Genomic DNA, 68,449 nt, shown 5'->3' on the forward strand with positions numbered 1-68,449 from the left:
TAACTGGCATCCCAAACTAGTTGGTGGCAGAGCAAAGCCTTAAATCCAACAATGGATGGTTCCAAAGTTCCTGCCTTTTCCCTTCACCACGTAGTCACTGAGGACCTTTGCTAGGGTTTGAGTGTTTGTGTTCCTCCACAATGCATGTTAGATCTTAATCCCCACTGCAACAGCATTCATAGGTGTGACCTTACGAGGTGATTAGGTCCCTCAAATGGGATTAGTGCCCTTACAAAATAGCTTGATGAATTAGTGGACTCCCTTTAGCCATTTTGCCATGTGAGGATGCTGCAAGAAGATGACATCTATGGAGCAGAAAGCAAGCCCTTACCAGACACTCAATCTGCTGGCGCCTTGATATTAGACTTCTCAGTTTCCAGAATTGTGCGAAATAACCTTCTATTATAAATAAATTGCCCAGTCTAAGGCATTTTGTTATAGTAGCAAAATGGACTAAGACAACCTTGGAATCCTGGAGTATTCAGATGGGAATACCCTCCTGTTTTTTCTCTCCCAAGAATACTGGCCTCCTGAGTCAGGTGCCTCAGTTCTGGCTGAGTCCATTAGTGATGGAACAGCAGGTGGCTGAAAGAGGAATTACACCTGAAGTGACAATGGGGCCCTGGTGGGTGCGGTGAAAGACAGGGAATGAGGGGTGTTGTAATGAGGTGCATAGGAGGCATTCAGAGAATAGATGTTCTCTTCCATGGGTTTTTTTTTTTTATTTTTTTTATTTTTCCTGCTGTCCAGTCTTCAGGTATCATCTTCCTTGGTTTTTATCCAAGTTCTCTCCTCTCTGTGTGAGGGATATCAGTGCCTATATCCTCAACCCCTTTACATTATAATTTGTAGTGTCATTCAATAGGCTTTATGTGAGTCCCTCATTTAGACTTTCTACAACTCTGTGAGGCATAAATCCCCATTGTACAAGTGTCTGGCTTTTGATGTCCGTCCTTTCCTCCTTCCTCTCTCCTCTATAAGCCAACTATGTGCAGGTAAAAAAAATATTGTTATTATTTTTTTGAGACAGAGTCTCCCTCTGTTGCCCAGGCTAGAGTGCCGTGGCGTCATCATAGCTAATTGCAACCTCCAAATCCTGGGGTCAAACGATCCTCCTGCCTCAGCCTCCCGCATAGCTGGGACTACTGGCGAACACCATGGCTGGCTAATTTTTGTATTTTTTGTGGAAACGGGGTCTTGCTCTTGGTCAGGCTGATCTTGAACTCCTGATGTCAAAAAATTCTCCCGCATTGGCCTTTCAAAGTGCTAGGATTATAGACATGAGCCACCATGCCTGGCAAACAATTATATTTTTTAAATTATAAAATAACTAAAGTTTTAGAAAATAATAAAGTTTTATTGGTGGCGGGTTTCAATGGGTCATTAGAGAAAAGTACAAAATTACAGAACAACTTTGGCTATAAATAGAAAAAAATTAAAAGTCAATGTAAATGTGAAAATATAAGGTGTGAAAATGATAGCATAAGGAAATTTAAGGAAAACTGAAAATTCTTTGTCATAAAACAGCAATAGTAGCTAATAATTTTGTGGAGAAATTTTTCAAAAGTCTGAAAATTAACCAATGACTTGCAGTAAACTGGAGAACAGAGCACTCTGTGGTGTTCTAACTTTCCCCAGTCACAGCTCTGCTCCACAGCTCCTCCACAGCTTTCAAAAATAACAGCCTGAATTCATGACAAAAGCCAGCAGTCTGGCATCCACCTGAGGGAGTAGATCGGGGCTGAAGCTCCTTTCAAAGGCTTAATGAACTGTCATTATTTGACTTGTGTTATGGTACCTAGGAGGACCCCACTTCTAAGTATGAGTGTATTTGACCTGACTCAGAGCTCTCCTCCTTCCAATAGCCTTTTACCTATGGGACGTTTGTTGAAAGAAATTGGAGGCAATTGTCTAACATTGTGGCTGCCCGAAGCAGTGAATAACTGTTGATGCAAACTATAGACCAGCCAAAAAGCTTAAAAGGAAAAGCTAGGGAATGAGATGTCCAGAGGGGCTTTGGAAGTTCTGACATATTCCCAGAAATCTAGAAGGTCATGTGTGTACATGGGGTTGTGTGCATTTCTAGGGCTGTACAGTGCAGGAAAAATCTGAGAAGACCCTAACCACTTGTCTCTGGCTGACTTTGAGGATCTGCACAAGCAGGAAGTGAAGGCTAAGTCAGAGTAGTCAACTGCCTGGCTGAGTGATGAAATCATGCCCCAGCATACACACAGAGCTCCCCAGCAACGACTAGGAGACTTGTGGTTTCCAGTCATGTGTATTAAAGGGATTTAGGGTGCCAAAAGAGAGGTCTGGCTGCCTCCTTTGTTTTCTGGGAGGCAATCATTCACTCTTTGAAATGTCATGCCTAACAGAAGAATCTTTGTTTGCCAGGGGAACTTTGGGTCACTGGTAGCTTTGAGTTAAGTATGGTCTTGCCAAACCAGAAAGACCAAAAAATGTGATTTAAGGTGAGAGTTTGGATCCTGCAGTGTCAGTTGACCTCTCCTTGCCATGTACATCCCATTTGGCTTTTATAAATACTACATATACGCCAAAGTTTTCAGTTCTCAATCCTGATCATGTGTCACAATGACCTCGTGACATTTAAAAAAATATTGATGATAGCTAATTTGGGGTATCTGTTTTTAAAAGCTCAGCAGGTGGTCTAATGAACAGCTAGGGGTGTGAGTGATTCGTGGGGATTGCCCATTGGGATCCTTGAGACCAAATTTTCCACTTAGTTCTCATTATGTAGATAGATCCAGAGATGTTGAGATGTGGTTTTAATAAAGACCCTAAAGGGGTTATTTCAACACAATAGAAAGTGAAAGTCAGAATAAATACTTCCACTAGTTTCTAAGATGACAATCTTCCTGTTGGTGTAAATGTGGCTTAATCTTTCTGAAGCACAGTTGTGATCATATCACTGCAGTGATCTTTCTTTCTGATAAGTGTTACAGAGAATCTGATGATCAAAAGAGACAGGTACCAGAAGATAACCACTGCTGACTGTTATATGTATCAACTTCTAGACTTCCTTTATGCCTACAAATACATATGTGAATATATATTTATAATGTCAGGATAATACCATAATACTGTTCCAGAACTTGCAATTTCATGGACACCTTCCCAGTTAAATATGTAAAGATATAATTTATCCTTTTTATTACTTAAACAGTATTTCAGCATATAGATAGACTACAATTGATTTAACCAGTATAACCTGGTGGTGAAGAGCTGGGCCTTTAGAATCTGACTACAGAGTTTATATCCCAGCTACCACTTATTAGTATGAGTCATGAGCAAGTTCATTAACTTATCATTGTTGAGGTTTCCCAGGAATAGCAACAGTATGTGCATACTAGGGTTTGCAGTTTACTGTCTGAGTCTTCATTGGCTCGTTTGTCTTTAAAGGATAACCCAGACTAAATGCACTTGCTTCACACCCCTGCAATAAGTGCTGTGGACCAAAGTAGAGTGGGAAGGAAGGAAGAGGGCACAGGAAGGAGGTTGTATAGTTTTAAATAGAGTGGTCAGGGTTGACCTCTCTGAGAAAATGAAACTTTTTTAAAGACCTAAAGAAAATCAGGAAATGAGACATGCGGTTACTTGGAGGAAGAGAATTCCAGCAGAAGCAAAGGCTCTGAGGCCATAGCATGCCTGGCCTGTTGAAGGAAGCCAAGGTTGCTAGAGTGGAAAAAGGGCTGAGAGGAATGCAGGGGACCTGGTGAGATGGTTCAGGGCCTTGCAGGTAAAGTGGGAGCCATGGCGGGGGTCCTGAACTAAGGAGTGACATGATGTAACTCACACTTTGTAAGGATCACTCTGGATGCTATTTTGAGACTAGACTTAAGGGGGTAAGAACAGAAGCTGGGAGACCATGAGGGTACTGCAGTAATGCAGGAGACCAATGATGGCTATATTGGATGAGGGGAGTGGAGAGAGGTAGTTATGTTATAAATATATACATTATATAAATTTGTACATGAATATACACACTGAATGAAAATATGTCAGTATTTGCTGATAGTAATAAAATGTTGGATAATGAGAAAAAGAATGAAGTTAAGGATGCCACTATGGTTTTGTGGCTGGCACAAATGGAAGGATAGAGGTGACACTTATTGGGATGGGGATACTGTACGGGAAACATGCTTAGAAGGTTGGAATTTAGAAACATCAAGCTGTAGAAGTCTGTCAGACAACCAAGCGGAGATGTCAGGTAAAGAGTTGGATCTTTACAACATGAAGTCCAGTGAAGGGATTGGGGTTAGAAATTTCAGAGTAGCCAATGTATTTAAAACGATGAGACAGTTCAACATCTGTATTCATTTTCTGTTGCTGTCACAATAAATCATCACAAACAATAGCTTAACACAACACATATTCATTATCTTACAGTTCTAGAAATCAGAAGTCCAGTGTGAGTCTAGTTCGATTAAACTCAAGGTGTCCTAGGACACTTTCTGGAGGCTCTAGGGGAGAATCCATTTCCTACTCATTCAGGTTGTTGCCAGTTCTTTGCAGTTGTAAGACAGATGTCCTCGTTTTCATGCTGGTGGTCAAAAGAGGGGCTTTGCCAACTTCTCCAGGTCACCACATCTCCTTGGCTTGTGGCCCCCTTACTCCATTTTCAAGGTCAGCAATGGTGGTTTAAGTACTTTTCACATGCTATGTATCTCCCTGAACTCATTTCTTCTGCTTCTTCTCTCACATTTTAAGATTCATGTGATTAGATTGGGCGTACTCAGGTACTCCATAATAATCTCATCTCAAAGTTTAACCTTGATCACACCTGTAATGTCCCTTTTGAAATGTAAGGTAGTCACCTGGTCTAGAAGTTAGTAAATGGTATAGATAGTAACAAGAGGTGGTCCGGGTGGTCTTGCTTGGAACCCTTGGACATTCCAGAATTAAGAAGTTGGAGAGATAGTAAGAAAGTGGTAAAGGAATCTAAGAACCACCTACAGAGTAGGAGGAAAGAGTGGTGAGTGGTGAATACAAGTCGAAGACAGATTTTCAAGGAAGGATATGTCACTTGTTGGTGAGATGTCACAGAACATGAGGACTGACTGCTGGATTTAATGACATTTGGTAACCCGAACAAGAGCAGCTACCATAGAGCAGTGAGACTAATGTATGGCAGGAGAGATTTCAACACAGAAAAGGATATATCACAAGAAGGTATGCAAATGGTCAATACACACATGAAAAGATATTCAACATCATTAATCATTAGGAAAATGTAAATTAAAGCACAATGAGAAATCACTTCATACCCACTAGGGTGGTTATAATGTAAAAAATGAATAATAATTAGTGATGGAGAAGATGTGGAGTAATCATCCTCATGCATTGCTGTTGGGAATATAAAATTGGTGCAGCTGGTATGGAAAGTAGTTTGAGTTCCTCAGAAACTTGCCTGGGCTAAGAAATGGCCAGAGAGATGACAGAACATTATTTCTGGGTGTGTCTTTGAGGATGTTTCTGGAAAAGGTTGGCATTTGAATTGATGGACTGAGAAAGGCAGATGGCCATCCCCAATGTTGTGGGTGTCATATAGTCTGTGAGGGCCTGAGTAGAACAACAAGATGGCGCAAGGGTGAATCTGCTCTCTATGCTTGAGCTGAGTCATCTTCTCCTGCCCTCAGGTGTCAGCACTTACTCGGCCTTGGGTCTCTGGCTTTTAGATTCAGACCAGGAATTACACTGGCATCCCCCCGGTTCTCAGGTCTTCAGACTTGAGATTGAATTACCCAACTGCTTTTTTTGGTTCTCCAGATTGTGGGATTCCTCAGCCTCCATAACTGTGTACACTTATAATAAATCCTCTCTTACCTGTATCTCTATATATCTTATTTTTTTATGTTTCTCTGCGGAACCCTGAGTAATATATCATATGATCCAGAAACTTCTCTCCTAATGTATATATTCAAGAGGAATGAAAACACATATCCGTACAAAAACTTGAATAGCAGAGTTATTTATAATAGCTTAAAATTAGATTCAACCCAAATTACATTAACTGATCAATGAATAAACTGAATACAATCCAAATTACATTAACTGATCACTGTATATCCATACAGTGGAATATTATTCAAGCATAAAAAGGAATGAAGTACTGATGCATGCTGTAACATGAACAAACCTTGAAAATATCAAGATGAGTGGAAGAAGCTGGACACAAAAGATCACATATTATACGATTCTGTTTATATGAAGTGTCCATAAAAGGAAAATCTGCAGACATAAAAAGTGGATTAATGTTTCAGGTACTGGTGGAGAGGGAAGTGGAAAGTGGCTACTAAAGGGTACCCAATTCTTTTTGGGGTGATGTTCTGAAATTAGATAGTGGTGATGATTATACAACCTTGCAAATGTGCTAAAAATCATTGAATTGTACATTTTAGAAGAATGAGTTTTGTGGTATATGAGTTAAATCTCAATTTATAAAAGAGATAAAGGGAGGCGGGGATTTAAAACAGGAAATATAGATAATTCTTTTCAGAAAATTTTGCTACAAAGTGGAATAGAAAAACGGGACAGTACTGGAAAGGGTGTGAGTTCATAGGATTATTTTATGCTTTTATGCTAATGAAGATGCATCAGTAAAGATTTAAAAAATAGAAGTAGTAGGTAGTCCTCTGAGCAGGGCCCCATCTGAGGCTACCTGCTGACCTGTTCCGCTGCAGAGGAAACATGGGAGGAGAGAGAGGCAGGGTGATGCCACCAAGTAGGCAAGTGGGACAGAATCCTGTCCAAGAGGGGCACTGGACTTAACAGGAGCAAGAGCTGTTCATAATCACAAGGGAGAAGGGAGAAGGTTCAGGATCAGATACAGGGAGATCGCTGTATTTGGCTCTCTCCTGGGAAGGGGAAGCAAGTACTTTGAGAGGCTTAGCTGAGCAGGGCTTCTGGCTAGCTAAGAGTTAAAGCCAGCCTGGCCCACTCCCCAGTTCCTGGAAGAGGGAACCAGGGACAAGGGGCTCAGCCCTCAGGCTGCCAGGGGATCCGCCCAGCAGGAGGGCGGGGAGCACAGCTGCAAGGAAGATAAAGAAGAGGGAAGGGAGGCACAGGAGCTCTCTGGTCTACAAAAATGCTAATCCTGAAGAAGAAGAAAAAACAAGCCAGGGAGTATGTGGTTATACATTATACAAGGTAGAGTCAAAAATCCATTCAAATCCTATAAAATATAACACTCTGTCATCAACATAAAGTTTCGTTCATTTGTCTGACACGTCCCCCATCACCACACTCACAAACCAACAGCAGTGCCCTCTCAACCCCTGTGTGACACCCAAACTCCGTGTCTTGGTGCTGTCTCCACTGGCCCCATGTCCCTGTCTGGGGCCCACAGTGGCAGGGACTCTTTCTTCTCCAGCTTCCTGCCAGCGGGTGCAGGGACACTCCAGGCTCTCATGGTTTCCCTGCTAATGCAGCAGAAGCGGGGTCACTTCTGGGGTAAGACTCCCCTTAATGCAGCCAAGGCTGCCCCAACGCAGGGTTCCCGGGCTCCTCACCACCAAAAGGCCATTGCATTCTTTCTGTTTACCCCAGGGCTCTAACAAATATGCTGCAGTTGCAAATTACAACAGAGTGGATTTCCCTTTCTCCTCCCCAGAGACATGAGAAACAGAACAGCCCTCCCAGTGGGCAGGGGCCCAGCTCTCCCAGCCCCACGCAATTTCTCTTTTTTCCCTGGGAACCCAGACCACTCACTGAGGAAGAGGCCAGTGAATTCTAGCAACCCAGAGGCCCAGCAGAGTGAGTGGTCCTCTGAGCAGGGCCCCATCTCATGTTGCCTGACAGCCTGTTCAGCTGCAGAGGAAGCATGGGAGGAGACAGAGGCAAGAAAAGAGGGCAAGCTTCGCCTCCAGGAGGCTTTTGTACACTCTCCCAGAGTGAAACTAGGAAGTTAGTTCTTGCTCAACCTCTGTCTAGCAGGTCAGTTCTGTGGTCACAGTCCACCACTCCAGAGGAAGCTCCTTCATCTTATCCCAGCGCCTTTGGTACACTCTCTATAGATAACTGTCGAATAAATGTTTAAAGGCGCATACTCTATGGTGTTGCTGGCACTGCACTGAACAGCCCGCTGCTGTTCTCACACCCACCCACCCCATGCTTATCCGGGGTTACCATCTCTGCCCTACGCCATATTGGGCACCAGTGCCAGCCTATGGTCAGGCACAGAAGTCACGCTGTCTCAGCAAGTCTGGGTTAGGCCCTTCCTGGCTTTGGTGGCTGTCCTCTGTCCCTACCCAACTTAAATGAGTCAAATTTCCTTTCTGATTTTTCACAAAGTTCAACTGCCAGTTGCCTAAGTAAGAAGCTGTGGGCAAAAGAACAAAGCTCTTCCGGGTGAAGTTAACCCCCCACATCCTCAATGCAAATATTGACATTTATCTTATGCCTGGAACGAGCATTCAAGGTTCTATAGCCTGCAGGTTTGGTTTTACTCCCACACAATCAAGGAAGTTGGGTCACCGCTTATAAACCCATTTTAGGGATAGGAAGCTTGAGACATAGAGGGATTATGCAACCTGTAAAAATGTCACACAGCTAGTCAAGGGACAGGGTCCTGGCTCCTGGCCACAAACTTGGGACTCATTCCTCAACATCTCAGCTGCTATGGCATTGTACCATGTGGCCTCAAGTCACCAGGAGTGTCTCCATGCTCTCTCAAAACTGCTTTGCAACGTCTTAGACAAGAGAATATTTAAAATTGGCTGGATTCTCTCCTACCACCCCTACTAATGGGTAAATAATCTTCCAGAGGCAGTTTGTGTATCATGGCCATAAACTTTTCTTTTTTATTTAAGAGTTACAAGTGCAATTTTGTTACATGAATATATTGCATGGTGGTGAAGTCTAGGCTTTCAGTGTATCCATCACCTGAATAATGTACGTAGTATCTATTAAGCAATTTCTCATCACCAACCCTGTCCCCATTCCCCCACTCCACTGACTCACCAATGTCTACCATTGCACACCCTACGTCCATGCGTACACACCATTTAGCTCCCACTTCTAAGTGAGAACATGTGGTATTTGACGTTTTGTTTCTAGTGCATGTAAGAAAATGGCCTCCAGTTCATTCATGTTGCTGCAAAAGACATGGTTTCATTCTGGTTTTTTTTTACTTTTTTTTTTTTTTTTTTTTTTTTGAGACAGAGTCTCGCTTGTTGACCAGGCTAGAGTGAGTGCCGTGGCGTCAGCCTAGCTCACAGCAACCTCAAACTCCTGGGCTCAAGCAATCCTTCTGCCTCAGCCTCCGGAGTAGCTGGGACTACAGACATGTGCCACCATTCCCGGCTAATTTTCTATATATATTAGTTGGCCAATTAATTTCTTTCTATTTTTTTATAGTAGAGACGGGGTCTTGCTCTTGCTCAGGCTGGTTTCGAACTCCTGACCTCGAAGAATCCACTCACCTCAGCCTCCCAGAGTGCTAGGATTACAGGCGTGAGCCACCGCGCCCGGCTTCATTCTGTTTTTAAATGGCTGAATAACATTCAATTGTGTATATATGCCACAATTTCTTCATCCAATTATCAGTTGATTGACACTTACATTGATTCCGTAAGTCGATTTTACATTGGCAAAGTTGATTCATGTCTTTGTTATTGTGAATAGTGCTGTGAGAAACATATGAGTTCAGGTATCTTTTTGATATAATGATTTCTTTTCCTTTGGACCTATACACAGTAGTGCGAATGCTGGATCAAATGGTGGTTCTATTTTTAGTTCTTTGAGGAATTTCTATTTTCCATTGAGGTTATACTAATTTACCTTCCTACCAACAGTGTTTAAGTGTTCCCTTCTCTGCATTCTCACCCAGTATCTGTTATTTTTTGAGGTTTTTATTAAACCCATTATGACTAGTGTAAGATTATATCTCATTGTGGTTTTACTTTGCATTTCTGTGATGATTAGTGATAATATGCATTTTTTCCCACATGTTTATTAGGCATTTGTATATCTTATTTTTAGTCCTCTGTTGGTTGCACAGTTTGCAAATATTTCCTACCATTCTGCAGGTTGTCTTGTCACTCTGTTGTCTGTTTCTTTTGCTGTGCAGAAGCTTTTCAGTTTTTGTTGCCTATGGTTTAGAGCTCTTCTTCATGAATTCTTTGCCTACACCAATGTCTAAAAGAAGTTTTCTCTAGGTTTTCTTCTAGTATTTTTATAGTTTCAGGTCTTAAATTTAAGTTTTTAATCCTCCTTGAGTTAATTTTTTGTATGATGAGAGATAGGAGTCCAATTTCATTTTTCTGCATAAGACAGTCCAATTTCCCCAGTACCATTTATTGAAAAAGGCATCCTTTCCCAAGTGTGTGTTTTTGTGGACTTTGTTAAAGATCAGTTGGCTGTAGATCTGTGGCTTTATTTCTAGGTTCTCTATTCTGTTCTATTGATCCATGTGTCTACTTGTATACCAGTACCATGTTGTTTTGGTTACTACAGCCTTGTATTATAATTTGAAGCCAGGTAATGTGATACCTTCAGCTTTGTTCTTTATTTTAGGATTGCTTTGGTTATTTGTGCATTTTTGGTTTCATCTGCATGTTAGAATTGTTTTTTCTAATTTTGTGAAAAATGATTTTAGTATTCTGATAGGGATTGCATTGAATCTATAATTTGCTTTGGGCAGTATGGTCATTTTAATGACTTTAAATCTTTTGATCCATGGGCATGGGATGTTTTTCCATTTGTTTGTGTCATGTACAATTTCTTTCATCAGTGTTTTTATTTTTCCTTGTAGAGATCTTTCACATTCTTAGTTAAATGTATTCCTAGAGTATTTTTGTAGTTGCTATAAATGGAATAGCCTTCTTGATTTGGTTATCAGCTTGGTTTGTTATTGGTGTATAGGAATGCTACTAATTTTTGTTTTTCTTTTTTTTTAATTTCAGCATATTATGGGGATACAAATGTTAAGGTTACGTATATTGCCTATGCCTCCCCTCTCCCCTTGAGTCAGAGCTTCAAGTGTGACCCTCCTCCAAACGTTGCACATCTCACTCATTATGTTTATATATCCCCATCCCCTTCTCCCCCCTCCCACATGCCCGACACTCATAAATGTTATTCCTATATGTCACTTAGGTGTTGATCCGTTAATACCAATTTGCTGAATTTTTATATCTTAAAACTATACTGAATTCATTTATCAAATTTAAGAGTTTTTAGTGGAGTCTTTGAAGTTTTCTAAATAAAAGATCATATTGTTGGTGAATAGAGATAATTCGGCTTTTTATTTTCCAATTTGGATGCCTATCATTTCTTTCTCTTTCCTGATTGCTCTGGCTAGGACTTCCAATACTTTGTTGAGTAGGAGTGGTGAAACTGGGCATTCTTTTCTTGTTCCAGTTCTTATAAGGAATGTTTTTAACTTTTCCCCATTCAATATGATGTTGGCTGGTGTTTGTTGTAGATGGCTTTCAGTATTTTGAAATATTTTTAAAGAATATGAACCCTAATGATTTTCCAAGAGCTTCTAAAACCCCTGGAATTTCCTGAGGGATAGGAATTGTCTTTGTTATTCATTTGAGACCCTTTTAACCTTATCAGAGTGTGCACTAGTGAGTTGACCCTTTAGCAGGTCACTGGATAGCTTTATGATGGTGACTGCTTGCCTGAAGACCCAAGCATGTGATTAGATGGTTGCAATTTTCAGCTCCACCCCTACTCCAACCTCTGAAGAGGGGATAAGGGATAGAGGTTGAATTCTCATGAATACTTATAAGCAGGTAGGCTCTTTTCCCTAGGGGCCAACTTTGGAAACATCTGAGGAACTGCTGGAAACTATGACCATTTGGACCATTTGGAAAATGTCCTATGAACAACTCTCTATTGAGCAACAAAGATCTTCTTGCTTAATGGATGGCGTGTTTTATGGTTCCAAAGTGAATAGACATCCTGTTTGGAAGGGCAGCATCTTGACTGAAGAGGTGTCCATAGCATGTGCCATGTTTGGATGGCATGGATATGTAACAGTATGTGCAGTTGGCCAATCTGAGTCTTTTTTTTTTTTGAGGCAGAGTCTTACTCTGTTGCCCTTTCTAGAGTGCCGTGGCATCAGCCTAGCTCACAGCAACTTCAAACTCCTGGGCTCAAGCAATCCTACTGCCTCAGCCTCCCAAGTAGCTGGGACTACAGGCATGTGCCACCGTGCCTGGCTAATTTTTTTTATATATATTTTTAGTTGTCCAACTAATTTCTTTCTATTTTTTTAGTAGAGATGAGGTCTTGCTCTTGCTCAGGCTGGTCTTGAACTCCTGAGCTCAAATGATCCACCTACCTCGGCCTCCCAGAGTGCTAGGATTACAGGCATCCTAGGTTGGCCTGTAATGCAAATATATTTATTTATTTATTTTTTAGACAGAGTCTTGCTTTGTTGCCCAGGCTAGAGTGAGTGCCATGGCGTCAGCCTAGCTCACAGCAACCTCAAACTCCTAGGCTCAAGCAATGCTGCTGCCTCAGCCTCCCGAGTAGCTGGGACTACAGGCATGCACCACCATGCCCGGCTAATTTTTTCTATATATTTTTAGTTGGCCAATTAATTTCTTTCTATTTATAGTAGAGACAGGGTCTCGTTCTTGCTCAGGCTGATTTCGAACTCCTGACCTTGAGCAATCCAACTGCCTCGGCCTCCCAGAGTGCTAGGATTACAGGCATGAGCCACTGCTCCTGGCTCCAACCCGAGTCTTCATGATCAAAGTTATTATTTGGGTTCCATCATGTAGGCATGATTAATTGCTTACATGGTTAACCTTAGTCTGCAACCATTCTAGAGGTCACTGTCTCCTGATACCAAGTGAGCCAAAGCTTAAACCCTCAATCACATTTTTGGTCTTTTGGCATGGCCAGCCCCCAAACTAGGACTATCTGATTTGGCCAGCAAGCACCCCAACTGACCCAAGGCCTCCAATCACCCAAGGAAACTCCTAACAGGTATGCATTCCAAAGAATAAAAGATTATCTCCCCGAAGCCAGGCGCAAAGACAGACCTCACTTTGGGCAAGGTTTCCTTACTGCACACACGTAGAATCAATTAGTCTAGCAGTCATTGCCAAGGGACTCCATGTGCATGTGGGGGCGTATCTTCAGTACTCAGCTGAGTAGTTGACAGATCTGCTTTAGTCTTCACTTGCCTCCACACAGCCTCAAGGTCAGCTGGGGTGAGAGCTTCGGGTCTTTTCAGGCCTTTCCTAAGTACCAACACAGTACTGGGAATGCAGACAGCCCTAGGAACGTGCGTAGTCTTCTAGATTCTGAGGAATATGTCAGAGCTTTTCAATGCTCCAGGGAACATCTCATCCCAAGCTTTTCCTTTTAAGCTTTTTGATTACTCTATTGTTTGCATTAACTGTTATCCACTGCTGCACATGGCCACAAGGTTAAACAATCGCTAGCGGTTGCTTTCAATGAATGTCCCCTAATTATAGGGCTTTTTGCAGCAAGAGGGTTCTGAGTTAGGTCAAATACAGACATCACTGCATGTGGGGTCTCTCTGGGAACCGCTGACAGGTCAAAGAATGACAATTCGATGTTGGTGCTTACACATATCTTGTTATTATCTTGTTTTCATCTTATTTTCCATGATCTCACTGGGACACCTTCTCCCCTGGCTTCAGTGATCACCCACGTGCTGCTGATGCCCAGGTCTGTATCCTCCTCTCACCTCTGCTCAGCGTCGGACCTGCGCTCGGCTCTCTACTGGACGTCTCCACCGGCTCCTCACGTCCATGTGTCCAGGGCTGCGTTTACCTTCGTCTTCTGACCTACACCAGTGCCCCGTTCCCAGTCAGGAGCCCTATCCAAAAACCTGGTCCTGTCCTTGGCTCCTGCCTCTCCTGACGCCCAGGGACAGTTGATCTAGGACCTGCCAGATGTCAGACCCACTGCTCAGCACCTCACGTGCAAAGATTTATTTTATTGTTACAATCTTAAGAGGGAGGAGAGAAAAAGGGAAACTTCTGCTGTTTCTAGCACTTATTGGTGAGGACATTGAAGCAAAGATCCCTAAAGCCATCACACTTTTTTTTCAGCTTCCTCTCCATTTTGTGGCATCTGGAACAGGTTTCCCCATCCTCACCCTTCTCCCTGGCCCCAGACCATGAGAAATGCACTCTATGTTCCCCACTCCCTCTCATGACACTATATTGCAATGTGCCAGGTTCCTTTTTTGTATTTTATGAACTTGGCATGAAAGAGAATGGATATTTCTTCTCCCACAGGAAATGAAAGCAGAAGCAGTTACTAGGTATGTTATCTGACACAAATGTATGCTTTATTTCATGGAAATAGTTGGAGTAGTTTCAACTGGGTTTACTTGGCCCTAAGAAAAATAACTGAAATGTACACTTTTTAAAATTTCAGCATATTATGGGGGTACAAATGTCAAGGTTACGTATATTGTCCATGCCTCCCCTCCTCCCTCGAGTCAGAGCTTCAAGCATGACAATCCCCCAAACGTTGCACCCCTCTCTCATTATGTTTGTATATACCCATCCCCTCCGCCCCCTCCCACCTGCCCGACACCCGATAAATGTTATTCCTACATGTCCACTTAGGTGTTGATCTGTTAATACCAACTTGCTGGTGAGTACATGTGCTGCTTGCTTTTCCATTCTTGAGATACTTCACTAAGTAGATTGGGTTCCAGCTCTATTCAGCTTTAAGAAACAATCTTAGGTGATATAGCACCTCTTGTATTTTCCTGAAATGCACATTTTTTTGTCTCTATTTCCTCAGGCTTACTCCCCTCCATCTCTGGCTCTCCTGCAAGGGAGGAAAGTCTAACTCCCCACAGCTCCCAGAGGGAGGCTGAGGGGCCTGAAACCCTGGCCAGGCTGGTCCCTCAGAGAACTAATCCGGGGAAGGGGCCTTGGGTCACCCACCCCAGAAGGCATCCCAGGAAGCACGTTGGTCCCGCGTGGGGACTCAGGCTGCAGGAGGAGGCAGAGTACAAAAGTGATGGCAAGGAGGGGAAGCCTGTGTGTGGCCAGTGAGATCTGATGCCTCCCTGAGATGGACCCAGATCTACAGGACTGTCAACCATCTAGCCAGTTCTTGGATAGACTAAATTTTTTTCCTGACACCAGGGCAGAACAGAGCGAAGACAGCAGGTGTGGGCGAGGCGTGAAGGGTTCGCATGGGAGAGAAGGGAAGCGGGTGTATGAGACAGTACTGCTGGACATTTACAGATTCTGCAGGAGGACTTTGTTGTGCCAGACCCTAAGCCGAGGTCAAACCAAGCTCAAGCAGGTCTCTGAGGACAGATTGGCACATGACCTGACTCATCCAATACCCTTCGTGCCCCTGATCTGGGGTACCACAGTGGATGGAAAGGTCAAGCCACATTTCCAGACTCATGTCAGCTGAGGTCCCTGCAGTCATTTCACATACGCAAGCCTTTTATTTGAGATGAGTGACATAAGCATCAAGGCAAGGAACAGGCAGGCTTTGCGGGCTTGGAATGCTGGCGGAGATGGCATGGTCACTAGCAGTTCTTGCCCTGGCAGTTTCCTGTCCAGGGCACAGGCAGCAGCTGTCTTAGCAACCCAATTGTGCACTGCGGCTCTGGAGGCCATTTCTGGGATCTCTGGCTTGAGTTTATTTCTTCAGCTCCACCAAATATTCCCTGGTGAGCAAATATTCCATATATGCAAACCTCCACCCAAACACTGAGGGAGCTGAGAGGATCAAGAAAGGGGCTGACAAATCCAGTTTCTCAGAAAGAAACATGTAATAGGGACTTATGAACAGAAGTGATGTCTTGGATGGCCATGCCATGGCAGATCCCCGCACCTCCCCTCCAGAAGTATCCTTTATGTAGCAAACTTTTCTGGCTAAACACGTACAATTGGTCACACTTCAGACTTTCTTGTGAAACTGGTGACCACTAGAAGGGTTAGATAAACACCTTTATGAGGGTTTAGCTAGACTAAGGGCACTGTTTAAAGACTTGGCTGCAGTCGCAGGGGTCAAACGTCCGTGCTCATGGTGGTTTTGTTTTAGATGGCGTTGCTCTTGTTATACAACAGGCTGTTCTCCTGCACCAAAATATCATGGAGCTAAAATGTACCCGTTAGTATATCTTTTTCTCCTTAGAGTAGCTAAAGAGAATGTTGTCTCAACTATAAATTTTGACTAGTATGATATAAATGATATAAAAAGAGTTGCTGGCAAGAGACTATAAAGGAAAAGGGGATATGGAATTCTCTGACCTGGGTGGGTTTGAAGGATATGAACTTTCTATTTAATTGACTTAAAAATTATATTGTATTTACTGTGGAATAGGAACTAACCTTAGCCATTTACAAATATTAGGGTTATATGATTGATGAGACAGTGGTAGTTCATACCATCTAGTGGTAAAACAGTTACTTAAATTGTCACTTGTAATCACCTGGAACAAAATGTTTATGAAAGGTAAGAAGTTGGCAGATTGAGGCAGTTACTGTAATTGAAAATTGTTGGGGAAGTCGTACTAAATATGAGGTTTATGGGGTGGGCTGTATGTATCTAATTGTGCTGGAGACAAGTTCAAGGTTAAAAATGTTCAGTTTCAGTTCCAGGTGTGGTGGGACACTCCTGTAATCCCAGCACTTTGGGAGGCTGAGGTGGGAGGATTGCTTGAAGCCAGGAGTTTGAGACCACCTTGAGCAACATAGTGATATCCCCATCTCTACAAAAAGATTTTTAAAAATTCAGTTTAAGGAAAGTTTAGAAAACTAGGGACTTTCCATGCTTATCGTAAAACAACTCTTTATCTCCTATAGCCAAAAATCAGATACAGATTCTGGTCCTGGAGGTTGTTGGATTTCAAAGTAGGTTGAATTCTCAGCCTCTGAATGGGCTTGTGTTAAAAGGTAGCACATTGATTGAGAGAGAATAGGACCCTGAGAATCAGGGCTTCCCTTACCAAGAGATGTGGCCCCTAGTTCCATCTGGGAAACTAGTCCTGCCTTTCCAGTTTGCAATAACCTCACCTCAGGTAGGTTCTTTCTTTCCTGAAGGAAAATACCACTTTTCTTCATGGCTTACCCCTCCCCTTAATCCTCCAGGCCTATAGGTCCCTGCGTGTCCCAGGGGTCAATTAGATAGTCAAACTTGGGAGGAGAAGGCTTCATACCAAAAGACTTGCAAGCTTTTGTTAACGTATATTAGCAAACATCTGGAAAACACTAGTGAGAATAGATTATCAAGGTATTAGACCAAGGAGGGAGAATTGTCACAGAGAGCTCGATCACACCACATCCCATCTGCCCTCTTTCTGAGCTACCACAGGGATTACGTCATGTTGATTTGCTATAGTGCGAAGCAAACAGCAGGTACCCTAGATGCCCTAGTACAACACAGAAGCAGCAGAGAATGGAAACTAAAGTTTATGAAAGTTAATGGGCCTGGCACCTTAGTAAAGTTTCTAGGCATTCGGTCATTTGGAGAATATTAGCACATTCCCTCAAAGATAGAAGCAAATTTGCTTCACCTTGAATGTACTATCATTAAAAGACACTATGCTTTGTAGGTCTTCTTGGTTTTGAAGGCAATATACATGACAATTGGGTGTACTATGTCAGCACATTCACTAAGTACTCATTAGACCCGGGATCTCAGACTGTGGCCTGTTAGGAACCAGGCTACACAGCAAGATATGAGGGGGGGGGCAGTGAGCCCGCAAAGCTGCTTCTGTTTGCAATCACTCCCTAACACTCATCATCACCTCCTGCCCGCCCCCTGTCCATGGAAAAATCGTCTTCCATCAAACCAGTCCCTGGTGCCAAAAATGTTGGGGACTGCTGCATTAGAGGATCAACTTTGAATCTGCAGGCTGCCCACCCTGAAGGCTGGGAAGCAAAGCCTCCTACAGGACCAAAAGCAGGCACTTCAAAGGAAGAACAGTAAGACAGGATTTTGTGCTGAATGGGTTGGCTAATTATACTCATTTGCGGGGTGGAGTAATTGAGGCAGGCCCACGAGGACATGAGCTGCTTCTCCCCACGGAGCCAAGTCCCTAAGATAGGAGTCGCCACAGAGGATAAGAAAATTGATAGGCAGCAGAGATAAATAAAAGAATACACGGAGACTAAGGTATAGTTCATAGTTTTATATATCTATCTATCTATATATCTATATCTATATATCTATATATCTATATATAGATATATATATATATATATATATATAGAGAGAGAGAGAGAGATCAGATATAACACAGCAGGAAGTTTTTAGGGGACTGGTGTATCTCCATCAATGCCAGCAATATGGTTAGATTCATACAGGTTTTTATAATCGCAGACATCAATTACCAGTTGTCAGGGTAACATATCTGCATATCAGGGAATGCAGTTGCTAGGGGATACAGGTAGTGGGTTAGGGTCAAAAGTCCTCTCAAGGGGCTTCTAATCTATGTAGGTGAGCAAACAGGTACAAAGTCTTTCAGGGGCTAGCTTCTAAGAGGTAGTTGTCAATTAACAAAGGTAAAACAAATGAGGTATAATGACTCAATATTTCTTTGATTAGTTATGGTGGACTTAAAGGTAGACAGACAGGAGAGAGCAGGAAGCCCCTCTCTAATAAAAAGGTTGTTTATAACCACTGGGGCACATCTCTGGACAAAGTGTACTCATTGTCTCTGGCTCCCATCCTGTGGGCCATATTTGCCTTGCCTTGTCTTTCAAGACACAAGGAAGCTCACAGATTTTGAGATACTTGGAAGCCTTCCTGGAAAACATCCCTACCGGAGATTTGAGAGCTCTCCCATGATAGCAGCCTCTAATAAGTGAACCATTGGGTCCACACATTCCTTTAGGGAAAACCCTGCAAACTCCTGTTTCTGTCTTTAATATAGTAATATAGGGTGATAAAATAAAATAATGGTCTTATGAGCCACATCTCATTAATTCCTCAATCATATTTTCTCAACACACAATTAACAGGTTATAAGAAGAGCTAGGAATATTTATGAAGCAGTGGCATTCATGTGTAAGCAAACATGCCTGTTACTTAGCTCCCATGTTCACTTTGGGGTGAAGACTTAACATTTAAATGCATTAAAATTAGGCTCTATCTGTCAAAAGGTGAAACAGAGGACACAGAGGCTTTTTGTGCACAGCCGCTGTAAACTGTCCAGAATCAGTCCACAGTTCGTAGTCAAAAATCAGGAAGAAATGTGCTTTGAAACTGGTCAGCTGCTATCTCAAATTGGCAAGAAGGGAAGGAAATCCAGTTGCAGCATTGGGCAGTTGACTGAAATCAGTGGTGAAGCAAGTCTTTGGAAATGGCCAGTTTCTGTTTAACTCTTATGAAAGGAAGTCTAATGGCAGTTAGCCAGGGAGGGAGTGTAACAAGGTGTTCTGACCTCCCATTCTGTCATGGCTAGAAATTCAGTTTTAAGGTTTCTTTGGGGTTCCCTTGGCCAAAAGGGGGTCTGTTCAGTTGGTTGGGTGACTTAGGATTTTATTTTTATTTCCTAACCCAAAGATGTTTGAAGTGACCTTGAGCCATCTGATTGTTCTTTGGAACCATGGCAGACTGAGTGGAAAAACAACCCTAACAGAGGTTCCTTGAATGTGAAGCAGAACCACATCTTCTTCGGAAAGTAACTCTCTTCTCACATAGCTTTTGGTTTGCTATTGAACTCTAGCAGAGTCTAATACCTGATCATGGGACTGGTATTGACTGGGCATTGACCAGCCAACCTGAGCTGCCCGTTGTCAACTGGGTATTTTCTAATCCGTGAAACCATACAACCAGGTATGTCCAAGAGCATTTCATTATCAAGTGGAAGTTACATATACAAGAGCAGCTCAAGCAGGACTTCCAAACACAAAAAGGTTGCTTACAACAATGCACCTACACTTGCTGCCAAGACTATCTCTAACATTTGTGGAACCCAGGGCAAGAGTACAAATGGAGATCCACAGCATACATCCACATATTGAAAAGTTATAAATCAAGCTAATAAATGTTAAATAAAATATGTTCAGTTCTCTTAGCCTGAAATATTGTCCTGTGAGTGTACTTGAATGAGTAAATTCCAGGAAATTACTCATGAAGCTACAAGCTGGAAACTGGTGTTTACCAAGTAGAACCACAATTCCTTAAGGGACTAGAAACTTTCCTGGAAGGGGAATGGAGGTCTGTGGTCAGCACCGGGCTAACTTGGGTCTCCTACCTGTAATTCACTCGATGGAGCAGGGTTTCTGGAAGGCTAGACTGTTGCTGCTGGACAAACAACTACCAGGTGAGTCCTAGGACTATGCTGAAGGAAACTTGTTACCAGAAACAAGAGACATTTGCAAGAAGTATAGTGCAAATCACTAAAGTGACAGAGACTACGGGAAAGTTTGCAATGTCCAGTATTAAAAAAAATATTAATATCTGGGTTTAAAGCCACAAATGCCCCCTTTTCTGTGAAGTCAATACTTGGCCAGATACCAACAGGTGTTTCACAATGCCAATAGTCAGAGAGACTCACATGTTGGGTTTCTGATCACACATCAACCAAAAGGAAGGAAAGGTCCCTACCCAGGGCTTGACGTTAGAGAGATTTATTCAGTGAGATGCCAGAAGTGATGAGGGGATCTCTAGCTAGACCACTGCCCTGCAGGAGAATCTATAATGAAGTCTTATAGAAGAGGCCCGGAATTCACCAGAGTGGCCTGCCAATCATTGTTCTTGGTAAAGCTATTAAAGTTATTTGGGAAGCATGAAGAGATAGTACAATATTTGTCAAACAGACCAAATGAGTGGGCCAGACAGGGGGCAGGGTATGCTGGTTCTGGTTTAAGGATATGGAGGCAATGCAGCTATGTTGAAGTAGATTTCTGCAAAGCAATGTTCTGCAGGAGGGGGTATAAAGAACTCCCACCTCTAGCTAGAGAAGGAGCCTCAGATCAAATGTGTAAGAGGTATTGCATTACACTTTGCCCACTAATCTCCATGCATGTGGAGTAGGGGCAATGGGTTATCACTGGTGTGACCACTCAGGCTTTAGTACCTAACAGCCCTAGTATATGTGGAATAGATTTTGATAAATCAATGCACTGCCTTCATCCTGGGACTCAAAGTCCCTTGTGCTTGCTTCAGGCAAGAATGAGTGTCATATAGCACTGAAGTCTCCAAACCCCTGGCCACAGACTGGTACCAGGTCCGTGGCCTGATAGGGACCGGGCTGCAGAGCTTCACCAACCCTCCACCCACCCCTTGCGCTGGTCTATGGAAAAAATTATCTTCCATAAAGCGGTTCTAGTGCCAAAACGGTTGGGGACTGCTGAATTGTAGCTGACTGCACCTGGAGACAATCGCCATCCTAGGCTTTCAGAAATTAATCAGGAAATGATGGGGGAGAGGTCACAGTGAAGAATAGTTCTAGACTTAAGGCTAAAAGACATTAGTAGAGAAATTATTCTGCTCCTCTTGCGAGAGGAAAAGGTTTATGCAGACAGGGTACCCAATAAATGATGCTCAGCAAGTAGGAGCATGATCCAGGGTGGTTCCTGACTCAGAAAAGAGGAGACATGTGGCAGAAGCTCAGCTCTAAACCTGAATGCTGCATGTTATGATCAAACAATAGTTGTACATTCCCCAGCTTGAACCCCCAAGCACCTCCTAATGATGAAGGGGGATCCCTGCCTGACCGGGTTGCGTGGATGAAGCCAGATTGGATGGGCTGGTGCCCTCCAGGAGAGGTCAAGAGACATGAAAGACCATAAAGTTACAGGACCATTTACAGTGCCCCAGAGAAGAGTTCTGTCCCCACCATTAGAAAAAAGAGGGAGTGTGATATTACATAGGACAGAGGAGCCCCACATCCCAAGCAAATGTCGTGATTTATCTTCTCCTTTCTCACCCTTGGGTGAGAAAATTTGCAAGGAGCTACGCATATTTTTCCGAGAAGATATAATGAGATGGAGAGAATTTTATTCACCAACATCCCAAAGAGGCCGAGCAAGGTTGACTGGCATGAGGAAGACATGAGACAAGCAACTGCAGTAGAGAGGCTATACCTGCCCTCATGGGGGCTGTGCCTGGTGGGAAGAGACACCTGTCAGGAGAAGTTGGCATTGAAAGGAGACAGTGAGGGAAGTGCCAACAGTATGGAAGTGGCTGTGCAATGGAATTTCTCCCATGACAACCTCTGGATGTTTGGCAAAGTTATTAAGCTAATGAGATGATTGACTCAAGTGGACCATTTTATTGGAATAAAAACGGGGCAGACCTGAAACATCAGGATGGATTTCGTAGTGGAGAAAGTGTAGGGAAGGGATTATGAAGGGTTAGGATTCAAAAATTACTGAAGACAGAAGGATGGCTTTGGACCATTGTGGGCTATGAAAGTGAGTTTCAGACCAAGTTTAATCAACTTGATATCTGAGTTACCAAAAGATGCTGGGCCAGGTGACCTCCCTATCCTTGGGATTGTTCTGTGATAAGGACCCCCTTAATCAGCGGTGCATGCAGGGTTTCTGTGTTGGATAGAAGCTCAAAATGCTCCTCCTTATACAAGCTCCATGAATCTACAGTACCATGAATCTGTGCAGCCTTAGGCACTGAGCTGACGCTCCTCTTCTCAGCCATGGCAGCTCCTCTCACAGAGGAAAACCCCAGATAGGGATTTCTTTATGAGTCCTGTATGGGAATTGAATCAACAATTTCATAGAACCTTCTAAATAACCACTTCTTTGTCTCTCTGCTTACCCAGCCCCTCATGACTCTGATTAGCAACCATCTCCTTTGACCTTTTCCTCCCAGTTTTAATTTTACTCAGTACAGAAAAGAATTCAATTTCTCCCTCAGAAACGTTACAGAATCTGTCTGCATTGGCTCAATCAGCTTTTCATACATTCTCCAGTTCTGGAATGCTTCTTGTAAGCCAAGTCTTATGTTGTCTTGTCTTGGGGTAGTTAGAAAGTTGGGAGAGAAGGAGAGAATAGACAGGAAAGAAAGGAAGAGTCTTTTCCCTAGACAAAGCCCTGTTTGTCAAAGCCAACAAATTAAGTTGTAAACAGATGCTCAAATCACTAGTCATCAGGGAAATAAAATGTGAAATAATATACCATTTTTATGTATCAATTAATAACCATTATTAATAATATACAGTATGGACAAAGCTGCAGAAAAATGGGAACTCTCATAGACTGTTGGTGGGAATATAAACATGCACAGCCATTTTGGAGGACAATTTCACAGTATATTAATGTCATAAATGTGCCATGCACTTTTATCTTGAAATTCTATTTCCAGGGATATAGCTAAACAGAAGCAACACTATATGTATGAAAAAAGAAACATGTTTAAGTGTGTTGTGGCTGAAACTGCTAGCTGCCTACCCACTATCAATCCCTTCCCTTCTTCACTGTGTATTTGGTTGTAGTGATGTGCCTAACTAACGATTTCCTTTCCCCAGACTCCCTTGGAAGAAAGAGAAGGCCAGTAAAATGGAAGCAGAAGTCATTTGGTGGGACTTGAGGGAAAACTCTTCCCCGTCCACATCTTTTTACTTCCTGGTGTCTGGAACTTGGGCATGATGGCAAGAGTTCCAGCAGCTATTCTGTGACCTTGAGAATAGAGGCCACACACTAAGGAACAGAAAAATATATGGTGCCTAAGACCCTGATGCTTCATAGAGTCATCATTCCTGCCCTGCACTGCTTCTCTACGGAATTTTTTGAATAGAAGAGGAAAAAAGGTCACAGTTTGTTTTGGTTACCATGACTGAGGCTTTCCAGATCCAATTCTAGTCTCAGTACATGACCTTATATAGAGCTTCTTCTTTTATTAAGTAAACTAGGGTTTGGCCACAGTAGTACATATCCCTCTCAAGCTTCTGAAAAGCCAAATTTGTAAACCAAAAAAATTTTTTTGAGACAGAGTCTCACTCTGCTGCATGGGCTAGAGTGCCATGGCATCAGCCTAGCTCACAGCAACTTCAAACTCCTGGGCTCAAGCAATCCTACTGCCTCAGCCTCCCGAGTAGCTGGGACTACAGTCATGTGCCACCATGCCTGGCTAATTTTTTTATATATATTTTTAGTTGTCCAACTAATTTCTTTCTATTTTTTTAGTAGAGATGGGGTCTTGCTCTTGCTCAGGCTGGTCTTGAACTCCTGAGCTCAAATGATCCACCCACCTCGGCCTCCCGGAATGCTAGGATTACAGGCATCCTAGGTTGGCCTGTAATGCAAATATATTTATTTATTTATTTATTTATTTATTTATTTATTTATTTGACAGAGTCTTGCTTTGTTGCCCAGGCTAGAGTGAGTGCCATGGCGTCAGCCTAGCTCACAGCAACCTTAAACTCCTGGGCTCAAGCAATGCTGCTGCCTCAGCCTCCCGAGTAGCTGGGACTACAGGCATGCATCACCATGCCCGGCTAATTTTTTCTATATATTTTTAGCTGGCCAATTAATTTCTTTCTATTTATAGTAGAGACAGGGTCTCCCTCTTGCTCAGGCTGGTTTCGAACTCCTGACCTTGAGCAATCCGCCCGCCTCGGCCTCCCTGAGTGCTGGGCCAGGTGACCTGGGCTTACAGGCATGAGTAAGGATTACAGGCATGAGTCACTGCTCCCGGCCTGCAAATATTTTTAAACATCTAAAAAAGAAGATATAAAGTAAACAGGAATCAATAGGTATAAACTGTATATAAAACTCCAAATTATATCAACAGAAACTGGGGGGAAATGGTAGAGGAAGAAAGAGACTTATTCAATTCTCATCTAACAGGGAAAAGTAAATGATAACATTCTTTTCATAGCACTGATGATTAGAGGAAAAACGGATTCAAACTATTTTTCTTTTTTGATTTACAGGAAACTACTAGCAAAATTGAAAATGGAATGTTTACCCTTCAAAATCATTAGGAGGCAGGGGAGGCAAAGGAAATAGAATGTGCATTAGTGGTCTACAAACTTTTTATGACAGGGCTGTGAAAAATAAGTTAAAACGTTGTAAAAAGGCAATTCTACCATATGTATATGAATTGATTTACAAATTTTACATTTTAAAACACACACCAAAAAATAAACTCTTTACAAATATAAGATATCCATATCCATAAAATAAATAATATTTTATAAGAATATCTTACAGTTCATAATGGCTTCATATAACATTAGTTAATACCACAAGGCTCAATATGCATTTAGAGTTAGGGTTATTATTAACATTAGTAGAGGCAACTCCATATTTCATATGGTCTTCTAGAACATTTTGAATTTAGGTTGCCTCTTGTCCAGTTTAATTGGATCATCCATTTTACTTCATAATTTACTGCTTAAAAGGTGTGGGAGAAGGGTTGCTTCTACCTTTTTCTTACTGGTTGTATTATGTGTCTTCAGTCTACAAATCAGAAGAAAAATCTTTTTAATATCTTAACCACTGTGTGTGGGTTAGTTCGATGATATCCGTACCCACTAGACAGCGATCATCTGAAATTAATCCAGGAGTGCATGGGACACACTCAGCCCTGGCCTTGGGGCCTTGTATTCTTCTCTTGGAGGAGTTCACACACTCGACTGTCTGACAAACAGGACAAACCAGGTGCCAGGGAAAATCTATTAACATATTAGGAAGGGCTTATTTCTTTCTTATTGTAAGTAAAAATATTGATAAGACGTTTATTCTATATTCTATATTCAGTCATCTCACATAACATACTTTGGAAGCTACTACTTTATGTAGATAAATAACGTTTCAAAAAACCTTACTTTAAAATTACCCTTCTGAGCCTCAGTTTTCTCACCTGTAAAATGGATGGAATAATACCTAAGTCTACACCGTATTGGGGGATTAAATGAAACAGTGCACACTCTGACCACTGTCTGGCATAGGGACACAGCTTATTTACGTATTGGGTGTCATACTTTCCTATCCTGATGAAACATTTACAAATGGACAGATAAAGGAAAAAAATGGTGTCATTTCCTTGTTTTATAATCCAGAGAAGGACAGGAAACTTTATGATAGTTTTGTAAGATGTGCTAACAAGTGATTTTATCCTTCTGTATCATTTTCTATGTATTCCTTAGAAATGGAATTTTATACAATCCATTTTGTATAATTTTAATATCATTGTGTATAATTTTTAATCCATTTAATATAATTTTATATAATGGAATTTTATATAATTTTATATAATCGACATGCATTATTCCTATGATCAGGAAAACATCGTTGTCTTTACAAATGTGCATTTCCTTTGATTTATCGGGAGGGGTTCTAGTGTGCTTGCTGAAAGGATTGAAGAGGAAAGAAAGCCCAGGACAGGAGGGAGGGTGTGGCAGAGAGAGGCAGAGGAGGAGCCAGGGTCTCACCCCAGTTGCCAGGCGGCAATGGACTCCTCGGGCAGCGGCTGGCTCCCTACCCACGTCCTCCTGCTTCAGATCAGTCTCCTTCTCGGTGAGTGGCAGGACAGGCAGGGCGTTCCAGGGTGGGTCTGAGGGAGGACAAGGAATTAGGTGTGAGTGGCAGCTGGACTGGCAGCTGGGCTTCCATGGTATCAGCCTCCTGATTGCCCAGGCATCTTTGCGGGTTAAGTGGGAGGAAAAGGGAGCTTGGGGATTTCTGGGATGCCTCCAAGTTACCAGCTCCCTGCACAGGAAACTCACTAGCAAACTCCAGCTTCAAAAAGACAGTTGTTTACTCTGCTCTGCTTGACTGCTGCAGCTGCCTGCGGCCAAGAGAGCAATGTTTGGGCCTCCAGTTTCCTGTAGCTTTGGCAGAAACAATCTTCACAGTCTCAGGCCCTTTCCCCCTATCCATCCCCAGCCTGCTTCCTGTCTCTGCTCCCAGGCTGAGGGTGCAGGGCAGCCTTCTACTGCCGGGTCATTCAGCCGCTCAGCAACATGCGAACTGCGCACCATCTAAAGGAAGGGGAGGTGGGCCCCTCCCTCTCCTTTGCTGGTGACTTTTATGCGTCGTTTTTAATACAAGCTGCTCTAGGTAGCAGTGCGATGGTGGTGGTGCGGCGTGTACCAAGGATGCTGCCTTTTGTGGACCAGGCCCTGCCTTGTGCCCCGGCCGACAAACCCTTTTACCGTCTTAAGAAGGGCTGAGTTCTGCAGTTAGACCTACTGGGTCTTGACTCTGATTCTGCCACATATTGGCCGTAAAATCTTGGGCAAATCATATATTCCCTGGGGCAAGTTGCTTTACCCTTCTGAGCCTCAGTTTTCTCACCTGTAAAATGGATAGAATAATACCTAAGTCTACACCGTATTGGGAGATTAAATGAAACAGTGCACATTCTGACCACTGTCTGGCATAGGGACACAGCTTATTTACGTATTGGGTGTCATACTTTCCTATCCTGATGAAACATTTGCAAATGGACAGATAAAGGAAAAAAAAATGGTGTCATTTCCTTGTTTTATAATTGACAGTTTTATCACGATCCAATAGTTTAAAAACAGAAAAGATTTTCTTCTGGGAATCGAGGGTGCTGTGGAGACTTTCCTGTGCTCCCCATTCTCCTCTACCTCCTATACAATGGTGAACATCGTAGGCATTTTAAAAAAGTCAGTTCCCCTTCATAAATCAGTAAGAGTAATACTACTGCCATTGTTGATAAATGAGCCAAAGATATGAACAGATGAAGCATAAAGAAAAAACAGATAAGACAAATAAGCATGAAGATAGTCATCATCACAGGTAATCACACATGCAAATTAAGAAAACTAGATATCCTGTTTTGCCTATCAAATTGATGGTTGTTCATTTTTCAAATGAGAATATTTGGTATGGTGATAGAGCCATGCAACAGGAATTCTCATACTGTAGACATTTTTTTTTTAAATGAGTGAAAAGCTTCTTGATGGTCTATTTAATGTGTCAGTAACATTTACAATTTTTATACCCTTTTCCATGATAAATCCGTTTCTGGGATTTAATCCCAAGGAACTAACTCATTATGCAGAAGCAGCTTATGCACAAAGAAGTTAATTTTGGTGTGTTATATAATTAAAAAATTGGTATCCCAAAGCAGGCTGAATTATGTATAGTCACATTACAACTCTATAAGGTAGTGAAAATGACTGCTATAGGTAATCAGTTCTGGCTGGCTGGCTGACTTGGTTAGAACGAAAGACAGGAGTAAGCATGTGTTGATCATCTGCCATATGCAAGATCTATATTAGGGATGTTGCATGCATGATTTTATCTGTATTAGGGATGTGGCATGCATGATCTCTCATCTATACAAGGGATGTTGCATGCATGATCTCATGTTACCCATGAGGCAGGGGAGGATAATGAAGCAGGAGAGGCCAAGACAATGGAAGGCCCCTACTCGGCACCAGGCACTGGGACACAGGCTGAAATCTGGCTTTGTACATAAGGCTTCTTAAGTAGATGACATTATCCTCCTTTAGCATTTGAGGAAACCAAGGCTCAGGAAGGCCAATTAATTAACTTGCCTGAGATCATAGCACAGATAAGTAGCACACTAGGATTCCAGTTGCTCCAAGACCATGTTCTGCCTCAGACTGCAGAGAGGTGGAGACCCAGGGTGTGAAAGCAAAGCTTTCTGAACTCTGCATTGTCCTTACCATCCTGGTCCTCCCTGCACACTCCCAAATGCAGGGCTCTGACCCTCTTAACAGGGGCAAGGAGAACCTTCCCAAATGGCCCTTCACTATTTATTTATTTTTCCATTCCATTGATATTTTATTGATTGGTGAAGTCAGAATTGTCTAACATTTCTTGTATAAAATATTGGTCTGTGTGTGTGTGTGTGTGTGTGTGTGTGTGTATAATATACTTAAAAGATTACATAGTTAAGTAATTTTGAAACATATGGCATATCATCTTCCTCTCCTGAAAAGTCTCATATCCATTTCTCTAATAAGGGCCCTAAGCAACCAGAATTCCCATTTTCTTTGCATGTGTTAGATAAAACATGTATCTATAAATTGTCATTTTTTTAAAAGCACATAATAGTATAAAAAGGAAAACATTTACAGCCTCGAATCTCACTGTACAAATAATACAAATGAAATTACACACTATTAAAAACAATACTAAAACAATACACATGCATGGATAGAAAAGGCCCTTTACTATTTAAAAGAAATTACTCTTCTCTCACAACTCTGTCCCTCCTTTCCTACTCCAGCCTCTAGGAAAATTATTCCATTCACATTTCTTAATAGGAAAACAGCTGCTCCCTTAGTACCTCCCCCTGGTAGTCTTCCCTTTCCATTTCTCTACTCAAAAAATGCTGTTGTTTCCAGTTTGGGGTCATGAAATCTGTGTGATCCGTGATCAGTTCAGGGAGTCCCCCTTTTGTTCCCCCAAACTCCCTAAAGAGTCCAGTTACATCTAGGCTGGCTCCTCTGTGCTCCCAGAGCACCTCCACCTTTCTGCCATTATAGTGCTTGTGGTTATCCTCAGAGAGCTGCGTAGATGGCAGGGCAAGTGGTACACAGGAAACCGCCTCTGCCTCCAGCACGCCTCTCGTATGTGTGCTGTTGGTTGCCCAACAACCACTGAGAGCCGGAAGTCCCTCAGATAAAGAGATGCAGCTGTTCCTGCCTTGCCAAGCCTTACCTGAATTCTAAGCAGATGTAGAACAGCCTCACCCAGGCTGCCTGGCTTCCCATGTGATGGCGGAGGGAGGGCAGGGAGGTGGCTGGCTCCCAGTGCCCCTACTCACAAAGTACTTTTCATCCATTAACGGTTGACTAAACAAAATTCTTTCCTGTAAACACATCTTGGATTAACATAGATTCAGATAGTGCTGGGTTTATGATGAACTTATTTCTATTAAGAACTGAAGTTGACAGAACTAATAGGCAATTGTCCTTTATTTTTAAAAAATTAAAAGATTTAAAGCATATGGTTTCATGTCATCATATTTAATCTTAATTTCTTCAACTTTGCATGGAAAAAATTTTATGGTTGTACATCTGCATGTGTCCTCAGGTGGGGCGCAGGATGTGCTGGTGTACTGGAGACAGAATAAGGAGCAGCCATATCTGGCCTGTTCTTACCAGCCTGTCAGTCATTACCGGATTTGGTCCTTTTGGTCTATGTTTGAAGTTGGAAGAGAACCGGAAACTAGGAACTCTGGATCTTATTGCGAGTTTGGCACCAAGTTCTCTGTTGTGATTTTTCTCAATTTTCTTGTAACTTGGAACTGTGTTTCCCTGTACATCATAGTAAAGAATCCTTTCTGTAGCCTGTGAGAAACAGCTTAATAAGTTTCTCTAAATCTAAATGGGTGGGAGGAGTGGGGAGGGAGGCAGAGAGAGAGAGAGAAAGAGAGACAGAGACCTGTGATTTCCCATGGGTTGAAGCTTGAGGGTAGACCTGGGAGAGTCTGCTGTACCTCATGGATCAGAGAAACTGTGGGTACTACACAAATGAGCCAGGCTGAGTTCAACAAAGTTGGGATGCTGCTGGGGAGACAAGAGACTGTATTCTTCTAATACATGCTGTTGGTACCATATGGGTTGTCATCACAACTGATCTGATGACACTTAAGACACCCTCACAGGTTGACAATCTCTATGGAAAACAGTATAGAGGTTCCTCAAAGAACTAAAAGTAGTCCTTCTCAGCAATCGCACCACTGAGTATTTATTTACCCAAAGAAAAAGAAGTCATTTATCAAAAAGACACCTGCACTTGAATGTTTATTGCAGCATAATTCACAATTGCCAAGGTGTGGAATCAACCCATGAGTGCATTAATAAAATGTGGTATATATACATCATGAAATACTACTCAGACATAAAAGGAATGAATTAATGTCTTTTGAAACAGTCTGGATGAAATCAATAAGACAAGAAAACTGAAAAATTCACAGATAGTAAAATTAAACAACCCACTTTTTAATAAGGTTATTTGTTTATTTCTTGCTGATTTGCTTGAATTCTTTATAAATTCTGGTTATTAGCCTTTTATTGAATGTGTAGCCTGTTAATATTTTCTCCCATTCTGTAGTTATTTGTTTGCTCTATTGATTGGTTCCTTAGCTGTGCAGAAGCTTTTTAGTTTAATCAAATCCCATTTATTAATTTTTATTGTTGCCATGATTGCCATCGGGATCTTTTCCATAAATTCTTTGCCTATGCCTATATCTAGAAGAGTTTTTCCTACATTTTCCTTTAGAATTCTTATGGTTTCATGCCTTAGATCTAAGTCTTTTATCCACCTTGAATTAATTTTTGGAGTGGTACAAGATAGTGGTCCTGTTTCTTTCTTCTCCTGCAATTGATAAATAAATTCACAAAAGTCTCAGGATACAAAATCAATGTACTAAATCAGTATCATTTCTATATACCAATAACAGTTAAGCCAAGAGTCAAATGAAAGAGTCAATACCATTCACAATAGCTACAAGGAAAATAAAATACCTAGGAATATACTTAACCAAGGAGGTGAAAGATCTCTACGAGGAGAACTATGAAACTCTAAGGAAAAAATTGCCGAGGATACAAACAAATGGAAAAACATATCATACTTATGGATAGGTAGAATCAACATTGTTAAAATGTACATACTACCCACTGATTTACAAATTCAATTCAATCCCCATCAAATTGCCCTCGTCATACTTCACAGATCTAGAGCAAATAATTCTAGGCTTCTTTTGGAACTGGAAAAGAGCCCAAATAGGCAAAGAAATCTTGAGCAAAAAGAACAAATCTGAAGGCATCACATTACCAGACTAAACTATACAATAAGACTATAGTAAGCCAAACAGCATGATATTGGTACAAAAATGAGACATAGACCAATGGAACAGAGCAGAGAATCCAGATATAAAGCCATCTACCTACAACCAACTGATCTTAGACAAAGCAGACAACAACGTACACTGGGAAAAAGACCTTACCTCCTTAAATTTAGCCCTAAATATTTTATTGTTTGTTAAAGGTATCACAATGGGATTGTTTTCTTAATTTATATTTTGCATAGTTTTTTGTTAGTGTATATAAATACTACTGATTTTTATATGTTGATTTTATAGCATACAACCTCACTGAATTTGTTTCTTAGTTCTAATGGTTTGTGTGTGTGTGTGTGTGTGTGTGTGTGAAGTCTTTCAGGTTCTATGTATAAGATGTCATCTGCAAACAAAGACAATTTTACTTTTTTCTTTACAAATTGGGTGACTTTTATTTATTTTTCTTGTCTTAATTCTCTGGCTAGGACTTCCAGTGCTTTATTGAATAAATGTGATGAGAATGGAAATCCTTGCCTTAGATCTTAGAGGAAAGCTTTCAGCTTTTCACTGCTGTGTATGATATTAGCTGTGGGCTTATAATACATGACCTTTATTGTGTTGAGGTATATTCCTTCTATACTTAATTTTTGAGAGTTCTTTTCCTGAAAGGATACTAAATTTTGTCAAATGCTTTTTCTACATTTATTGAGATGATCATAAGATTTTTGCCCTTCACTCTATTGATGTGTTGTTTCACATTTATAGATTTGTATGTGTTGAAACAACCTTGCATTTCAGGAATAAATCCCCATTTATCATGTAGTATAATCTTTTTAGTCTGCTGTTTTGTTTGGTATGCTAGTATTATGAGGATTTTTGCATCTATTAATATCTTCATCAAAATGATATTACCATGCAATTTCTTTTCTTGTAGTGCCTTTTTTCTGGCTTTGAGTGAAGCTGGCCTTCTAAAATGGTTTGGAAGGATTCCCTCTTCTTCAATTTTTAGAAGAGTGTGAGAAGGATTATTTGGTGGAATTCACTGGTAAAGCCTTCTGGTCCTTGGCTTTTCTTTGTTGGGAGGTTTTTAATTATTCATTCAATCTCCTTACTTGTTATTGGTTTGCTCAGATTTTCTATTTCTTCATGATTCAATCTTGGTAGGTTGCATGTATCTAGGAATTTATTCATTTCTTCTGGGTCATGCAATTTGTTAGCATATAATTGTTTACAGCAGTTTTATGATCCTTTGTATTTCTGTAATATCAGTTGTAATGTCTCCTTAATTTTGACTTTATTTATTTGAATATTCTCTTTTTATATCATGGTTAGTCTCACAAAAGTCTTGTCATTTTTATCTTTTCATAAAACCAACTATTCCTTTTGTTGAACTTTCAAGTATTTTTCTAGTGTCTATAATTTATTTGTGTTCTGATTTCTATTATTTCCTTCTGGTTACTTTGAGCTTAGTTTGTTCTTCTTTTTCTAGTTCCTTGAGGTATAAAGTTGGATTGTTTATTTGATTTCTTTCTTCTTTTTCAGTGTAAGCATTTATTGCTATAAATTAGAACTACTTTTGCTTTGTCCTACATGAAACAAAAGTAGTTTTGATATGCTGTTTTCTTTTTCATTAGGCTCAATATATTTTTTTATTTCCTTTTTCATTTCTTCTTTCATCTATTAGATTTTCAGGAGTGTTGTTTAATTTTACCTATCTGTGAATTTTCCAGTTTTCTCTGCTTATTGATTTCTAGTTTTATACTATTGTGGTTAGAAAAAATACTTGATATGATTTCAATCTTCAATCTTGAATTTGTTAAGACTTGTTTTTGTAGCCTAAAATACGATTTATCTTGGAGAATGTTCTGTGTGCTCTTGAAAAGAATGTGTATTCTGTTTCCATTGAATCAAATGTTCTGTAGATGTCTGTTAGGTCCATTTGGTCTATAGTGTTGTTCATGTCTACTGTTTCCTTGATTTTATGTCTGGATTATCTATCCATTATTGAAAGGGTGGTATTAAAGTACCTACTATTATTGCATTGTTGTATATTTCTCCCTCAAACTCTCTTCATATTTGTTTTATATAGGTGCTCTGATGTTAGGTACATATATATAAGTGCTATATCCTCTTGATGGATTGACCTCTTTATCAATATATAATGATCTTCTTTGTCTCTTTTGCCCACTTCTGAATTAAAGTTTATTTCTCTGGATATAAGTAAAGGCACCCTTGCTCTCTTTTTGTTACCATTGGCATGGGATGTCTTTTTTCCATCCCTTCACTTTCAGCCTGTGTGGTCTTAAAGCTAAAGTGAGCCCCTTGTAAGCAACAGTTCAATCTTATTTCTTTATCCATTCAGCAACTCTATGCCTTTTGATTGGAGAATTTAATCCTTTTATATTTAAAATAATTATTGATAGATAAGGACTACTGCTGCAATTTTAAAATTGTTTTATGACTGTTTTATAGTTACTTTGTTTCTTTCTTCCTTTCTTTCTATATTCATTTGTGATTTGATAATTTGTTTTTGCAGTGATATGCTTTGGTTTCTTTCTCTTTCTCCTTTGTGAATCTACCACACATTTCTTCTTTGTGGTTACCATGAAGCTTAATTAAAACATTTTATAGTTTTAACAGTCTATTTTAGGCTGATAACAGCTTAACTATGACCACATACAAAAACTCTGCACTTTAACTTCTCCTCTCCCCACATTTTTTGTTATTGATGTCACAATTTGCATATTTTATACATTTGTGTATCCACTAAAATTATTATAGGTATGATTATTTTTAATACTTTTATCTTTTCATTTTTATTCTAGAGTTAAAAGTGATTTATTTACCACTATTACAGTATTCTGTATTTGACTACATTTTTACCTTTATGATGAGTTTAATATTTCCATATGTTTTCATATTGTTAATTAGTGTCCTTGCATTTCAAATTGAAGAACTCCTATTAGCAGTTCTTGTAAGGCAGGTCTAGTAGTGATATACTCCCATTGTTTTTGTTTTTCTGAGGATATCTTTATCTCTCTTTCATTTCTGAAACACAGTACTACACAGTATAGTACTCTTGGTTGGCTGCTTTTTTTTCCCTTTCAGCATTTTGAATATATCATTTCATTCTCTCCTGGCCTGTAAGATTTCTGCTAAGAAATATACTGATAATCTTATGGAGGCGTCATTTATGTGACAATTTGCTTTTTCTAGCTGCTTTCAAAGTTCTCTCTTTGTTTTTTACTTTTGAGAATTTGATTATAATGTGTCTCAGTGATGATCTCTTTATATTTAATCTATTTGGGATTCTTTGGGATTCATGAATCTGGATGTTTGTTTCCATCCAGATTTGAAGCTTTGTATCATTATTTCTTTAAATACATTTTCTGACCCCTTTTCTGCTCCATTGGGCCTCTCATAATGCATATATTGGTTCACTTGATGTCTGAATTCCTGTAGGCTTTCTTCATTCTTTTTTCATTCTTTTATCTTTTTCTTCCTTCAACTGGGTAATTTCAAATGAGCTGTCTTCAAGCTCACTGATTCTTTCTTTTGCTTGACTTAATCTTTTGTTAAACCTCTCTATGGAATTTTTCAGTTCAGTCATTGTGTTCTTTAGCTTTAGAATTTCTCTTTGTTTCTTTTTCTAAAAATATTTTCTATCTTTCTCAAGCTTCTAATTTTGTGTGTGTATTCCTGAATTCATTTAGTTGTCTATGTTCTCTTATAGCTCACTGAGCCTCTCTAAGTCAATTACTTTAATTCTTTGTCAGGCAGTTTGTAGATCTCCATTTATTTAGGGTCAATTACTGGTGCTTTATTTATTTATTTTTATTTGGTGGTGTCATGTTTCCTGCTTGTTTGTGATCCTTATGCCATGCATTGGTGTGTGCACATTTGAAGAAGTAGGCACTAATTCCAGTTTCCGGTTTTTATAGCCTAATTTTGGTAAGGAAAGCCCTTCAACAGTCAGCTCATCCAGAGAGTTTGAGCAGGTCATCTGGCATAGCCCTTGGGTATGCTAGCTGCTGGAGTCCTCATATAGGTTGGTTTGGTATTTAGGTCAGCAAGGGGGTGTTCCTGCTGCCTGGGTTGATGAGGTTTGTCCTGGAGCCTGGGTCTAATAGGGTGAGCTTAGAGCTTGGGTTCATGAGGTGAGTCTGAAGCCCATATCCATGGGAGCTGGCATGAAGCCTGTATACAGGAGCTGACTTGGCACTGAAGTAGGCCTTGAACATGAGGCATCATGGACTGGCCTGGTGCTGGAAGGGCCTGGTGCCTGGGTCCATGGGGTTGAATCTTAATCCTGAATTTACAGGGGCTGGTCTGGCACTGGGGTGGGTCTGGAACTTGAGTCTACAGGGCCAAGCCTGGGTCTTGAGTCTCTGGGGACTGGTATGGAGTCTGTTTTTGTGGGTTCTGCTCTTTTTTTAATTTCAGCATATTATGGGGGTACAAATTTTAAGGGTTCAGATAATCCTCTTGCCCCTACTCCCCCCACAAATCTGAGCTTCAAGCATGCTGGCTTTGAGTGTGAGCATATAGGGGATGGTGTGGAGCTGGGGTATGGCTGGAGGCTGGGTCTGTGGGTACTGACTTAGTATCTAGGGCTGTAGGGGGAGCCTGATGGTTGGGTGGGGCTGAAGCCTGGGGCCACAGAGGCTGGCCTAGTATGGGGGTGGTATGGAACCTGGGGCCACAGGGGTTGGCCTGGAGATGGGGTAGACTGGAGCCTGAGTCTGCAGGAGTTTGACTTAGGATATGGAACCTGGGGCCACTGGGGCTCTGAGATGGACCTGAAGCCTGAGGCTATGAAGCCAGCTTGCTTCTGGGATGGGTCTAGAGACTGAGTCTGTGGGTCCCAGCTTGGGGTCTGAGGCTGCAGGAGCTGGCCTGGCTTAAGTGGGCCTAGAAACTTTGTTTGAAGATGTGGGCCTGCTAGGGCTGTGGGTGATGGCCTGGAGATGGAGTCTGTGTGTACTCACCTGGTGTCTAAGGCTGAGGGGGAAGACTGGCACTGAGGCAGAACTGAAGTTTTGGGCTGCAGGAGCTGGCCTGTTGCCGGGAGTGGTCTGGACCCTGGGTCCACTGGGGCTGGCCTGGAAGATCAAGAGAAAAAAACACCTCAAAACGCAGACTTAAAACAAAAAGAGATGAAAAAATTAAGAAAAATATACAAGATATGAAAGAAATAATCAGGACATCCAACACGTGAACAAAGGGAATTCTGAAAGGATAGCATGGAACAAAGGGAGGAGAAATATTACAGAAGTAGCAGAGGGAAATTTCTCTGACCTAAAGAAATAATTGAGTGAGAAGATTAAAACAACTCACTAAGTTCTGTATAGATTTATTTCATTTTATTTTTTATTATTTATTCAGGATATTATGGGGGTATAAACGTTTTGGTTACATGTAATGCTGTTTGCCCCACCCAAGCCAGGGCTACAAGTCTGTCCCTCCCACATACAGTGCATTTCATATCCATTAGTTGTGGATTTACCCCCCCACTCCCTTACTGGCACAAAATGTTAATGGAGTACAAATGACTTTGGCATATGGATAGCTTTTATAATGCTTAAGTCAGGGCTATTAATGTGCTTATTACCTGAATAGTGTTCATTGTTTCTGTTAGATAGGTTTTTACCCTTCCCCATCTCCCTTCTCCCCCTTCTCGATTTCCAATGTCTTTTACTTCTCTCTGTGCCCATCGGTTAGTTCCAAATTATTAGAGAGTACATGTCATGTTCGCTTTTTCATTCCTGAGAAACTTCGCTTAATAGAATGGTCTCCAGTTCCATCCCAATTGCTGCAAAATACATTAATTCATTCCTTTTATGGCTGAGTAGTACTCCATGGCATATATAGACTACATTTTGTTAATCCATTCATGAATTGATGGACACTTAGGTTGCTTCCACATCTTTGTGTTTGTGAATTGTGCTGCAATAAATATTTGAGTGCAGGTGTTTTCTTTTCTTTTCTTTTTTTTTTTTAGTAAACCCAAAGCCAGCAGATCAGGTGTTTTCTTGATAAAATGACTTCTTTTCCTTTTGGTAGATACCCAGTAGAGGGATTGATGGGTTGAATGGTAAGTCTACATTTAGTTCTTTGAGGAATATGTTTTTCATAGAAGTTGTACTAATTTGCTGTCCCAGAAACAGTATATAAGCATTCCTTTCTCTCTGCATCCATGCCAGCCAGCATCTATTGGTTTTTGTTTTTTTTTTTTTGGCTTTTTAATAAAAGTCATTCAACAGGAGTAAGATATCTCATTATAGTTTTAATTTGCACTTCCCTGATGATTAGTGACATTGAGCAGTTTTTCATGTTTGTTGGTCATTTGTCTATCTTATTTTGAAAAACTTCTATTCATGTCTTTTGCCCACTTTTTAATGGGGTTGTTTGTTTTTTTCTTGCTGATTTGTTTGAGTTCTTTTTAGATTCTGGATATTTACCATTGGATGTATAGTTTGCAAATATTTTCTCCTATTCTGTAGGTTGTCTATTTGCTCTGTTGATTATTTCCTTTGCTGTGCAGAATTTAATCAAGTCTCAATATTTTAATTATTTAATCAAGTCTCATTTATTTATTTTTGTTGTTGCCATAACTGCCTGTGGGGTCTTAGTCATGCATTCTTTGCCTAGGCCAATATCTGGAAGAGTTTTTCCTACATTTTCTTCTAGAATTCTTATGGTTTCATGCCTTGCATGTAAGTCTTTTATCTATCTTGAATTAATTTTTGTAAGTGGTGAAGGATAGGGGTCCTGTTTCATTCTTCTGCATGTGGCTATCCAATTTCCCCAGCACCATTTATTGAATAGGGCTTTCCCCCCCCAGTATATATTATTGTCTGCTTTGTCTAAGATCAGTTGGTTGTAGGTAGATGGTTTTATATCTAGTCTCTTTGTTCTGTTCCATTGGTCTTCATCTCTATTTTCGTACCAATACAATGCTGTTTGGCTTACTATAACCTTGTAGTATAGTTTGAAGTCTGGTAATGTGATGCCTCCAGATTTGTTCTTTTTGCTTAAGATTGCTTTGGCTATTTGGGCTCTTTTTTGATTCTTTTTTGATACTTTTGAAAAAAAGTATAGAACTATTTTTTCTAGATCTGTGAAATATAAACTGAATCAGAAATTAAAAAGGAGATATTAATTCTGATACCACAGAAATACAAAATATCATCCATGAATATGTCAAAAATCTCTGAGCACATAAACTAGAAAATGCAGAGGAAATGGACAAATTCCATACAGCCTTCAAGACTCAGGAAGAGGCTGGGTGTGGTGGCTTACTACTGTAATCCTAGCATTCTGGGAGGCCAAAGCAGGCAGATCATTTGAACTTAGGAGTTCAAGGCCAGCTTTAGCAAGTGTGAGACCTCGTATCTACTAAAAAAAGAAAGAAAGAAAATTGAAAGAAATTAGCTGGACAACTGAAAGTTTATATATGTATAAAATTAGCTGGGCATAGTGGCACAGCTACTCGGGAAGCTGAGGCAGGAGGATTGCTTGAGCCCAGGAGTTTGAGGTTGCTGTAGCTATAATGATGACACAGCACTCTAGCCTGGCCAACAGAGTGAGACTGACTCAAACATAAAAACAAACAAACAAAAAGACTCAGGAAGAAATAGAAATCCTGAACAGACTAATAATGAGCAGTAAGATCAAAGCAGTAATAAACATTCTCCCAACAAAAAAAGCCCCACACCAGATGGATTCACAGCCAAATTCTACGAGATCCAAAGAATAGCTGGTACCAATACTACTGAAATTATTTCATAATATTGAGAAGGATGGAATCCTTCCCAACTCATTCTATGAAGCCAGTTTCAACTTGATACCAAAGCCAGGAAAGGACACGACAAGGAAAGAAAACTACAGATTAATAATTTCTATGAATATGATGCAAAAATCCTCAATAAAGTACTAGCAAATCAAATTTAACAGCACATCAAAAAAAATAATAATCCACCATGACCAATTGCAAATGGTCACATTGAAATTTCAAATGACACAAAGAAATGGAAATACATATTATGCTCATGGATTGACAGAATTAACACTGTTAAAATGTCCATACTGCCCAATGATTTACAGATTCAACACAATTTCCATCAAAATGCCAGTGCCATATTTCAGAGAACTGGATAGAATTTTTTAAATTAAAAAAGGCATGGTCTTGGGGTGACATCACAGAAGATGATAGAGTACAGGATGATCTGCCTTCTATACTGAAGCAGTGTTCCCAGTGGCATCTGTTGAGAATATTTAAAGAGAAAAGAACACCTTTCCCCCCTTTCTTACTACATTCAAGCATTAAGAATATCCTTATTAAGTCACTAGATGAATATGGAGATAATAGAATAGAGACTTCAATGACCACACATGATAAGGAATTCGTTCTTTGCAAAAGTGATTTGTAAATGTTACCAAACAAATGGACAACTGCAGACTTCATCAAGTAATAACAGCAATCCCTGGGGAAGGGGTAGAATCTATTTCCCAGGGTAGAATCTATTACCACAGTACAACATTCAAAATTTCCAGTTCTCAACAAAAGTTTACAATGCAAAGACACAGGAAAGTATGAACTATTTGTAGTAAAAAAAAAAATAAAATAAATTGACTGAAACTATCCCTGAGGAAGCCTAGATATTGGACATATTAGCTGGAGACTTTAAACTAACTGTCTTAAATATCCTCAAAGAGCTGAAGGCAACCATGAAGAAAACTAAATGAAACCAGGAGAACAATGTGTAAAAAATAGCGAATATAAAAAAAGATGTAGAATTATAAAAAGGAATGAAATAGTATGTTAAAAAAAATTAATCAAAAACAAAATAAGGTTGTATTGAGGAAACTGAGGAACAAAAAACATATGACACATAGAAAGCAAATAATGCAATGGCAGAATAAAGTTGTTGCTTACCAGTTATAAATATAAATGAATTAAACTCATCTATCAAAAGACACATTGGGATAAGAGATAAAAAATCAACATGATATATATTAATAAAAGTAACTCAACAAGATGATATAACAATTATACATATACTCACACCAAACAACAGAGCCCCCAAAATGTGAAACAAAGACTGACAGAACGAAGGAAGAAACAGACAGTTCTGCAATGATAGATGGAGACTTCAATACCTTGTTTTTGATAATGGATAGGCTGTCTACAAAGAAAATCAGTAAGGCATAGAAAACCTGAGCAACATTATAAACCAACTAGACCTAACAGACATATAGAGAATATTCTACCCAACAACAACAGAATGTACATTTTTTTTCAAGTACACATGGACATTTTCCAAGATAGACCATGTTAGGCCATAGAACAATTCTCAATGAATTTTAAAAAGATCAAAATTATATAAACTATCTTCTCTGATCATGATGGAATGACAGTAAAAATAAATAACAGAAAGAAAACTGGAAAATTTGAAAATATGTGGAAATTAAATAATATATTCCTACACAACTGATGGATTTTAAAGAAGAAAATATACCAAAAAATAGTTAGAATATACTTTGAGACGAATGGAATGAAAACATAATATACTGAAGGTTATGGATGCAGTGAAATCAGTGCTCAGAGGGTGGGTTTTTTGGTTATAAATGCCTACATTGAAAAAATGAGATCTCAAATGAACAACTTAAATGTCCACAGGGAACTAGAAAGAGAAAAGAAAACTAGATCCAAAAGCAGCTAAAGGAAAGAAATAATAAAGATTTATGCAGAGATAAATGAAATAGAGAATAGAAAAATAGAGAGAATCAATGAAACCTCAAGTTGATTCCTTGAAAAGATCAATAAAATTGACAGACTTTTAGCTAGTATAAGAAAAAAAGAGAGAAGATGCAAATAACTTCAGATATTAAGGTGGGGACATTACTAATGACCTTACAGAAATTAAAAGGATTATAAGAGAATCTGTGAACAATTTTATGCTAACAAATTAAATAATCTAGGTAAAAAGGTCAAATTCCTAGAAACACACAAATTACCAAAACTGACCCAATAAGAAATAGAAAATCTTAACAGACATTTAACAAATAAAAAGGTTGAATCGGTAATCCAAAACTTTCTAACAAAGAATCTTTTAGGATGAGATGGTTTTTTGCTGAAGTCTATTAAATATTTTTAAAAACTTAACACCAATTTTATCATCCTCTTCTTCTTCTCCTTCAATGGAAAGCTTTCAGTGTTTGACCTTTGAGTATGATGCTTACTGTGGAAAGTAAAACTTAACCAAGGAGGTAAAGATTTGTATGCTGAAAACTACAAAACATTGCTAACAAAAATTAAAGAAAACCTAAATGATGAAAGACATCCCACAATGAGATACCACTTCACACCCCTGAGGATGGCTTTAATGAAAAAAAAAACAAAACACAGAAAACAATAGGTGTTGGTGAGGATGTGGACTTATAGGGTCCCTTGTATATTATCTGTGGGAATGTAAAATGGTGCAGCTGTTATGGAAAACAAAGTTAAGTGGTTCCTCAAAAAGACACAGACTAACCGTGTGACCAAGAAATTCCATACCCAAGTACGTATTCAACAGACAAGACACCACACGTTGACACAGAAACTTGTATTTGATTGTTTACAGCAGGATTATTTATAATAGCCAAAAGGGGAAACAACAGGAATGTCCAGCAATGGACAAATGGATAAACAGACTGTGGTATAAACACACACACACACACACACACACACACTCACACAATGTAATATTGAGCCATAAAAGGGACAAAATACTGATACACATTACAACTTGAATAAGCTATGAAAACTTTGTGCTAAGCAAATGAAGCCAAACACAAAAGGTTACGTATGTATGATTCCTTAAATGCTATATCCAGAATAGGCAAATTCATAGAGACAGAAAACAGATTAGAGTTCACCAGGGGATGAGGTTAAGGGGAGTAGAGAGTGATTACTTAATGAGCATGGAGTGCTTTTCTGGAATGATGAAAATGTTTTGAAACTAGAGAGAGGTGGCAATTGAACAACATTGTGAATATACTAAATGCCACTGAATGGTACACTATCATGTTAATGATATGTATGAGAATTTTACCTCAATGGAAAAAAAAAAAAAAAAAGACATGCACTTCAGCATATGCTGGTACAATTTCTGAAATGCAACAAAAAAGAACAAAAATTTAGAAAGTTTCCAAAGGAAAAATAATCTGACTTCTCATCTGCAATACTGGAAGCTTGAAGATAGTGCAATGACATCTGTATACCACCTGATGAGAAGGACAGTAATCCACAAATGTCACTTACTGTCAGGGCAAGAGAAAGATATTACTAGGTAAGTAATGGTTCAGGGAGTGTATCACCCACAGAGCCCATTTGAAGAAAATTCTCAAAAAAGTTCTCCATCCCTCAAACAACAAATTAATCATAACAAAGATTTCAAGGGTAAGGAAAGATAAAGATTAAACAGTGGTAAGCAAAGAACCACACAACAAATGTGATGAAACCACAGTGGAGATGGTAACATGACTGGGAACTTGTCAGTGAAGTGATACTTAAAGATTCTTGAACTAAAGGAGTCATATTTTCATAGGAAATCTAATAATGGTCTAGAATTAGAAGACGACTATTTCAGCAAAACCTGCAAGCTGGAAGGATGTTACAGGCAGAAGGGTGAGGATATTAAAAGACTGAGCGGGCAGAGAGTGGGCAAGTGAAGGTTCTGCTTGTCACCCTGCTGGAGGGGCTGGTAGCAGTGGTAATCAGGGGGTGAGGGGAGGGGTTGGTTAGAGACAGCATTCAAATATTTTAATGTATTAGTAGAAAAATACATGTGTTGGGATAGTTAGTATTAATGGAATGGAGAAGCACAAAAGAATTTGAAACTGCTAAGGAGGAAAGGGAACGAATGGGTGGCAGCCTGACTCTACCTCTCATCAGAGCTGCCATAGTTAACCATCCCTTCCTGCTTGAAATATTTTCCTTCTTTGGCTAGTGTGCTGGTTTTTCCCTGGCACTGTCTTCTTCATGTCTCTTAATGCACTCAAACCCTCTGGGAGTTGGTGCTATGTCCTCCTTTCTTCTTTAGCTATTATCTCTTCCTGGATGATTTTAGCTAACCCCATGGCTTTAAGTAGCATGACTGTGCTGATCATCACGTCTCCAGCCCTGCCCTTTCTCCCGAGCCTCAGACCCGGACCCTATTGTCTATTCGGCGCCTGTTCTTAGGAGCCAGAGTTAATGTGTCTAAAACCGAATTCTCGTTTTATGCCAGCTCTCACCCCACACCTGCTCCTTCCCCATGCTTTACCAGCTCAATAATTGTCACCACCACTATCTACCCATTTGCTTAAGCCAAAACCCTCAACGTCACCCTTGATTCCTCTTGTTCTTCATTCTGACACCCACTCCATTAGCAATCCCTGTCAGCTCTGCCTCCAATATTTTTCCTGGATCCCTCCACTTCACCCCTTTCCCCGCCACCATCTTGCTTTTACCCTATTGCAAGAACCTCCAAACTGGAGCCCCTCTTCCTGCTATTGCCCTTCTATAAATCGTTCTCCACAAAACGTCTATTCTGAAGTGACCATTAAGAATGGAAATTTAAAACGCCCATCTGGTGGCTTCACGTTGCCCTCCTTACCCTACAAAGCCTTCCCTGGCTCCTTGGCTCTTGTCTTCAGATCTCTTTTTCATTCATTTTGCTTGGGGTTATTGGTTACCAGTAACAGAAATCAACTGACTAATTGATGATATATATTAGAGAATAACAGGTTCCCATAGACCTTTGAGAAGTCCGGATGACCAGGCTTTGAGACTACTTGTCCAGGAACCACGCCCTATGTCATACCTCCAGAGCTGGTCTAGCGGAAGCTGCTCTGTCACTCCTGGTACAGACACCACAGCTCACACCACACTACCACTGACTTCGGCCACTTGTCCTGCCCCAGAACTGCTGCCACCATGCCTTGGGCAACTGGATGGAGCTGTTGCCTTGACTACCATGGTCAATAGTACAGATTTCATGGTCCCTCGCTCTTCGTGTCGCTTGCTTGTGTTTGAAAGGCTGGGGTGGGTGCCTCTGATCAGAGGATCCTTGGTTATGTGCTGTCTCAGTTGCAAAGGAAAGTGAGTGGCATTTTTAGCTTCTATAGCAGGAAGTAGCCTCTGACTCATAAGGTAGAAAGTTCCACAAATATAATAAGGATGTTCTGATGCTAGGCAGCAGACCGGAAGCCTGTGCCACATCCTTTTAATTTTCTTCATAGCACTTATAATTATTGGAACTCATTTTTGTTTTTACTTGTCTTTTTCAGCAGTCTCACTCACTAGAATGGGAGGTCCATGAGAGCAGAGACCTGGTCTGTTTGTTCCCCACTGTATCCCCAGCACCTGCAACTGTACCTAGCTGGTTATATATTTATTGAAAGGAGGTCAGCCGGGCGCGGTGGCTCATGCCTGTAATCCTAGCACTCTGGGGGCCCCAGGCAGGCAGATAGCTCAAGGTCAGGAGTTTGAAACCAGCCTCAGTCTCAGCAAGAGCAAGACCCCGTCTTTACTAAAAATAGAAAGAAATTAATTGGCCAACTAAAAAATATATATATAGAGAAAAAATTAGCTGGGCATGGTGGTGCATGCCTGTAGTCCCAGCTACTTGGGAGGCTGAGGCAGAAGGATTGCTTGAGCCCAGGAGTTTGAGGTTGCTGTGAGCTAGACTGATGCCACGGCACTCTAGTCCAGGCAACAGAGTGAGACTCTATCTCAAAAAAAAAAAAAAAAAGAGAGAGAGAGAGAAAGAAGGCAGATGGAGGGTCCAGAAGTGTAAATATTTGTACCAAACAAGTAGAGCTTCAAGAAAAAGAGAATGAGTCACATGTCAAATGCAACAAGACTAGGACTGTGCAGGGATTATTGGTTTTGATAGTTACGGGGTTATTAGGACCTAATCAAGAGCAATTTCAGAGGAGTAATGAGCCAGAAGCCACACTGCAGTGGGTTGAGGAAAAAATATTGGCAGTAGGAAAGCCTAAATTATTGTCTTTCATACTGACAAATGGGAAAACTTGATTATTGTTTATCAACTTGAATATTTTCAGTTTCTTTTTCCTGAAATTAGAACAGAGGCCATGTTGGACGCAAGCTCCAAGAGAAGGAAAGAGCAGGAGTCTGGGCGGGCAACAGATGTGCTTGAATCCACACTGCCAAGCTCTGGGCAAGACCAGTGCCCAAGCAAGTCACCTCTGCAGCTTTGGCTTCTTGTCTGTAAAAATGGACATGATTCTGTTTTTGAAAATATCCAAATAATGTGATAGGAAAGCTTAGAGTAGACACAACAGAATGTTCGCTCTGTTGCTTTCTTCTGCTAATCGTAGCTCTTCCTTTACCAGGTTTCCAGCCTGTCACAGCTCCCAGCTCTTCCTGCACATTCAACAGGACGTTGGGGGGATCTGTCCATCTGCAACTGACTTCACGGCCCTTCTTGAGCCCTAACGTTTGGGAGATTGAGTGGATTTGGAATTCTGAGTCTAAGAGAAAACATTTTCTGGTGTCCTTGAAGCCTAATAACTCTAATCCTCAATGGTACAACCTTGAAGAAAAATACAAGCATAGATTCTACCTGACAGAGATGTCTTCCTTGAACATCCGGGATCTCACTATGGAAATAGGTGGACTATATGTAGCGACAATCAAATTCTCCTCAGGAGAATCCCAGCAAGAATCTTTTAGAGTCTGTGTATATGGTAAGCTGTGGGACCATGCCCCAGCCAGGCATTCCAACAACCACTTTATCTAAAGTAAGTTAGCCTAAAATCAGATTTAAAAACCCAACCCTTTTAAGAGAAAAATTTAAGATCTCCTCTGATATCTTAAATAAAATTAAAGTCTAAAAATCATATCTTGGGCAAAACTAGCCAAAAAAAATTGTTTTTCTTTTTAAATTTTTTTGAGACAGAGTCTTGCTTTGTTGCCTAGGCTAGAGTGAGTGCTGTGGCGTCAGCCTAGCTAACAGCAACCTCAAACTCCTGGGCTCAAGCAATCCTGCTGCCTCAGCCTCCCAAGTAGCTGGGACTACAGGCATGTGCCACCATGCCCGGCTAATTTTTTCTATATATATTAATTGGCCAATTAATTTCTTTCTATTTATAGTAGAGACGGGGTCTCGCTCTTGCTCAGGCTGGTTTCGAAGTCCTGACCTCGAGCAATCCTCCTGGCTCGGCCTCCCAGAGTGCTAGGATTACAGGCGTGAGCCACCGTGCCCGGCCCCAAAATTTTAAAAAGGTATGAAATGCACATGAAATGAGGAGTGGAGGGAAACCACACAAAACGATTTTAAAAATTCTTCAATCATAAAATACTGCAAAATTGATTATTAGAAATACAAAATGGTATCAGAAATGTCCTAATTTGGTGGTTTCAAAAACTGATTTAAAAATTCTTAAATTCCCCCAAAATTGGCAAAAACAAAACAATAAAACTGGACATCAAGAAAGATGATAAAAACACTAAGAAGGAGATCAACTGTTAGAATCGGTCATTCGGTAAAATGGCTTTAGACAAGTTGACCTAAAGGCCAGTTGGAGAGTTTGCAAGACAAAGTGTGTCCTGGACCCAAGTTGAAGATGCAGAATGTGACCCAGCCAGCCCCTGTCCTCTGGCTCTCCCAAGCCAATGAGCACGCCAACATCCTCCCCTGGGAAGCACAGAGCCTGGGCAGACAGTGCAGCGGAGAAAGCTGGAGGAAAGGGGGGGAGGGAGCAGAGTCTGAGCGTATCCAACATGCCAGAGCTCACTCCTGCTGGTCTTCTCTGCCTCCACCCATCCTCCGTCCTGCATAGGGCATTGCAGGGGCTGCCCAACCAGTGTCTTCCCTTTCTAGATCACCCTCCACACAGCTGCTATTTTGAGCTTTATAAAATGCACATCTCTTCTTGTTATTCCCCTGCCTAAACCCCCAAAACGCTCCCAGCCCTACCCTCCACAGGATCAATAACACTCAGGAAAAGAAGTCCAGTCCCCCACGGGATCTGGTCGCTGGCTGCCCCTCCAGCCTCACTTGCTCACACTTTTCCCCGTGCTCCATGCTCCGCATTTGCTGCCCTTCACCTCCCTCACCTGGCCCTTTCTCTCCTCCTTGACACGTATTGGCGGCTCTCCAGGGAGTATCCATCTCTCACACCTCCCCTGCACAACCAACAATTCCTCACCTCCTGGGAGCGGGTGAGGGACTCCAGTGTGGGAGAGGGGAAAGCTTATAAGAAGAGACAGGGTTGACTGAATGGAGCGTCCAAGATGGGATTTCCAGTTAATAAAGGGTGAAGAAAACACCAGCTGCATCCCTGGCTTCCAGCTGCTGGTTCTTGATCTTGTCTCTCTCTCCTCTCCTTGGCTGATAAATTCATTGCATAGCTTTCTGGATAACGTCTAAGCAATACAGTCTCTTCCTATCTCTTTTTGGCAGCAAGAATGGAAAGCTGCTCAAATCAGGTCGATTAAGAGGGGTTTCATCATAAAGATACATAGATCTCATAGGAGCTAAGATCGATTGGTAAAGGAGTTCCTTTGGGTTTCATGCTTGCAGGAACTGGAAAGCTGATGGGCACTCTCCTCTGTCAGGAGCTACATAGTCTGCCAAATCTGTGTGTGTGAGCTCAATCTCTTTCTCTCTCTCTTTCTCCCCTGTTGGCTTTATTCTCTTGGGCCTCTCCCATGGTAAGGAGCACGGCCTTTGGCAGCTATGAGCCCCGCCACCCCCCCTCCCCCGCCCATCAGAGAGCAAAGGGACTTTCCTTGGCTGCTCCACACAATTCCAGGGAAGGACTCTTGTTGGCTAAGCTTGAGTCATATGCCCACCCCTAGCTTGGTCACTGGCCAGGGGAACAGCATACTCTGACTGGCAAGGCTGGGACTTGTGCTGTTCTCTGTGACCAGGGTCAGGGTGCTAAGAGGGACAATCATATTAAAAAGCACAAGGGTGGGGCAGGAGGAAGTTGCTAGAAGAAGTGGAAGTGCTAGTAGCTGGTTTCTCTTCATCTTCCTTTCCATTTCCCAACAATCCACCAGTGCCCAGATTAAATCATCCAGCACCACTTGCTCACTGCCCATCGCCTAAGTATTTGCCCAAACCAAGTATTTGTCTCAGCATTAGGCACTCTCTGGTATCTGATGTTATCCTTCCCCTCGTTTCTAGGCAGACAACCTCGTTCCTCATTTCCAGGCTCTTTCACCCTTACCTCTTGGCTTTCAGAACTGCCCTGTCCTAAATAAAGTCTCAACATTTTTTTTCTAATATATTTATGGATTTTGCTTCCCTCTGTCTTGAACAAGAGTTATTTGGGTGTGGTCTCCTCTTTACTGGAGACCAAGGTCCATGCCTTACTCTCTTTGGCACCTGCCAAGCGTTTCCTCTGGATGTTATGCCACAGTCAAGACAGCAAAAGAGAGAAGGAAGAGGGGAAAAGGCTTTCTTGTTTTGAGGCTTTGTCTTTTCAGGAGCGAAGATTTTTCTTACTTCATTAGTCAGAGCTGCTACTGTAAGAAAGACCAAGAAACTAAGAGTTTAGCTTTCCAGACTCTACCATAGGTGAAGGCAAGCACAGAGCGGAAAGACTGGGAATGGGTGTGGAGTGAGCGCCCCATTGGATTGGCCACCTGGCTATTAATGTCTGTTTTACCTGTATTACATCCTCCTTTCTAACCTATTGAGGTCTATCCGCCATAGTAAAGTCATTCACTATATTAATAGTGGATTTGATAATTTATTCTTGAATTTCCAGTGGTTTTTTTGGTTCTTATTGTTTTGTTTTGTGTTGCTTTGTAATATTTCTAAGCCATGTTGTTAGGTACATATTAATCTAAAATATCTTTGTCCCACTTAATTTTTTTAATCTTAAATTTTATTTGGTCCATCGTGATTATTGTCACACTTGCAATCTTTGTTACATTTTTCTAGCCCATCTTTTTCTATCTCTTTCTTTTTCCTCTTTCTGTATCATTAGATAATAATATATATAGCACACACTGGATTTACCTAATCTCAGAGTCATGGATTTTAATAGGGAGATATAACGCATTCAAATGTATTTCAATTTCTTTCATGCATGGACCTACTCCTGACATCTTATTTAATGTTTTATTTTGTTATTGTTTTTTCCTTTTACTTTGTTGGATCAATAGCTTTTTCCTCTGTTTAAACTTCTCCAATAATTTCTATATTTATCCTACTGGTTACTAAGCTTAAACTTTTACTTTAGCCTTTACCGATAATCAGTATTTTTTTCTTCCTCTGAACAAAACAAGAATTTTAACATCTTTTTTTGCACTGTATTCTCAACCTTTCCATATTGTGATCATTATATATAGATCTAGATATCAATAGATATTAAAATATATAGAGATAGATATAATCATGTATAATGATTATTTATTTATTTATCTAGATTGAGCTGTAAGTTTCACTGACTCCTTTGATCACTGCTATGTCTTGTTTCTTCCTTGCTCTTGAATTCATTTTTAATTTTTTTCCTGCACATCTTTGAGTGTCTTTTAGAGACAGTGATTAATGTTCTAAGCACTTTCATATCCTAAAGTATCTTTGTTTTGCCGTTTTAGTTTAATGCCAAATGGGAAGGGTAGGAATTCTAGATTCAAATCTACTTTCCCGCAGAGGTCATGGAAAATCTTTGAGCAGGGTGGCTGAAGGAGCCAAGGAGTCCTGGGAGAGTGGTGCAGGGCCAGGGCAGCCTAGGGACAGTCCAGGAAGTGGACTCACTCTGCTCTTTAGAGGAGACCGGTGGTGAGGGGCTTGCTCCAGGTCCCCTCTCTGAGCAGGAGGGCCTCAACTGCCTACTCCTGAGCTGAGAGGCAGAACCCCTGGGCCAGGTGGATTGCTTACTTCCCCAGAGTTATATTTAGAAAATGGGCAACCTCACGCTACTGCATCATGTAGGTGAGAGTGGTTGTTATACTTGGGTGAGCCTCCAATCTTGAAGCTCAGTTTCTCTTTTGTCCTCTCTTACCCCAGAGCCCATCCCCCAGCCCCAAATTGTGATTCATTCATCATCCAACACATCAGGCTGGTGCAATGTCAGCCTGGAGTGTGGGACCCCAGGGGCTACAGAGAACTTGGCAATAACCTGGCTGAGCAAGGGCCTCCCCAGGGAGCTGGAACAGAGAGAGACACTGGTGCCAGCCGCCAACTCCAGGAATCTAAGCCTGAGCCTGCCTCTGAGCCAGCTGAATGGGCACCTCACCTGTGTGTTCAGCAACCCTGCGGACCAGAAGAATGTAACCTTAGACCTGGAGACCATCTGTCCTTGGAGGGGTGAGTGTGACCTACTAGGGAGGATGATGAAAATGAGCTGGCAGAGGATGGGCTGGGGGTAAGACTGGAGGACCCAGGGAATTGACGGGACTGAAGAATTCTGTAAGGCTGTTCACATGGTGCAACCGGAAGGTTCTCCCTTAGTGAACAGCCACCTCCTCGCTGTAGTCTTCAAACATCAACTCCAGAAGTCAGGCCAATATGTGGAGATTGCTGCATTGCCCATGACATAAATGTGGGACTAGTATGTGGACACCCTTATTCCCAGAATCAAGGAGCAGGGAGGCTAATTAGTCATCAGTATCCAAGCAGGGAAGATTTGAGAACTGAGGCCTGATGAACCCTTTGATCACTTCCAACTTCTGGGTTCAAGTGATCCTCCTGCCTCAGCCTCCTGAGTAGCTGGGACCACAGGCATATACCACCATGTCCGGCTCACTTAAAATTTTTTTTTTTTTATAGACACAGAGGTCTTTCTATGTTGCCCAGGCTGGTCTTGAACTCTTGGCTTCTAGTGATCCTTTCACCTCAGCCTCCCAAAGTGCTGGGATTACAGGTGTGAGCCACCCCGCTCGGCTGGAGGGGTACATTTCAAAATACAAAGCCAGATTTAGTTAAGTGAAGTTGAGGCAAACACAAAGTGTGGTCCAAGAAAAAAAAATTGAGTAACTGCTATAGGAATTGGGAAGGAAGTGTGTCTCAGAGAAGGGAACACCTGAGATGAGCCTTGAAGGATGAATAGGAGTTTTCTTATGGCAATATAAGAAAGACATCCCAGACAATGAGGAGCATAACATTTTTTGAGGCCTGGAGGCCCCATATCATTCCATTCCCTCTCCTTCTTGGAATATAGTAACCCTCTGGAAGTGTGAGAGGAGGAAGGAGAGGCAGGCAGAGGGGATAAACAATGGCCCGCCAGCTGGTGGGAGCCCTGAGGTTCCTGTGCAGAGATGGGACAGAAGGCCTGGCAGAAGAAGCATTAAAGTGGCAGTGTACAGTGTGCTGGGAGACTAGAAAGGCGGAAATCCCACTGGGCTGCAGAAAGGATGCATTCTTGGGAGACAGGCCCTGAGCCTCGTGGTCCCACCCCTGCCTGCCTGAGGCAGATCTGACACACCAGCCTTTGACCCCAGGTTCTCCTCAGAGCAAATGGCTTTGGATAGGCCCCATCCTCGTCCTGGTTCTGATGGTGAGCTTGGTGGCTGGAGTGTGGATCTGGAAGAGGAAGAATACGAAGGCTGAGAGAGGTGGGTGCTGGGGGAGGGGCCATGGAGGGATGAGGCCCCAGGGAGAGGGACAGGCTGGGAAGGACAGTGGGCAGATAGAGGCTCAGCGGCCTCTCCGTGGATCCCTGGCAGAAGGCTGGGGAGCAGTGCTGGGGGGGCAGGTATGTGAAGGACCAAGAGGAAAGGGTGGTGGGTGTCCGAGACACAGCAGGCGTCCAGGACCCGCAGTTACAGCTCAGGGAACAATAGCTGCCCTCACGCTGGCTTCAATTCCACATACCTTCATTGAGCACCTGCTGTGTACAGGTGGGCCCGCTTTTCTGCCCGAGGAGCCAAGCTCGGCAGCTGCTCCCCATGTCCTTTCCACGGAGAAATTTGCTGACTCGCAGACTGGAGAGGTCAACAGCCATGAGCCTCCCTACGCAGAGATCGGCCTCCTGAGACACCCTAAGGTGGGTCTGAGGGAATCAAATCAGGCCAGCTGGGAGGTCCAGGGCACTCTGCCCCGCCGTGAGGCTCTGGGCCCAGTCCGTGCCTTGGGCGATATGGCTGCACGCCTGTGCGCATGCGTGCTGTGAGTTGTGGTGCAAGAGGAGGATACCTGCTCCTATAGCTCCACATCCCTAATCTCATCAGGGCCTCACGGCTGCCCGGTGAGGAAAGATGGCAGAGCAGGGCAGAGGGGGACTGAGGCTCAGTGAGGTGAGCGGCTGGCCCACAGGCACACCAGCTTGCAGTGGAGGAAGTGGGACGAGAACCCTAGAGGGACTCACCATCCACCGGCTGAAACTCGGGCCCCAGGAGAGGCAAGAGTGTAAATGACCAGGTGTCAGGTGGGACCGACTGTGCAAGACCCAGCAGGAGTCTTGCAGCTGGGTGTGGAGGAGGCGGAGACAGCAGGCCCCCACCCTGGCCCCTCTGCCTCCTACCTGCCTGAGCCTCTAACATTAATGCCACCGCTTTGTGTAAAGGTGTGGCCGCCCCCACTGAAGCAATGCCGCTGGGAGAGCAGCTCACGCTGGGCTCCTGGCCCTTGGCTGGAAATGGGTGCTATGGTCCCAGATGGAAAGATTCTGCTGAGGGAGGAGCCTTGGTGGGGGAGAGCGAGACCCAGACGAACACTGGGGCTTACCCAGAGAACCTTGACAAGCACAAGGCCGAATGGGGGCCCCTCACTCCCAGGCCAGTGCCCTGTCCACTGTCCCTATCTGCCCCAGTGCCGGTGGCTTTGTGGCTTCCCATCTCAGCCCTTCTGTGTCATTTCCCCACCTGACCTGGGCTGCAGGGGACTCAGGAAATATAAAAACTCCAAGCCCCAATACCCCCACCCCCACCAGAGACACACAGGAGGGGGCCATATGTAGCTTTGGGATAGAGAAACCAACCTGGCGGCATCCAACCCAGATACTCAGCCCTGTCCCGAAGCCCCCTGCCGCTGGGGAGTCTCTGCCCCTGGGGAGTTCCTACGCTGCTGGAGAAAATGAGCAGCTCCCAGACACGCAGACAGCACAGAAGAGGAAGGGAGTGGGGAGAAGGAGCAGATCAGGAGGGATGGGCGTGAGACCCAGTTTTGACTCTGACTTCTTGTTCAGCCTTGAAAGGTTACTTTACCTCCCTGGGCCTCAGTTTTCTCTTTTATGAAATGTGGATTATGATAATAACAGTAATACCTTACATTTAGTGGGCACTTTGCAGTTTTCCAGAGCAACTTTGCAATGAGAGCAGTCAAGGTGACTTACAAATTTGTCCAGGGAGTGTTTATCGAATGCTCACTGTCTTCCTATGAATGGAATTATTCTGATCTGGGCTACAGAATTCCACACCAAAACAAGTACAAACCAAAAAAAAAAAAAAAATCCTTGCCCTCACAGAATATGCATGCTACTGGGGGTGGGTGTGGGTAGGGAGAATGACAAATAAAATAAATAAACTATGAAGTGTTAGATGATGATAAATGCTAAGGAGAAAATGCAGCAGGGAAGGGTGGAGGGGACATGATGATGGGCTGTCAGAGCAAGCCTCACTGAGAGGGAGAGCCTGAAGGAGGTGAGGGAGAAAGCATGTGGAGGTCTTGGGTGGTGGGAGCAGAGGGGTGGCATCCCGGGCAGAGGACAGAACAAATGCAAAGACTTGTAGAGCTCAAGTGAGGCACCTGGGCTGAAGCTAGATTTGGGGGAGTTATCAGGGCTAAGAGACCCAGAACTACTTGGCTGAGGACAAGAAACACATGAAGAGAGGTAGCCCAACTGGCCCTTGAACATAGTTCTTAGAGGCTGAGCAAGACTACTCCTCAATCCCACTTGAACTGTAGAACAACATGGAGGAGAGACGCTTCCACGCACAAAGCCCCAAGCTGACTCCGGAAACCCACACCATCTATGAGAAGATCCAGCTGAGCCCAGAGGCTGAGGGGGATACCTAGACCATGAAGACACTGGAACAATGAGGGGCCTTGGTAAGATCTGCTACACCCCACCTTTCACCCCTGGGTCCCACTATGCTTCTTTACGGTGGAGCTGGAACTAGACCCCAAGTCTCCCTGACCCCTCCCACTGAGACAGCGGGAAGCAGGAGCTGCCCCCTGGTTTCCCCACGGGTGTGAACAGTGACTCTGCTATTCAAACATCAAAGCATGAAAGGCAAACCCTTCAGCGGTCAGTGGCCTCTGACCTCTGGCCTTTGACCGACTTAATGCCCATTAGTGCATACTCTTGGTCGGGCAGGACCCGTGCTGGCATGGTCAGGGTGCAGAGATGCTTTCACAGAACAGGGGGGGGTCCTGGGCCTGAGAAAGATGAGGCTTGGGTGGAGGACCTTTAAGATGTCGCCACTACCCAGGGACAGAGAGGTAGCCCTTGAGTGTGGAAAAGCACGAGGCCTGCAGGTACAAGATTAGGGGTCCGCTGCAGTGTAGAAGTGAGTGATGGGAATGGGAGAGAATATTTCTTTAGCTCCACTATCTACCAGGCTTAATTCTAAGTGTACTAAATATGCTATCTCAGGATTTCTCAAAATTCAAGTAACTCACAGACCCTTTTCCTTTTATTACGTAACAGAAGTCAAAGGGCATGTCATTGAAATTATGATATTTCGCCAATTTTGTTGCTGTAGTACATGTGGTCTTGTTCCCTATATATCCTCTTACTGGTTGGTTAAAGTAATATGCACAAAATACCATGTTTCCCTGAAAATAAGACAGGGTCTTATATTTATTTTTCCTCAAGAAGACACCCTAGGGCTTATTTTCAGGGAATGTGTTATTTTCTCTTCAAAGCCTCAGCTTGCAGCACGCACAGGATGGCCGGGACCTGACAGGGGGAGCTGACCTTGTTGGTGGGGCTGCCTGCACCTTTCCAGTCACCTCTGGGATAGTAGCTGTCACGATGGGGCAGATGAGAAGGGCTGCTCCTCTTCTTTACTGCTCGGATGTGAAGTGCATGGGTTGTGCAGATGGGTTGTGCAGATGCGTTGTGTAGCCACGCCCATCACTAGGTCTTATTTTCGGGGTAGGGCTTATATTGCACAAATGGTTAGAAATCCTGCTAGGCCTTATTTTATGGGTAGGTCTTATTTTCAGGGAAACACGGTATATTTAAAAACATGCTAAATCCTATCATTTGTAATAGTTTTTCATTTTAATTAACTTGAATTTCTGTGTAGATAACCATATTATCAACAAATAATTATAAATTTTGCTTGTTTCCAATTTTTATGCCTTATTCCTTTCTTTTGGCTAATTGGGTTGACTAATACCTCGAAAACTGTGTTAAATATTAGTGATGATAAAAGATATCCTTGGTTTGTCCTTAACTTTAATATGAGTACTTCCAATGTTTCTCCACCAAGCGTGATGTTGTTTTTTGGCTAAGGCATATATATTTTATCATGTTCAGAAAGTATGTACCTATTCTCATTTTATCAAAAGTTTTACCAAAAATAAAATGTCAAATGTTGTCATTTCCCTTTCTGCATTAGTGAATATATTATTTTTCTCTTTTTCATACATTAATAATATATTAATAGATTTCCTAATATTGAACCTTTCATGTATTATTGGAATAAGCTCCAGCTGATGTATTATTCTTTTAATGTGCTACTGTTGGATAATATTTTTATTTGGGATTTTTGTATCATTATTTGTAAATGAAATTCTCCTGTAGTTTTTTATGTTTTACTTTGTCAGTCTGGTATTTATGTTATGCTTATTAAGAAATCATTTTATTTTCACTTCTTATAATAACTCAATAAAAATTGGTCTTGTAGTAAAAAAATACCCTACTTAAAGAAAAGAATTCTCATCACACAGTGATTTATATTATTTTTATTACAATGTTACTTTAAGATATACAAACATGAAACTATATATAAATGTCTTATGATATAGCTTTTATGTCATAAACTAAAACATGTATATAATGTAAATAAAAAAACTAAAGCAATGAAGCAATGGTTATTTTAACTAATGTTCAAACCTACAAATTTAATGTACTGATGATAGATGTTTTTGTTTTGGTGAAATTTGATGTTAGGCTAGTTTTTTCCTTAAATTCTAATGTCAATGATTTATTTTCAGCATGAAGCTTAAAGCAATTCAACTTGGAGAGAATGGTTTAAACAGCTTTTGAAGATTTCTGTGTCATTTTAGTTGACAGGTTTTCATTATTCCTTCCTAAGAACACCTTAAGCACTGTTCGATTTTACTCTACCCAGCTCCTTGCTAAGAGAAAGAACAAGTCAGTTCACAAGGGGCCAGAGTTGCTGATTCCTAAAGGGGAAGGTTGAGGGGCAGAGAGGTGGGGAGAATGACAGAGAGGGGGAGGAATGGGGCCCAGGGAGAAAGTCTGAAGCCAGAACCCTGGAGTCTTTTCTCTCCAAAGTTCTCATAGGTTCTATTAACCCATCTGATTCAAATCATTATGAACTTGATCAATAATTGAAAGAAATTAAGATTTGATAAAATTAGCAAATTCATCAAATTGGGCATTCAGTGATTTGCTCATTTAGGAAATGGATTCTTTGGTAAACTCTCTTTCAGCAAATTAGTTTTAGATGAATTGACCTTTGGACAAATTGATGTGAGCCTTGCAGCTCAATGGTAAGAAATTTGGCTTTAGGGCCACGCTGTCCATATCACAACCCTTCCTGCACTTACTGGCTGCAGACTCTTGACCACAGACTTAACCTCCAAGTGCCTCAGCCTCCTCATCTATGAAAACCAAAGTGCCTTTCCTCACAGAATCGTTAGAAGAGTCGATGAGTCAATACACTTACAGCACTTAGAGCAGTGCTGGGCTGGCGTTTGCAAGTACTTAGTAGATGTTATTATTGTCATTCTGGGTGTCCCGCCTGATGGTTCATTTTCCCGGTCACCTCTGTGTGAACCATGCACTGGGCAGCCCCATCAGAACTGAGTTCTGCATCCTCAGGTTGTTCTTACGTGGAGATGCTTTAACACAAAAACAAATATAGCCCTGAAAACACCTTGTTTATAAAGTGGTCATCCACAGGACCCAGAATATGCACCTATTAACATTCATATCATTCCCCAAATGAAAGCATGAAATATAAAACTTCTAACAGAGCACTTGCAGACCCTAGATGACAAAGTAAACAGGTAGAGGAATGCCATTCTAGGAGCACCTGACCTTGCAGAAAAGGCTGCAGTCAAAAAAGAGCAGCAGGGGTGGAGTAGGGGTGGGAGGAGCGTTTGATCTATACCTAATCAAAAGCCAATGACCAAGGATGTCACACCACATGGCTAGCCCAGTCTGCATGGAGAGGAGGGAGAAAGGAATGGAATCCTTTTCTATGTGGAATACAAACCATTATCTCAATTCTTTAACTCAGGATTCAAACAATGCCCTAACAAAGCAAAGTCAAAAGGAGTCAAAATATGTTGTTTTCAGGCGAATAGCAGAACAAGACAGAAGACCTCAATTAAAGATGTGGAAAAGCAGAAAAAACAAACATGAGACCTACACAATTATTTGGTCCTCCAAAACAAAGGAAAGGAATATTAGCTTGCACATGACTGATGAAATGGAGAAAAGTAATCCTTTAGAAGAAGTTAGAAATGCAAAGAACAGAATCAACCATATCGATGGCACAGAGGAAAGACAAGATGAGAAAATAATGTAGAGCACAGGAGGGAAGCAACCAGCATAAGACGAGCACTGGACTGATGCAGGGTGGGGGAGGGGGTCAAACATGGGTAACCAGCGTCCCTGAGGAAGAGATGGAAGGAACAGAGAGGAGGAAATACAGTCATCAACAACATCCATTTCCTTCTCCAAAGCCAGCCCCCTTCTCAGTTACAGAACCCTGGCCAGTTCAGGTGTCAAGAAGAGACACCTGGTATCAGGGATGAGGTGAGCATGTGACCCTACTCTGCCCAGTGATGGAAAAGAAAAAGTCTACTGCGGGGTTTCTGAGAATTACTTCCATCCCGACAAGAGGAAGGAGGGAGTCATAGTCTGTTTTCTGTTGCTTATAACGGAATACCTCAAACTGGGTAATTTATAAAGAAAACTAATTTATTTCCTTACAGTTATGGAAGCTGGGCAGTCTAAGGTCGAGGGGGCGCATAAGGTTAGAGCCTTCTTGCTGGTGGGGACCCTTCCCTACAGCGTCCTGACCTATCACATGGCGAGAGGACTGGGCGTGCTAGCATGCTTGCTCAGGTCCCTCCTCCTCTTATAAAGCCACCAGTTCCCCTGCTGTGATGACCCATCAATCCATTAATCTGTGTTAAAAGAAAAACTTTAGACAAATTAAATTTAACAGAATTTAATTGAGCAAAGTATAATTTGCAAAATGGGCAGCCCCCAGAACCAGAATAGGTTCTGGGTGACTCCAGGGCTGCCAGATGGTCAGAAAACATCTGTGGACAGAAAAAGGATCATGACGTACAGAAAACAGGAGTGAGGTGCAGAAACAGCTGGATTGGTTACAGTTCTGTGTCTGCCTTAGTTGAACCTGGTTTGAACAGTTGATGCTGGTCATTGCTGCAACTCTGTGATTGGTACAAGAGTCTGTTTGTGCATCCAGTTAGGTTACAGTTCACTATCAATTGAGAAACCTTTAGGCTGAGCTTAAAATACGTAAGGAGGCAGCTTTAGGCTAAACTTAATGTAGCACCCATTCATCCATGCATGGACTAATTCATTCATGAGGGCAGGACCCTCATGACCAAGTCGCCTTTAAAGGCCCCACCTTTCATACTCCGCAGTGGGGATCATTTCCAACGCATGGAATTTTGGTGACACATTCAAACCCTAGCACAGGGTGAAGAGAAACTCCTGCCCCACACTGCCCGCTGGCTCCCACCCTTGAATGTGGCTTTGTGAGAACAGTGGTGCCCAGGACTGTGAGAGCCACCTCAGCGCAGAGGCCGAGCGGAGCCCTGGCATCCCGGATTGCCGACCTAAACCCAGGCGCAGCTTGTCTCTGGGCTGAGAAATTACCGGAGTCGCAGCATGAGAGATGTTACCGATGTGGACAGGTGCAAGGTCTTGCAGTTTGCCGGTTTGTTTGCATTTGCTAAATTATAGAGTGCAGAGGAGTAGTTGGACATTGCTGGACAATTAGATTGAAATTGGGCTTTGGACGTCTTGTTCAAGATGTTCATGGAACAAGTACATGCACGTGTCTCTTATCCCTCCCCAAACCCTTAAAACTATGGGGAACTCATTTTGTTTCAGTGTTTTAAGTCACAACACGAAAGAGAAACTAGGAGGCAGCTCAGCGGCAGAGCAGGGATGCGGGAATGTCAGAGAGAGATGGAGCGGGCTTGCTTGGTGAGGCAGAGCCAGACTCTGGGCCGATCACATCAGAATCTCTGGGGTGGTGCCCGGGGAGCAGTAGGATTTTAATGACCCAGAAGAGTCCAGTGTGTCCAATGCACAGCTATGTTTGAGAATCACTGATGGAGAAAACACACATGGGGCACAGCAGAGAATAGAACCATCTGCCCAGAGGAACCCGAAGGGACTTGGAACTCAGAGAGGCCAGGTGGCATGTGGGTGGGGAGAGCAGTGGGGCTGAGACAGGGATCCTCATGGGGAAGTTGTGTATGAAGGGGTCAGCCCCCACCCTCTGCCAACTCCAGGCACAAGAACGTGCAGAAGGCAGGCATTTCCTTCTCAGACATCAACAAAGGAGGGCTCTTCTAAAATAAAAACAAAAAACCCTTGAATGTATTGTCTGGAGAGAACTTGGGCGGCTCGTGTGGGTAATGAAGGCTCAGGAAAGCTCCCCTCATTCTGACATTTAGGGGTTCCCCCAGTGTAAAAGCCAGCTCCCTGGCCTCTCCCTAAAGTACACCCTGACAGAACAACCTGACTGTTTTTTAAATACAAGAGGACAACCAAGGATCACCGAACAGGTGAGAAAAGGTGACAGCACAAGGAACAACTCCAGCCCCGGTCGGGGTTGGCGTGAGGGAGTTAAATCCCCGTGTGTGTGAGTGGCAGGAAGGCAGTAGGGGATGGCTCAGATTGAAAACTCCAGAAATAGCCTTGAAAGCATTACCTAGAAACACAGAAGTAGCCACAGAAAAACTAAAAGCAGACAGAATAACAGAAGTGGTTCCCTCTGGGGAGAAACTGGGACTAGCAGGGGACTGAAATTTTTCAGTACATTTTTTTAAAACCACACACACGTGAGACTTTGAATACATACGTATTTGTAATACATGTTTAATATACATCTGATTACATATGTATACATTTAAAAAGAAGAAATTAGACTGTAAAACAGCCCTTGTCAAACTTGAATGTGCATGCAATTCACTTGGCAGTCTTCTAAAAAAAAAAAAGCAGACTCGGATCCCGTTAGTCTCGGGGGACTTGAGAGTCTGCGTTTCTTACAAGGTCCTGGGTGATGCTGATGTCACTGGTCAGGAGACCACACTCTGAGCAGCAAGGATGTACGTGACCCTAAACAATGCCAGTCTGTGGATAACTGGGAATCACCGAAGCTCTTTGAGCAGAGGAGAGGCAGGATTAGGGGGTGCTCCAGGGGGATTGATCGGGGCAGCATGGCTTTTTGAGAGACACTCGAGCCACAGCGCCAGACGGGAGACGTTGCAACAATCCAGGGGAAGAATGAGGCCAGGTCGGGGCAGTGATAGAGGGCAGGGGTGACAGGATGGCGAGAGAGACATTGCTGCAACAGGATCACGTGGCAAAGGATTGCTTATGAGGACGAGGGCAGGAAGGACACGCAGCGGCCAAGCTGGGAGAGTGCGGGGCCTTTAGAGACCCGAGGGAGGAAGGCGAGCCTCCGTGTGGGACCTGGATGTGAGGAGCCCGCGGAAGCTCCAGTGGTTGGTAACACAGAGCGCGTTCGGGAGGGGTGGAAATTAGTGAGGAAGTGACCCAAAGGCAGGAGCCATCCATCAAGAACAAACAACAAAACAATGTCCCCTGCTAGGAGCACACCTGGAACCTGCCAACGTTGGAGGTTCTGGCTGCAGTGTGAAACCGAAGACATCTTTCCTGCCCCCTCTGCATTGTCTCCATTCTCCAAGCCTCATGTGACATTTGCAAGTCCACAGCCTGAGGGTGACCAGAGGAGCCTGGAAAATTCTGGTCCCTCCAGAGAAGGGCCCCAGGACTTAGGAACAGACCTTATTCTCAAGGAGATGGTGACCTCCCTCTGTGGCCAGGGCTCAGAGCTTCACTACCAATGTATGCGGACTGGAGGGATCCGGGAGAGGACGAATGGCAGGGAGGGTGGGAAACTCAACAGGGTGACCTTCCTCACTTCAACTCAACAGCGCCGACAAAATGCAAAATATATGCACAGTCTCCAGATAGCCACAGAGGAATGCATCGATGGGTGGCACTTTATTTAGATTTTTATGTCTTTTGCTTGTAGGGTAAGTTTTTAAAAAAAATTTGTAATATTATTTGCGAGTACATCTTGTTGCACTTATTTCCTATAATAACAAAAGAGAAAATGAAAACGGCTGCACTGTTCTGTGTAAGACAGTTAGGGACTCCCTCCACGTCCTGAGGCTGGCAGCCTGAGACTAACAGCTGTTGGGGGGAGAGGCCCCCGAAGGTGGGTGATGGAAGGTCCTGTGCTCCTGTCACTGAGCTGGGCCCCGCGCCCACGGCAATGAGAGGGGAGCCTGCCCTGGGCTACGTCCCACAGGTAAGGATGGGAGCAGGCTGAGCCCTGGATACGTGGGGGCATATCACCTGCGACAGGCACCTGGGTACCATCCTGATCAACTTCTCATTTTACAGGTGAGGAAACTGAGGTTCCAAAGAGGTGACCTGGCAAACCCAAGGTCCAGAAAGGCAGTGAGTGGCAGAGCCAGGCCCAGGCCCAGGTCTCCAGCCTCCCAGACCAGTGATCTTTCCACATCCCAGTGCCTGTCAGTGCCGTGAGTCTCTGCACTAATGTGGCTTCAACCTTGAGCGGCCACACTGAGGGGGGCGAAGGCCAGGCCTGTCCCAGCAGCATCTCGCCTCCCCACACCACCCCAGGCAGAGGGGCTGAGGCCGAGGGCTGCGTCCCAGCAGCCGCTGGGCCCCAAGGTGGCCCTCGGCCCACCACAGCCACCTCCCACATGCAGTGAGTGAGTCACGAACAGGTCTGCGCCGCGAGCCCAGCCCAGACCTGCAAAGGCTGCTGGCCTGACAAGCCTGGGCTGGCCTTCCGGTCGGGCTGGGACCCTCATATCTGTGAGCTGCAGGCGGTGAGCCCTGCCCTCCCCCGTGGGGGTGACGCTGCCTCCCCGGGAGGCTCACGTTCCCCCCTAAGGCGCGAGAAACCCCGTGGAGAGAAGGCGTGGCCTTGAGCTCCTGCCTGGCTCCCACACAGGCCTGCTGCCCACCTCGGTGTGCCGGTGACACCCGCACCCAGCCACCTCACTCAGGCCCTTTCTGCAGGCCTCCCTTTGTCACAAGGGTCCCCTCACAGTCCTGGGCTCCCTGGTTCTCTCCCCCACCCGGTCCAGCAGGCAGGAAAGATGGCATGATCCAACAGAACCTGAAACCACCAGGGCCCAGCCCAGGCCTCAGCCACTCTGCCCCGCAGGGCAGAGTGTGGCCCCACAGTCCCCAACGGAGCCCAGAACGTGCCCCCTGGCCTGTGATCCCCTCCCGATGGGGCACGGGAGGGGAGGGAGCCAGCAGGCTGTTCACTGGGGAAACCACTCCCCCTTTACGGGGCCAGCCCTGTCCCTTGTGGGCCTCAGAAGGACACCAGGTCAGCCTCCAGCCTGCCCACCTGTTCCCAGTCCCTGGAGTAAGACCCCTCCCTCTGTCCCCTGTCAAATGTCTGCTGACCCTGCCAGGTGCAGCTCGCACGGCCCCTGGGGAGCCGGCCCTGACTTGCCGTTGGTGGAATTAGGGCTCTGGGCTGTCATAGCACCCCTAGCAAGTCGTCTGTGAAGACCCTGGAGGTGCCACGTATGCTCAGACACAAGACACGCAGCTTTCAGTTAAAGTGCAGGTGGCAGCCTGGACTGCTCATTCAGCAAATATTTACTGAGCACACCTGAGCCTCGGCACTGGCAGGGCCTCTCCTTCCTGTCCGGTCACCATCTGCTGTATCTGCTGTAGTCACTGAGCCCAGAAGTGGTTTATGGACACAAAACCTCACTCAGCACCTTCTCTTCTGGCAGACTCCCTGGCCCAAGAGGGGTCCAAGTCACATGTTCTCTGGGGAAATGAAGGATATTTCTTCCTCTCTCCTAGTTGTCCACGTGTGGCCCTGAGCGGTCACGTGTGTGCTGTCGTTCCACAGATAACAGCCCAGCCCACCCTGTGCTGAGTGGGGGCCCCACCTCCTTGGGACACAGGCAGGACCCCGTCACGAGGTGGGGCCCAAAGACAAAGCCCAGAGTCAGACGAATTGCTTTCCAGTAGAGGCAGATCACATGCAGGTGAAACTCCCCAAATGCAGTTATTTGCCCTCAGTGACAAAAAATAAGAGAGGAAAAAAATAGCAATTTAAATTGTATGGCAATTGTTCTCTAGTAGAATCTCCTCCCTACAAACACTGAAAGCCTTGGAGTATGGGATGGGGTTTGTAGCTCCGTGGTTCTCCGGGTCCATCTCTCTGCTCCCACCTGCCTTTCTGGGTGCCACTGGTGTGCTGGTGTCTGTTTCAAGGCCAGTACTTTAGGAGGAAAGATCCTAGTTTCTAGCATTTGCCAGTTCCTGTGGTGTAAGTGCCAGGTTGTGGCTGATTTCAAACTACCCATGTCATGGGATTTGGGAGGAAACGCACAAAACCAGCTCCTGCAGCCAGTTCCTGCTGGTTCAGTGCACCACCACTGTCTGCAGGCCAATCAGTGTTTGAATATGCAGGACCCCTTGCTAGCTTTCCCTGGCTGCATCTTTTCAACTCTTTTTCAGTGGTGATAACTTCCCCCCAAACAAACTACCCTCAGAGGGATAACCTCAAGGTCTGCAGTCTCATCCTCAGTCTTCAGCTCTAAAAACTCAAAATGCTCGCAATATTGGTCAGCATGACACACTCATGCTGACAAAAGTACGTCCACAATCATGCATAAAATAGGATGCCAAGTTACTCATTTATGACAAAAGACACTCGTGTCTTGGGACAGGTACCAAGCCAGTGAGCAAAAATACCCTAATCTCACTCACAAACTCCCTTCTAAATAACAAGGGCTCATTGGGCACTGACCCTGACATGGTCGGGGCAGGAGGACTATTTCTCCCACGTTCTGGAACATCCCGAAACTTCCTTACCCCGACTGGAAACACCTCTCTGGTGGGCAGGTTGTTTGTGACCCTCCTCCCAAGGACCTCCATGAACCCGCCTTGCTTCTGCGCTGCCCAGTGCCCTCCCGGTTGTGAAGCCCTGCCTAGGTGTGTCCCTGCCTGAGTCCCTGTCCTGAGAAAGCCTGGGCTGTGGCTCTAAGCAGAACCAGGTCTGAATCCCATTTTTCACTTGTTACCTGAGTGACCCTGGAAAAGTTGCTGACCTTACTGAGCCTACGAGCTTATCACAGCAATGGGGATTTGCACCAACTTCAGGGAGTCTCTCGGTTTAGTAAGCGAGGCCCTCCTGTGGCAGTGCCCAGTGTGTCACCTGCAGCTGCTCGAGGAGTGCTCCTATTTCATTTGAATCTCAGACACTTCCTGCACGATGAATGAACCGGCTTTACTATTATACTAGATCAGAATTCAGGGGCACCCCCTCGTGGCACTACGTTTTCCTAATTTTCTTAAAAAAATCAAACTGTCCTTGGGGATAGCAGACACCCACTGAGGATAGATACCCACTAATTCCTTCAGGCAACTCACTTCTGTGTTGTGGAGCATGAGCCGCTGAAACCCATTTGCAATGAAAGTAAGAGGTAAATGCGTGTCTATGAGGCACCTGCCCCCCAACACACGCAGGGATTCTTCCCTCATCAGAAAGAAATGTCATTAAGCCTAAGCAAATAGATACGCAGAGGAAAATAGACATTTGTGGCCAGAGCACGGGACAAAACAGGTCAGAAAATAGGAAGAAAGGCAATGACCTCACACATGCAATAGAATAAACCATGAGATGACTGAATAAACGTCTGCCCCGGGGCTGCTGGCTCTGGGGTGGCCTTTTCAGTGCATGGCATGGTCCTGAGTGGCTCACCAAGCAGAGCAGCATTGAGAGGAGACCCGTCTATTAATGAGGCAGAGGCCCCTCCCTCCTGTCTGGATCGGTTTGGAGAGAGAGCAGCCCTGTTCTCGCCACGAACATCACCTGAGTCACCAGCTCCATCAAGGAGTGGATTTTTCTTCTCCACTGGCCTTCAGAGTGCATGGGACCCCATAAATGATGTTGGCATCTATTGACAAAGTCCTCAAAACCTCCCAACATGGGTGATGGAAGAACCTCTCCATCCCAGAGAGAGTTCTTTCTTGGGCCCTTCCATCCACTGAGTCTCACCAAGACCTGAGGGAGAGCTGGCCCTGGCCCGTCCATCTGTGTAATGGTTCTGCTCTCTGTCCACCCTCCTTTCCCCTGGACCTTCTGCCTGGGGAATGCGCAGGGGATGGGAGGCAAGTCCACTGTCCCTGTTCTCTGCAGGGTGGGCAGATCCAGGAGGGCACGTTTATGATATACTTCACCACCGCTACGATCACCGTCACCACCAAGTGTCCAGGAAATACTGTCCACGTGACCACAACAGCAGGGCTGGGAGACCCAGCTCGGGTGGGGGTGGCTGCTGCCAGCACTTTCCACCCACACCACTCCTCCCTCCATCCCTAAGAACCCAGAGTGCTGCTTGTAAATGTGGCCTTGCAAAAATAACAGGAAAACACCTAATCCTACAATTTCCGCAGGAAGGGTTGAAGATCAATCCTATCAATTCTCTCACTAACAGGAAAAGAAGGTCAGGAGTTCTGTTTTGCACAACTTCTGAAAAAGCTGAATGAACAGAAAAGAGATGTAAATTTCTCTTTTCCAAAATTGTCCTTTGTTTTTGAGAGTCTGCTTTTACAGAGCTCCTGAGTAAACAGCAGAAAAATGAGCTGCAGCCTCAACCGTATATTGAGGACAGAGTCACATTTCCTGGGATAATCCTTTCTCCATGGAAAGCAGGAAACCAACTCTGACTTTGACGTCCTTTGACGTCCAGTTTTTATTATCTACCTGCTGCTGCTTCTCTATCAACTGACAGCTGTCACTGTTTTTTTTCCTCTCTTCATCCCCCTTAAATTCAGTGAGCCACTTGGCCTCGCTGCTGACATCTCCTTTCTCTTTCTTTAGGATGCCACACCGGCTCCCTGCTCTCTTCTCCCCCACCCTATTCTCTCTCTCTCTCTCTCTCTCCCCCTCCTCTAAAAGGATAAAATAAACTTTTTTTTACTTTTATATCCTAATCCCTGCATGAGAAATCTTTCTCCACCCGCACTGTGAGCACCTACTACCCTTTCCACCCTATCACTGCCCACCCCGTGCTGTGACCCTGACCCCCGCCCACCCAGCATTCCCCTCCACTCAAGCTTGCCCCTGTGCCTCAGTTTCTCTCTCTTCCTTCCTCTCCTGAGTATGGGGTGGGAGAGCCCAGCCCCCAAGAAGAGCCCTGAAAAGGGGACCTCAGCCTGGGTCCGAGGCGGGAGAGGGAGAGGGGATGTGGAAGGGTGGCCCAGGCGGGGAGGGCCGTGCGGAACGTGCACAGTCACCAGTGTTGTCTGCGCGTCCTCCCTGGGGGCTGGCTCTTGCTCTTTCCCTGTTGTGTTTGCTGCTCAGGGGTCCCCAGGGGCTCATTTGGAGCCAGGGAACAGGGCAACCAGGGGGTAGGGGCAGAGGAGAGATTCAGAGAGGAGAGAGAAGGGGCTGTGCCGGGCCAGAGCCCCTGGAGAGGCCATTCCTCCGCAGCCCCATTCCCAGGGCTTATCGCTTTCCAACAGCAACAGCCCCAGGGAAGGGGAAACCGAGGCACCAGAGAAAAGGCCCAGCTTCCAGCTACCCTCCTTTCCTGCCCCTGGATGTCTCAGGAGGCGGCTGCGTGTGGACTGTGCCCACAAACCTGCTCTTCTCTGGGGCCACAGTTGGGTTCCCACGGGAAGGAGGGAAAGAGGAACGAGGCGCTGGGAGTGGGGGGTGTCCACATGGCAGGAAGAGAAGGCAGCTGAGCTAGGGAACGGTCCTGGGCATTAGAGTAGTTATTCTTGTCCCCGTTTCCCTAGAGATCTCACTGCAGCCCCTTACCTCAGCTGTGATCTGCTCTTCCTCCAGCACTCCTGCTGATGGAGTAGGGGACCGTGCCCAGAATCCCTGCCATGGGCAGGAAGCCCCATCTTCCCTGCAGTCAGCAAGCCCCCACCCCGTTCTCCTCCCCTCCAGTGCAGCTAACTGCTCCCCTCCTGGCCAAGCCAAGCCTCCTCCTCCTCCTCCTCCTCCAAGAAGCTCTCCTGGACTGACCCCTCCCATCCACTCCTCACCACCCTGACCAAACACTCTGCTTTGCTAGGTATTGATAGGTGGCTGTGTATGCATCATAAGCCCTGTGGCTTCCTGGGTGTGGCTCAGGTCTCTCCCATTAGGAGCAACTCCAGGGCAGGACCTCAAGGTAGGTCACAAGCCAGTCCATCTGAAGGGGGTGGGGGAACTGCCAGGTGGGTTTTCAATCACAGAATTCTAGCCAGATGGCCCCCACCTCTCCATCAAAACTTGTCTGAGTCTGACCTTTGCATTTCCCCATCCCCCACCTTCTTCTCATACCTGAAC

The 68,449-nt window shown here is 43.3% G+C and overlaps 1 protein-coding gene across 2 annotated transcripts; it reads left to right on the forward strand.

Moving 5' to 3' along the window:
* Positions 1–26,071: 26,071 nt before the first annotated feature.
* Positions 26,072–56,682, forward strand: LOC105862451 (CD48 antigen-like). Of its 2 annotated transcripts, XM_076000258.1 has the most exons (7): positions 26,072–26,423; positions 46,084–46,437; positions 50,718–51,017; positions 52,151–52,264; positions 52,550–52,695; positions 54,555–54,698; positions 55,518–56,682. In XM_076000258.1, exons 1-6 carry the CDS (start codon positions 26,357–26,359, stop codon positions 54,663–54,665), a joined length of 1,092 nt encoding a protein of 363 aa, XP_075856373.1. In that variant the 5' UTR covers positions 26,072–26,356; the 3' UTR covers positions 54,666–54,698; positions 55,518–56,682. The 2 variants fall into 2 exon arrangements, with proteins under 2 accessions (XP_075856373.1, XP_075856374.1); XM_076000259.1 differs by lacking the exon at positions 46,084–46,437 and having other exon boundaries at positions 26,079–26,423.
* The last annotated feature ends 11,767 nt before the right edge of the window (positions 56,683–68,449 follow it).

The sequence above is a fragment of the Microcebus murinus genome, chromosome 2 (assembly GCF_040939455.1).
Source record: "Microcebus murinus isolate Inina chromosome 2, M.murinus_Inina_mat1.0, whole genome shotgun sequence".
NCBI classification, from domain to species: domain Eukaryota; kingdom Metazoa; phylum Chordata; class Mammalia; order Primates; family Cheirogaleidae; genus Microcebus; species Microcebus murinus.

Coding starts and splice junctions, on each gene's coding strand:
- LOC105862451 (XM_076000258.1), top strand. CDS start 26,357: ATGGACTCCTCGGGCAGCGGCTGGCTCCCTACCCACGTCCTCCTGCTT. Junction 51,018..52,150: donor GACCATCTGTCCTTGGAGGG/GTGAGTGTGACC, acceptor CTTTGACCCCAG/GTTCTCCTCAGAGCAAATGG. Junction 52,696..54,554: donor GCCTCCTGAGACACCCTAAG/GTGGGTCTGAGG, acceptor CTTGAACTGTAG/AACAACATGGAGGAGAGACG.